Source organism: Tachypleus tridentatus, chromosome 3, assembly GCF_004210375.1.
Source record: "Tachypleus tridentatus isolate NWPU-2018 chromosome 3, ASM421037v1, whole genome shotgun sequence".
Lineage (NCBI taxonomy): Eukaryota > Metazoa > Arthropoda > Merostomata > Xiphosura > Limulidae > Tachypleus > Tachypleus tridentatus.
In genome coordinates, this window is record NC_134827.1 from 104,186,731 (window position 1) to 104,258,819 (window position 72,089).

At 34.0% G+C, this 72,089-nt stretch overlaps 1 protein-coding gene across 1 annotated transcript; it reads left to right on the top strand.

The window, feature by feature from the left end:
- Window positions 1-1,173: 1,173 nt before the first annotated feature.
- Window positions 1,174-55,980, top strand: LOC143247657 (uncharacterized). Its single transcript, XM_076496037.1, has 4 exons — window positions 1,174-2,008; window positions 11,725-11,935; window positions 48,984-49,694; window positions 50,369-55,980. The coding sequence occupies exons 2-4, from the start codon at window positions 11,902-11,904 to the stop codon at window positions 50,560-50,562; spliced, it is 939 nt and encodes a 312-aa protein (XP_076352152.1). The 5' UTR covers window positions 1,174-2,008; window positions 11,725-11,901; the 3' UTR covers window positions 50,563-55,980.
- Window positions 55,981-72,089: the final 16,109 nt, after the last annotated feature.

Here is a 72,089-nt window from a genome sequence, read left to right on the forward strand (position 1 = left end):
AAGGCACTCGATTCGTAATCTGAGAGTTGCGGGTTCGAATCCCCGTCACAACAAACATGCTCGCCCTTTCAGCCATGTGTGCGTTATAATGTTACGGTCAATTCCACTACTCGTTGGTAAAAGAACAGCCCAAGAGTTGGCGGTGGGTGGTGATGACTAGCTGCCTTCCCTCTAATCTTACACTGCTAAATTAGGGACGGCTCGCACAGAGAGCCCTCGAGTAGCTTTGCGCAAAATTAGAAACTAAACCCTTGAGTCTATTACTTGTAAATTAGGAACAGCTATAACGTAAATAGCTTTCGTGTGGCTTCACGAAACCGTGTTTGAAAAACGGCAGGAAAAGTTTCGATTTTTTTGTTGTTGAATAACCTAAGCTCATTGTTTTTATCATTAGCGGTGTATATATATATATCACAGTGTAATTGACTTAAACTTTAAAAGAAAGAGGCGCGATTAGAAACACTGATTTATGCAGCATTATGGTGTAAACGGCTACGTCAGAGGTACCATGATCCAATCATAAACATCCCTTCTAGTCGTATTTATATCCTTATTTCGCAAGCAAAAGAGTTCGCGAAAAGCAAAATTCTCGAGACCACAAATGCGGCAACAAATCAATTTCACATTATCAGGCACCAGGTGTCGCTTTGTAATTTCGGCTACAAATGGATGAGCGATTTATATAATGCAAACTTCGCGGTATTTTCATGTTGCTCCCACTGGCACTGCGGTACGTTTGTATACTTAACAACAATAGAAACCGGGTTTTGATACTCGTGGTGAGCAAAGCACATGTAGCACTTTGTGTAGCTTTGTGCTTGATTTTAACTATGGGCCACAAATATTCTAACTTCGCGCCCTGTTACTCAACCTGTCTTTTCTCTTTAGTTCATTGCATTTCATGTGTCACATTAAAAATATTAAGAAGTTTACATATAGGTTTAAATGTAAATAAAGATGTTATCTAAGAAAAGCTAACTAATGTACCCAAATCACCCTTGGTATGTTTCATTCCTCATCTACTCATATTACCTACTTTTCCCGCTAGATGTCACACCGACTTAATAGCATATTCTACGTCACGATGATAGAGGCTGTGGGTGATTGGTGAGATCGCCTTAACAATCAATTGTTATTATTATCATAATAATCGACTTTGTCCAAGTAGAGTGAGTCAACCCATACGTACGACGTTACTATTGACCGTGAGGCTAAACTTGGTACCTCGGCTATTACCGACCTCTCACGTCACATCCACGTGCTCACTTTAACACACCGGGTATCGCGAATGCCCCAGCCGACCAACTGTCAACACGATCGTTTTTAGCTCGTTTGTTAGGTTTAACATTTTCGTTGTTAAGCCTACCCGAGTCACCGAGTGAAGACAAGTGTTTCGGCTTCAGACTCGTGTTGTCGTTAGAATTTACCAAAACCGTTTACTTTCACTTCAGAAAGTACTAATGAGATTTGGATTCTCGGACCGGCTACTTGGTTGTTGTCTTTTTTCAGGTCAAAAGTTAAATCACAAGGTTATTGTTTCATACGAGTCTAGTGCTACACCTAACTTTTACTGTATAACTAAAACATATATATAAATATATAAACATATATAAATATATGTATATAAAATATACAAACTATGACACAAGAAGAAAAACGGACGGTCAAAATCTGGCATTTAAAACAAGGTTAAACTAACTAAATGTTCGGTTGTCGTGTGGTAAGCCTGTAGTTTGTCCGTTTCATCCTCCGAGAAAAAGAACTACAAATAAAACGGCGAAAACGTCAATAACTCACTTTATATCAAAGGAACATATGAGTCTCTGCAACAAACCCTGAAGTTTAACACCTGAGGGACGTGAGCCTGTTTCCTACAAACGTATTAACTTGGGCCACTTCCAGATAATGTTACACTCCATAGATAAGGAAAATTGTCACGAAAGTGCTGAAGAGAACATCCAGCTAGGAAGCGCCTTCCGTATAGTGCCTCCGAAACGACCAAAGGGTGGTAAGTGTTTTGACATTTTTCTTTGTAGCGTTTCTTCAGAGACGTTTCTCAATTTGTCTGGACTGTTTTCAGACTTTTGTTTTTACGTTTTCGCCTTTGACATGTTTTTGTTAGCTCTGTTGTAAAAAAAGCTCTGGATTTCGGAGTTGGCGAGCTGGCTTCGAACCTGTGCGTTAACGCAAAATATTCACCGTAATTTAAGCTGAGGGTGCGTTATGAGGATTACAGTCAGTTCCCAGCGTGAATTATGAGTGGTATGGTTCGGATAACTGATCGTCTTCCCTCTCTGGTCAGTAGTTAAAACATTGGAATGGCAGTAAACAGTATTAGTAGATTTAAAACAGAAGTACAATTTTACTTCTTCATTAAAACACGGGTTTCTCTGAACTATGTATCTTTCACCGTTGATCTAATCTAAACATATATTAGATGCTTAGAAATAAAAGGTATAATAATTTACGTCAATTTTTTTCCTGAAATTTCGCAAGCACGTGGAGGCTGATTAGAAGGTAGATGGCAGACAGTATCAGTTTGAGTAGTTTACCCTTCAGGGTTGTTTGCTTTTTTGAATTTCGCACAAAGCTACTCGAGGGCTATCTGCGCTAGCCGTCCCTAATTTAGCAGTGTAAGACTGCTAAATAGAAAGGCAACTAGTCATCACCACCCACCGCCAACTCTTGGGCTACTCTTTTACCAACGAATAGTGGGATTGATCGTAACATTATAACGCCCCCACGGCTGAAAGGGCGAGCATGTTTGGCGTAACGGGGATGCAAACCCGCGACCCTCAGATTACGAGTCGCACGCCTTAACACGCTTGGCCATGCCGGGCCCCCTACCCTTTAAGAACCTGTTAAATAATTAATCGAATTGAAAGTAGAAAGTTTAATATTTAGGCTCAAGAAGATATATTATATCTATTATAACTGAAGATTTTAACTGAAAGAAAACACTTTTAAGTTTTGAAGATGTAAAACATTTCGCACATTTAAGGTCGTTGAATATTTCCATGTTGTTGTTTTCTTTTCTTTTGCACATATGATTATTATTTCTATTTAGAGTAAAGTCGCAAAAATTGTCTTATATTTATAATATTTTAAACAAATGTTTCCAAAGTATTCATATAAGAAATTGTTTGTGGGTGTGAGGTTGCTGGTTGTATATCATACGGCAAGTTTGTTTGTTAAATTTCTGAATTTCGCGCACAGCTAACATAAGGACTATCCGCGCTAGCCATCCTTAATTTAGCAGCGAAAGACCAGAGGGAAGGCAGCTAGCTGGTTATCACCACCCACTGCCAGCTCTTGGGCTACTCTTTTACCAACGAATAATGGAATCGACCGCAACACTATAACGCCCCCACAGCTAAAAGAGTGAATATGTTTGGTGTGACTGGGATTTGAACCTGTGACTTTCAGATTATGAGTTGAATGTCTTAACCCACTTGGCCAGGCCGGATCTCACACGGAAATATTTCATTTAATTACACACATTCCTGGTAAGAGCTCTCGTGTGTTTTACTTAGAAAATGAGTGACGTGTCCCAGGCCAGGCCGGGCCTCATACGGCAAGATTTAATTTAATTACACTAATTCCTGGTGAAATCCATCGTGTGTTTTATTTAGAAAATGGGTGACGTTCCCCAATGCTTTGATCAGTTCTTTACATCTAGTGTTGTAATATGCAAAAATAGAAAGTTACTTAATATGATGCTGTATATGGACCGCATCGATAGTGGATTATATGTCATGAAGATCACAAAAATATAATAATTAACAAAATACAAGAACTGTCATGTACCCTAGTGACGTACCCAAGAACTATACGTCGCGTAGCGTAAGGTTAATTAACATAACGTTTTGGGACAACATGGAATCTATCAGTCCATCTCGGCTGTTGTACACTCTAAACTAAATTAACTTAAAGCCAGCCCTTATAATTCATACACTTATCAAGCTGTTTCTCAAACTCGTTTAAATTTACTGGCTCTACAACATCTGAAGGCAACCCATTCCGAAGGCCAACCACCCTGTTACAAAAATGAAACTGTCTTAGTTGAAGATGACTCCTATCCTGCCAAAATTTATATTTGGTTTACTTGTCCAACTATTCTCACTGTTAAATATGAAAGCAGATGATAGGTCAGCGGTGTCAATTCCATTTACAATCTTAAACATTTCAATCAGAAAACAGTTTGAAAGCTTTCGACCTTTCCTCATACAAAAACCCATCCATTCGTGAGACATTCTAGAAACCTTTCTCTGAACCTTTTGTTTGTTTGCTTGTTTTGTAATTTCGCGCAAAGCTACACGAAAGCTATCTGCGCTAGCCATCCCTAATTTAGCTGTGTAAAACTAGAGGTAAAGCAGCTAGTCATAACCACCCACCGTCAACTCTTGGGCTACTCTTTTACCAACCAATAGTGGGATTAACTGTGCGTTTTAACGCCCCCATGGCTGAAAGGGCGAGCCTATTTGGTGGGAAGGGGTTCGAACCCGCAACCCTCGGATTACGAGTCGCACGCCTTAACCCACCTGGTCATGCCGGACCTAAATATAATTAAACAATTAAATCGGTTTATATGCATATTACAACATAAATAAAAATTCTCTTCATATTAAATGTTTGGTTTACGCTTCCACTCCACCCACCCTCATAAAATGTGACTCCTATATATATATATAGCGCCGCAGCATTGGTTTACTTGTAAACCGAAACTGAAACTCACGCTCAAATAATAATAATAATAATATTCTATCTTTCTAAATAGTATAGTGTACCCTGGCACATTCACATGTTTAATTACAAACAAACAATTTAGGACGCTTATCTCGTGGATGAGGTTGTTGAAATGCTGCTGAGTGAATTATACACGAGTATCACGAGTGTGTAATGAAGAAACTGACATTCATCGCTTAGATTCGTGTCATTCGGATGTATATGCACATGTGTGATTAAAATCGAACACAGCATAAGAAAAACTCTACTAGAGTTTTCTCGTTTATGTCGAAAAATACTTACTTAACCGAAATAAAGATAAAACTTATTTACGTATTAAACACTACACAGTTGGTCCCTGAAATTTTTTTTTTTTTTTTTGTACATGGCCATACTATCATAATTTTATATGGTTGTACAGCCCCTTCCCCCAAAATGGTTTTGTTAAATGACCCTCTTGCAATAGTTTCCTACAACTATATAGCCCCTTCACACACACACACACAAAAACATATTGTCATATTATTTGGTTATGTTGTAATACTTCTCTAATGCTACAGGTATTGAAACAAAATGATTATGTTTGTTTGTTTTTTAATTTTGCGCAAAGCTACACAAGGGCTATCTGCGCTAGCCGTCCATAATTTAGCAGTGGAAGACTAGAGGGGAGGCAGCTAGTCATCACCACCCACCGCCAATTCTTGGACTACTCTTTTACCAACGAATAGTGGGATTGATCGTCACATTATAACACCTCCACGGCTGAAGAGACGACCATATTTGGTGTTACGGGGATTCGAACCCGCGACCCTCGGATTACAAGTCGAACGCATAAACCACCTGGCAATGCCGGGTTCAAAATTATTTTGTACCTGGTTGTATTGTAATAGTTTTCTACCGATACAAATCCGCCAACAAAATAGTTGCCCCCCCCCACTAGCACAGCTGTAAGTCTACGGATTTACAACGCTAAAATCAGGGGTTCGATTCCTCTCGGTTGACTCAGCAGATTTTACTACTTGGCTACCTTTTAATAGTAACCTAAGACTATTTGTCAATCTTCTCTGTCTCTGTTGCTTAGTTATTAAAAACAAAGTGTACGATATTATTTATTTAGTTTTCAAACAGAAGCATCTCTGTAATTGTAACGAATTTAAAACATAACTTCCCTAAACTGTAAAACAAACATTTCTAAATTTACAGTTGTCTCTATTTACTACGTGCCTTCATCTATTTCTGTTTGTTTGTAGTTAACCACAAAGCTACAAATGAGCTATCTGTGCTCTGCCCACGACGGATATAGAAACCCAGTTTCTCGAGTTGTAAGTCCGCAGACATACCGCTATGCCACTGGAGGACACCAACCGTAATCGATCGTGACAGAATCGATCAATGGTTTAGACATTATTTATTTACTTACTGACGCTTGGCCGGGCATGGCCAAGCGTGTTAAGGCATGAGACTCATAATCTGAGGGTCGCGGTTTCGCATCTCTGTCGCGCCAAAGATGCTCGCCCTCCCAGCCGTGGGGGCGTTATAAGTACGGTCAATTCCACTATTCGTTGGTAAAAGAGTAGCCCAAGAGTTGGCGGTGGGTGGTGATGATTAGTTACTTTCCCTCTAGTCTTACACTGCTAAATTAGGGACGGCTAGCACAGATAGCCCTCGAGTAGCTTTGTGCGAAATTCAAAAACAAACAAACAAACTTGTTTACTGACGAGGGTTAATTTGTTAATATCCGTAAAACGAGTCCATGTATCACTAAAACAAATAATTAATAGATAGTGTTTTATTTTTAATTTCGTGTCTTGACTGGGAGTAGAAAGAGACGATTTTGCTTCATTACCATGATATAGACAAATGAAAACCGACAAAGTGGGATTATATGTTTTTAATTAACTATGTTTATGTACTTCACATAGAAACTGATAATGCGGAATAATTGCTCTATCTTTCCAACAGTAAATTACTTACCTAAAAAATATTATAATCAACAGTAATTACATTTTAAATTAAATGTACCATTTTTATTTCACTTATACTTTTCATCTCGATAAAATAATGTCTCATTTGTAATTAAGCACACAGCCACACAAACGGCTTTCTGTGCCCTGCCTACCACGGGTAAATGAAGCCGGTTTCTACCGTTGAAAGTCTGCAAACATTCCGCTGTGCCACTAAGAGCATCCAGGTTCGTATAGACCTTGCTATAATGTTGAGGCTGAGGACAAACGGCAACGATTTGTTTTTAACAGTGTATGGCCAGGTGCATTCTAGTAATAAAATATTGAACTGTGAATATGAAGATGCATGGTTCGCGTCCCGTCACCACAAAAACCGAGCTACACACTTTGGAGCCGTGTGTATATTAAAAGACAAAATACACCCATCCAATTAAATTAGTCAAAGAAGCCTTTACAATGTCATTTAACAAAAAGGAATCTTCAATAACCGCGGCACTTGAAATTCTTTCAGACAGGATTAAAGTAAATTAATTTATGAGATCTTTGGAGTGGTAAGATGATCGGTTGTAAGGATTTGAACTCCTGAGTCTAAAACTGTAATCAGATCTCAAAATGGTTAAAAGACGACGGAGGTACGAGCTAAAAATTTGGAGCTAAAAACAACAACAACAAAACTCAGAGTCGTTCTATGAGCCACTATGCCGCGGCTAAAAAAAATAGCGTAAGTTTTCGCGATATTTTAAAGGAACAAAACGTTTTAAGTGGCTTGATGCTGTTCCTTGTTTGTATGAAAGATATGGATACTGTGTACTGTAGTAGAAAACACATAAGACAGTAACTATTTGTTTTATCTAGTTAGTTACACAGGAGAGTAAATAAATACGTTTCATATGTTTCCACAATAGCCGAATGTTTTATATGTTAACAGATTACAAAACAAAATAGCAGCATATTGTCTATTTTTATTTACTACAATACTTGATAATCCGGAAATAGCCGAGTTTTTCTAGTGATTCGACTGTGGATCCGAAGATTATTGGTTCACGACTCATTGACGCAAAAAGGCGCTTCGCACTTTGGTGCCGTGGGGGCGCTATAAGAATCCTTGTTACGTTCGATAAGATAACTGTGCCCTAACAGTTTATGATGGATGACGTTGATCAAACAGTTTATCCAGCGTGTCAGTTCGAAAGTAGGGATGACCATACTTATATAGGCTTAAAGCTTGGCGCAAAGTTTGTGGAATAAAACAAAACAAAAGTGAAAGTTTACAAATTATTACAGAACAAAATAAAAACAAACAAGCAAAAACTAATACCTGACAGTCTTATGTTCTATGTTTATATGTAGTACAATACACAATACCCACATGTTTATCCACGATATACAATAGTCAAGCAATTTTCATGATTACCTGCAACAATATGCGACACATTTTCAAATCATTTTAATAACTTATTTTTCACTAAATCATTTGTATGTCCCTGTTTATGGTTTCATTGGCTGCAAAGTCTCAAAAACAACATAAGTGACAAAAAATATAAATTAAAATGTGATTAATATTGTAATTAACTCCTCCTCAGGACCCCTATGTGTTCTACTTTTTCAGTTCTTTGTATTGCAATGGGTAAAAAATAGCACAACATTATTCTGTTTCACACAATACGCGGACCCGACCGGTAGAGAACGGTATGAGTTGTCGAACTGTGGATATGAAGGTCCGAAGTTCGCGTTCCGTTACCACAAAAACGCGTGAAACGCTTGTATAGACTTTGAGGATGAAATTCACCGGGCTGCTAAAAGACGGCCTGGCATGGCCAAGCGCGTAAGGCGTGCGACTCGTAATCCGAGGGTCGCGGGTTCGCGCCTGCGTCGCGCTAAACATACTCGCCCTCCCAGCCGTGAGGGTGTATAATGTGACGGTCAATTCCACTATTCGTTGGTAAAAGAGTAGCCCAAGAGTTGGCGGTGGGTGGTGATGACTAGCTGCCTTCCCTCTAGTCTTGCACTGCTAAAGTAGAGACGGCTAGCACAGATAGCCCTCGAGTAGCTTTGTGCGAAATTCCAAAACAAACAAATGCTAAAAGACCGTCTTAATACGCCTACTAAGCAAATTCGTTTATTTGTACATAACGTTAAACAGTGAAACCTGTCTAAGGTGGAATTGCACTAGACCGAGTACAATTTCAAGCTTAAGCAGGTTTTCCGGCTGAGACAGTGAAGATGCATTTTCTAAATTATATAAAAATTTTGAGCGGAACGTTATACTTGCTTGTTTCAAGGGAAGTAACACGTTTGTGAATAAAGTTATTATACTGTTTACACTATATTTATTAGAATAAAAACCAAAGTAGGAATTCAATATATGCATAAGTACACAAAATCTTAATCAAATTTATTTGAAGAAAATGTCCAATTTAAACTGTTTCGTTTTTTTAATGGGCTTCTTCACGCGGTTAAAAAAGAACGCCAATTCTACGATCTTTTCATGAAGTTCATTTTTCTACTTCATTTTTGCATACAATTTGATATCGTTAATATAACTTAACACTTGTGATAAAGTATGGATTTCTATTTCCTCACTGTCTTTTCCATTTTGTTCATCTTCTGAATCTCTCACACTGTTATCAACTTGTGATTCTATTGTAAATTTTAAATCAATTTCATCAGTTTCTGTCAAGCCATTCTTGTCAACGTTCACAAAACTTTCCACGTTCACTAGAATCATCATAACAACAACTTCTCCACAATCTCCGCCATTATCAAGAATAAATCCACCGTTTCCAAAGCACTTTACTACGCATTCCTTTAACACATTTGATTGGATGACTTAAAAATGAAATTGCATCTAACACGTCAATTTTCATGGTCATTTCAAATGCTCTCTTACATGTATTGTTTTAAAGGTCACAGGTGAGAACGACAGGAGGACGAGCGAGGTTTGTAATGTTAGAAATAAATAATTTTTGTTTGTCATAACAAAGCTTTACATAATAGACCACCTGTGCTATACTCACCACGAAGAGATCTTAGCCCGATTCTTAGCGCAGTAGGCCTACAGATTTACCACTGAGCCACTGTGGATGGGGGCGAAACAAATAATAATAAATAACTTGCTGTTTGTTTGTTTTTTTTTATAATCCACTCGAATGTGATTAAATGTCTCATCAATTTCAACTCTACATCAGCTATATAATTAATCCCGGAAATCCAATTACATTCATGTACGAATCCTTCCACAAAATTCCAAACGGTTTTGTTATTATTTTTGGATTTTAGTGTGCCCTTTCTTGCTAACAAATATTCTTCCTCCAAAACAGAGAAGACTTGTATATTGCACGTGACTATATACATTACTCACGTGCATGCTTCAACTGACGAGGAACGTGATTTTATGTTGCTTCCAGGGAGAATTACTTTCTTTATCATTCTTTTGTTTGCCCCCCCCCTCCGATGGCTGGACTAGTGATAAGTGTGAATGCTTATGACACTAAAAACCGAATTTCGATACCCGCGGAGGGCACATATAATATGTTCAGTAGCTTCGTGCTTAACTACAAACAAGTAAAATAAATCAATCTTTGTATTAATTTCACCTTCGAAGGAATTGACCATCTCGCGTTCGGGTAACATCCTTGGCTGTCTCTCACCTGACCTGACCTCGAAACTGTGTTTATAAGTCAGAACTCCGTGACAAAATAAAAATAAAACAAACGTTTATGAAAGTAATCCTCAAAGAAACACTCTTTACTCTGGAAGGTAAAAAAGACGAACAAATATTCAGTTTTTTTTTTCAAAGCTGACAGTTCAAAGTAAGTAAGGTGAAACTGAGACATTGTCCATCTAATTTTACATATATGTACGTGTACGACGATGATAACGTTGCAGGTGTGCGGTCTGCTCTGGGTCGGAGGTCAGTCGTATTGTTCACGACTTGGGAGGGCTAACGGCTTTACCGATCTTTTTATGTTGCAGCACGACACTTAATAGAGACCTGGAAAGATCAGGTGCTATTTATATCTTCTCCTTCCTGTTGCACTGGCGTTATCTGATCCGTTTTAGCTGTGCACCATTAATTCGGAAAAACTGGTAAGTATTGAACATCTCATAAACGAGTGATCTGTATCTTCAAAACCACTGATACAGACATGGTCCCGATACAGATAATGTGATTATGTCAGTGGTTTTGAAATGTAAGACTGTTGACATTTTAGAAACAGTGCTTGTTTATTTGTTTTGAATTTCACGCAGAGCTACACGAAGGCTATCTGCGCTAGCCATCCCTAATTTAGCAGTGTGATACTAGAAAGAAGGCGGCTAGTCATCACCACCCACTGCAAACTCTTGGGCTGCTCTTTTATCAACGAATAGTGGGATGCCGGGCCCCACGTAAAGACGAAGCTTACCTCACGATGATGCTATTTAAAAGCATAGTTTATAGATTATAGTTTACCAAATGAACAGGTATTAGCACACGTGGGACTATTTCTGAAATTGACCCGGAATGGCCAGGTGGTTGAGGCACTGGACTCGTAATGTGAGAGTCGCGGGTTCGAATCCCCATCACGCCAAACATGCTCGTCCTTCCAGCTGTGGGGGACGTTACAGTGTGACGGTCATTTACACTATTCGTTGGTAAAAGAGTAGCCCAAGAGTTGGCGGTGGGTGGTGACGACTAGCCGCCTTCCCTCTAGTCTTACACTGCTAAATTCGAGACTGTGAGCGCAATTAGCCCTAGTGTAGCTTGCCGCGAAATACAAAACAAACTAAACCAAACCTTACATGATAAAGACATTCTACCACACTATAAATGTATACATATAAAGACACACGTGGCCCATACTTAGTTCTGGGTTTCGCTCTTGATGCGTTTTGTGTTACGAGAACCTGAATTTGCTTCAGTTGAAAAAAATTAACTGCCGTCTTTCACGCGTCTTCAGTTAGAAACGTAAGAGAAACGTTGAATTCGTGATTGACACAACTATAGTCTACGGTGTCAAAACCACTGATCACGTAAACCGTCGTGTTTTCACAGGTACTTCCATTTCTCTGTCGTCGCCAGGACCCGGGGTAATACCGTTTATATCGTCGGAGTATATTTCACCGTATTATCCTGGCTGGCGGTGCAGTTCCTCAGGGGGTGATCTCCCCACTGAAGGCGACATCGAGGTTAGAATCTTCCTTCCCATTCTTTCCATTTCTTACGTCTCCTATGTATCCTTATACCAGCTATGACATGTCGACGGGTAAGTAATTTTTATTCTAGTACCCAGTTTATTGTGTTAGTTATACATTAAACGTGGTGTTCAACAATACAATAAGTATCCAGGTAAGGGACCGAATAAATATTTTAGTGTTTAAAAATGCAGAAATTCTCCACGTAATGGACAGGATAAAGAATATAGTGTTTAAAAATAAGCTTTCGTATAATGGACCGCACAATGAATAGTGTTGAAAAATAGTACAGGCTTATGAAAAGTATAATTAACTAGTCACGCGCTTCCCCATAACAAAACACCACAAAAATTGTTAAGATGATAGTATTTGTTTCTACCTCTCTCTCTGTCTGTGTGTGTGTATTTAATGTATTTGTAACAATCAAAATGAATTTGCCCACACATATATTCCTGTCAAAGACGTCCTGTGATAAAGTTATGACCCATCCACTGTTCCGTTTCATCTTCAAATATGGGTTGTTTTAATTCAAAGCGACTTTTCTAACAACTAGAGCATCGACAAATATTAGTTAAAAGTGTAATATATATTTCTTAAGAATAAAATGGTTGTAGTAACGCACGTGTACTTGTCTTGCCCTTCGGCTCTAGAATGGGTTAGTGTGGGATAAATCGATGCTGATTGAAGGAACAACCTCATCCGAAGATTTGGTGTTATTGTTGAAAAGTACATTTCAGTTCACTTAAACATTCAAAATGTTTTAGGATATCCAAGGTGAAAACCTTCAGTATTTGTTTGTTTAAGAAACTCCACTCGAAGCTACAAAGATGGTTATATTCCTAACTCTGCACTGGTAGCATCCACTACCAATTTTTAAGGAATTTTATCCGACGAAAGAGTAGAAGTTAACTGTTATTCTTATAAGCCTCCCAAAGTGCAAAGCGCAATCTTACGGCAATGGGCCACAAACCATGGACCCTTGAATTCATGGTGTGAGTAAAAGCAGGGTACCTAATTCACAATCCATTCACATCTTTATTAGTACAAACAAAGGAATAGAATATTTAATTAATTATACTCATTAATGTATTGATTTTTAGTATTGATTTTACCAGATGTTAGTATTAATTAATGAGACAGCGAACGAAGAAGTTGAACTATGATAGTGCAGTCAACGTGGTTGTTTCGTTTGTTTGTTTGTTTGTTTTTCAATTTCGCACAAAGCTACTCGAGGGCTATCTGTGCTGGCCGTCCCTAATTTTGCAGTGTAAGACTAGAGGGAAGGCAGCTAGTCATCACCACCCACCGCCAACTCTTGAGCTACTCTTTTACCAACGAATAGTGGGATTGACCGTCACATTATAACGCCCCCACGGCTGACAGGGCGAGCATGTTTGGCGCGACGGGGATGCGAACCCGCGACCCTCGGGTTACGAGTCGCACGCCTTAACGCGCTTGGCCATGCCGGGCCCAGGGTGTTTCGTATTCCACCACAAATACAACGATTTAAATGTTCTTTTTAGGAATCCTTGATGTTCTAAAGAAGAGCTATAACATTTCTATCTCTTTAGTTTAACGGAACATGATCAAACATATTACTCCTAAGTCAAGTGAAGAGATGTAGCGTTCACATGAAGATGTGATGGGTATCAACATAGGCTGTTGGATGTAGCGTTCACATGAAGATTTAATGGAAATGATAACCATCTGTTAGATGTGGCATTTACATTATAATCCAATAGGAAGGTATGATAACAGTCTGTTTAATGTAGCGTTCACATACAGATATACTGGGTAGGTTTGACAACAGCCTGTTGGATGTAGCGGTCACATGAAGATGTACAGGAAGTTATAACAATCTGATGAACGTAGGGTTCGCATGAAGATGTAACGGGTATGATAACAGTCTGTTGAATGTAGAGTTCACATGAAGATGTAACGGGTATGATAACAATCTGTTGAATGTAGGGTTCACATGAAGATGTAACTGGTGTGATAACAATCTGTTGAATGTAGGGTTCACATGAAGATGTAACGGGTATGATAACAATCTGTTGAATGTAGGGTTCACATGAAGATGTAACGGGTATGATAACAATCTGTTGAATGTAGGGTTCACATGAAGATGTAACGGGTATGATAACAATCTGTTGAATGTAGAGTTCACATGAAGATGTAACGGGTGTGATAACAATCTGTTGAATGTAGGGTTCACATGAAGATGTAACTGGTGTGATAACAATCTGTTGAATGTAGGGTTCACATGAAGATAAAACGGGTATGATAACAATCTGTTGAATGTAGGGTTCACATGAAGATGTAACTGGTGTGATAACAATCTGTTGAATGTAGGGTTCACATGAAGATGTAACGGGTATGATAACAATCTGTTGAATGTAGGGTTCACATGAAGATGTAACTGGTGTGATAACAATCTGTTGAATGTAGGGTTCACATGAAGATGTAACTGGTGTGATAACAGTCTGTTGAATGTAGGGTTCACATGAAGATGTAACTGGTGTGATAACAATCTGTTGAATGTAGGGTTCACATGAAGATGTAACTGGTGTGATAACAGTCTGTTGAATGTAGGGTTCACATGAAGATGTAACGGGTATGATAACAGTCTGTTGAATAACAAGAACTGAACACCTATAGAGTAAGACAGTTTATACACTGTTTTAAGTAATAACAAGAACTGAACACCTATAGAGTAAGACAGTTTATACATGGTTTTAAGTAATAACAAGAACTGAACACCTATAGAGTAAGACAGTTTATACATGGTTTTACGTAATAACAAGAACTGAACACCTATAGAGTAAGACAGTTTATACACTGTTTTACGTAATAACAAGAACTGAACACCTATAGAGTAAGAAAGTTTATACATGGTTTTAAGTAATAACAAGAACTGAACACCTATAGAGTAAGACAGTTTATACATGGTTTTACGTAATAACAAGAACTGAACACCTATAGAGTAAGAAAGTTTATACATGGTTTTAAGTAATAACAAGAACTGAACACCTATAGAGTAAGAAAGTTTATACATGGTTTTACGTAATAACAAGAAATGAACACGTATAGAGTAAGACAGTTTATACATGGTTTTACGTAATAACAAGAACTGAACACCTATAGAGTAAGAAAGTTTATACATGGTTTTACGTAATAACAAGAAATGAACACGTATAGAGTAAGACAGTTTATACATGGTTTTACGTAATAACAAGAACTGAACACCTATAGAGTAAGAAAGTTTATACATGGTTTTAAGTAATAACAAGAACTGAACACCTATAGAGTAAGAAAGTTTATACATGGTTTTAAGTAATAACAAGAACTGAACACCTATAGAGTAAGAAAGTTTATACATGGCTTTACGTAATAACAAGAAATGAACACGTATAGAGTAAGACAGTTTATACATGGTTTTACGTAATAACAAGAACTGAACACCTATAGAGTAAGACAGTTTATACATGGTTTTACGTAATAACAAGAACTGAACACCTATAGAGTAAGAAAGTTTATACATGGTTTTACGTAATAACAAGAAATGAACACGTATAGAGTAAGACAGTTTATACACTGTTTTACGTAATAACAAGAACTGAACACCTATAGAGTAAGAAAGTTTATACATGGTTTTAAGTAATAACAAGAACTGAACACCTATAGAGTAAGAAAGTTTATACATGGTTTTACGTAATAACAAGAAATGAACACGTATAGAGTAAGACAGTTTATACATGGTTTTACGTAATAACAAGAACTGAACACCTATAGAGTAAGAAAGTTTATACATGGTTTTACGTAATAACAAGAAATGAACACGTATAGAGTAAGACAGTTTATACATGGTTTTACGTAATAACAAGAACTGAACACCTATAGAGTAAGAAAGTTTATACATGGTTTTAAGTAATAACAAGAACTGAACACCTATAGAGTAAGAAAGTTTATACATGGTTTTACGTAATAACAAGAAATGAACACGTATAGAGTAAGACAGTTTATACATGGTTTTACGTAATAACAAGAACTGAACACCTATAGAGTAAGAAAGTTTATACATGGTTTTAAGTAATAACAAGAACTGAACACCTATAGAGTAAGAAAGTTTATACATGGTTTTAAGTAATAACAAGAACTGAACACCTATAGAGTAAGAAAGTTTATACATGGTTTTACGTAATAACAAGAAATGAACACGTATAGAGTAAGACAGTTTATACATGGTTTTACGTAATAACAAGAACTGAACACCTATAGAGTAAGACAGTTTATACATGGTTTTACGTAACAACAAGAACTGAACACCTATAGAGTAAGAAAGTTTATACATGGTTTTACGTAATAACAAGAAATGAACACGTATAGAGTAAGACAATTTATACACTGTTTTACGTAATAACAAGAACTGAACACCTATAGAGTAAGAAAGTTTATACATGGTTTTAAGTAATAACAAGAACTGAACACCTATAGAGTAAGAAAGTTTATACATGGTTTTACGTAATAACAAGAAATGAACACGTATAGAGTAAGACAGTTTATACATGGTTTTACGTAATAACAAGAACTGAACACCTATAGAGTAAGAAAGTTTATACATGGTTTTACGTAATAACAAGAAATGAACACGTATAAAGTAAGACAGTTTATACATGGTTTTACGTAATAACAAGAACTGAACACCTATAGAGTAAGAAAGTTTATACATGGTTTTAAGTAATAACAAGAACTGAACACCTATAGAGTAAGAAAGTTTATACATGGTTTTAAGTAAAAACAAGAACTGAACACCTATAGAGTAAGAAAGTTTATACATGGCTTTACGTAATAACAAGAAATGAACACGTATAGAGTAAGACAGTTTATACATGGTTTTACGTAATAACAAGAACTGAACACCTATAGAGTAAGACAGTTTATACATGGTTTTACGTAATAACAAGAACTGAACACCTATAGAGTAAGAAAGTTTATACATGGTTTTACGTAATAACAAGAAATGAACACGTATAGAGTAAGACAGTTTATACACTGTTTTACGTAATAACAAGAACTGAACACCTATAGAGTAAGAAAGTTTATACATGGTTTTAAGTAATAACAAGAACTGAACACCTATAGAGTAAGAAAGTTTATACATGGTTTTACGTAATAACAAGAAATGAACACGTATAGAGTAAGACAGTTTATACATGGTTTTACGTAATAACAAGAACTGAACACCTATAGAGTAAGAAAGTTTATACATGGTTTTACGTAATAACAAGAAATGAACACGTATAGAGTAAGACAGTTTATACATGGTTTTACGTAATAACAAGAACTGAACACCTATAGAGTAAGAAAGTTTATACATGGTTTTAAGTAATAACAAGAACTGAACACCTATAGAGTAAGAAAGTTTATACATGGTTTTAAGTAATAACAAGAACTGAACACCTATAGAGTAAGAAAGTTTATACATGGTTTTACGTAATAACAAGAAATGAACACGTATAGAGTAAGACAGTTTATACATGGTTTTACGTAATAACAAGAACTGAACACCTATAGAGTAAGAAAGTTTATACATGGTTTTAAGTAATAACAAGAACTGAACACCTATAGAGTAAGAAAGTTTATACATGGTTTTAAGTAATAACAAGAAATGAACACGTATAGAGTAAGACAGTTTATACATGGTTTTACGTAATAACAAAACTAAACATCTATAGAGTAAGACAGTTTATACACTGTTTTACGTAATAACAAAAACTAAACATCTATAGAGTAAGACAGTTTATACATGGTTTTACGTAATAACAAAAACTAAACATCTATAGAGTAAGACAGTTTATACATGGTTTTACGTAATAACAAAAACTAAACATCTATAGAGTAAGACAGTTTATACACTGTTTTACGTAATAACAAAAACTAAACATCTATAGAGTAAGACAGTTTATACATGGTTTAAAGTAATAACAAAAACTAAACACGTATAGAGTAAGAAAGTTTATACATGGCTTTACGTAATAACAAGAAATGAACACGTATAGAGTAAGACAGTTTATACATGGTTTTACGTAATAACAAGAACTGAACACCTATAGAGTAAGAAAGTTTATACATGGTTTTAAGTAATAACAAGAACTGAACACCTATAGAGTAAGAAAGTTTATACATGGTTTTAAGTAATAACAAGAAATGAACACCTACAGAGTAAGAAAGTTTATACATGGTTTTACGTAATAACAAGAAATGAACACGTATAGAGTAAGACAGTTTATACATGGTTTTACGTAATAACAAGAACTGAACACCTATAGAGTAAGAAAGTTTATACATGGTTTTAAGTAATAACAAGAACTGAACACCTATAGAGTAAGAAAGTTTATACATGGTTTTAAGTAATAACAAGAACTGAACACCTATAGAGTAAGAAAGTTTATACATGGCTTTACGTAATAACAAGAAATGAACACGTATAGAGTAAGACAGTTTATACATGGTTTTACGTAATAACAAGAACTGAACACCTATAGAGTAAGAAAGTTTATACATGGTTTTAAGTAATAACAAGAACTGAACACCTATAGAGTAAGAAAGTTTATACATGGTTTTAAATAATAACAAGAAATGAACACCTATAGAGTAAGAAAGTTTATACATGGTTTTACGTAATAACAAGAAATGAACACGTATAGAGTAAGACAGTTTATACATGGTTTTACGTAATAACAAGAACTGAACACCTATAGAGTAAGAAAGTTTATACATGGTTTTAAGTAATAACAAGAACTGAACACCTATAGAGTAAGAAAGTTTATACATGGTTTTAAGTAATAACAAGAACTGAACACCTATAGAGTAAGAAAGTTTATACATGGCTTTACGTAATAACAAGAAATGAACACGTATAGAGTAAGACAGTTTATACATGGTTTTACGTAATAACAAGAACTGAACACCTATAGAGTAAGAAAGTTTATACATGGTTTTAAGTAATAACAAGAACTGAACACCTATAGAGTAAGAAAGTTTATACATGGTTTTAAGTAATAACAAGAAATGAACACGTATAGAGTAAGACAGTTTATACATGGTTTTACGTAATAACAAAAACTAAACATCTATAGAGTAAGACAGTTTATACACTGTTTTACGTAATAACAAAAACTAAACATCTATAGAGTAAGACAGTTTATACATGGTTTTACGTAATAACAAAAACTAAACATCTATAGAGTAAGACAGTTTATACACTGTTTTACGTAATAACAAAAACTAAACATCTATAGAGTAAGACAGTTTATACATGGTTTAAAGTAATAACAAAAACTAAACACGTATAGAGTAAGAAAGTTTATACATGGCTTTACGTAATAACAAGAAATGAACACGTATAGAGTAAGACAGTTTATACATGGTTTTACGTAATAACAAGAACTGAACACCTATAGAGTAAGAAAGTTTATACATGGTTTTAAGTAATAACAAGAACTGAACACCTATAGAGTAAGAAAGTTTATACATGGTTTTAAGTAATAACAAGAAATGAACACGTATAGAGTAAGACAGTTTATACATGGTTTTACGTAATAACAAAAACTAAACACGTATAGAGTAAGACAGTTTATACACTGTTTTACGTAATAACAAGAAATGAACACGTATAGAGTAAGAAAGTTTATACATGGTTTTACGTAATAACAAGAAATGAACACGTATAGAGTAAGACAGTTTATACATGGTTTTACGTAATAACAAAAACTAAACATCTATAGAGTAAGACAGTTTATACACTGTTTTACGTAATAACAAAAACTAAACATCTATAAAGAAAGACAGTTTATACATGGTTTAAAGTAATAACAAAAACTAAACATCTATAGAGTAAGAAAGTTTATACATGGTTTTAAGTAATAACAAGAACTGAACACCTATAGAGTAAGAAAGTTTATAGATGGTTTTACGTAATAACAAGAAATGAACACGTATAGAGTAAGACAGTTTCTACATGGTTTTACGTAATAACAAGAAATGAACACGTATAGAGTAAGACAGTTTATACATGGTTTTACGTAATAACAAAAACTAAACATCTATAGAGTAAGACAGTTTATACACTGTTTTACGTAATAACAAAAACTAAACATCTATAGAGTAAGACAGTTTATACATGGTTTTACGTAATAACAAAAACTAAACATCTATAGAGTAAGACAGTTTATACACTGTTTTACGTAATAACAAAAACTAAACATCTATAGAGTAAGACAGTTTATACATGGTTTAAAGTAATAACAAAAACTAAACATCTATAGAGTAAGACAGTTTATACATGGTTTTAAGTAATAACAAGAACTGAACACCTATAGAGTGAAAAAGTTTATACGTGGTTTCACGTAATAACAAGAACTGAACACCTTTGGAGTAAGAAAGTTTATACATGGTTTTAAGTAATAACAAGAACTGAACACCTATAGAGTAAGAAAGTTTATACATGGTTTTACGTAATAACAAGAAATGAACACGTATAGAGTAAGACAGTTTATACACTGTTTTACGTAATAACAAAAACTAAACATCTATAGAGTAAGACAGTTTATACATGGTTTTACGTAATAACAAAAACTAAACATCTATAGAGTAAGACAGTTTATACACTGTTTTACGTAATAACAAAAACTAAACATCTATAGAGTAAGACAGTTTATACATGGTTTTACGTAATAACAAGAAATGAACACGTATAGAGTAAGACAGTTTATACATGGTTTTACGTAATAACAAGAAATGAACACGTATAGAGTAAGACAGTTTATACATGGTTTTACGTAATAACAAAAACTAAACATCTATAGAGTAAGACAGTTTATACACTGTTTTACGTAATAACAAAAACTAAACATCTATAGAGTAAGACAATTTATACATGGTTTTACGTAATAACAAAAACTAAACATCTATAGAGTAAGACAGTTTATACATGGTTTAAAGTAATAACAAAAACTAAACATCTATAGAGTGAGACAGTTTATACATGGTTTTAAGTAATAACAAGAACTGAACACCTATAGAGTGAAAAAGTTTATACGTGGTTTTACGTAATAACAAGAACTGAACACCTTTGGAGTAAGAAAGTTTATACATGGTTTTAAGTAATAACAAGAACTGAACACCTATAGAGTAAGAAAGTTTATACATGGTTTTACGTAATAACAAGAAATGAACACGTATAGAGTAAGACAGTTTATACATGGTTTTACGTAATAACAAAAACTAAACATCTATAGAGTAAGACAGTTTATAGATGGTTTTAAGTAATAACAAGAACTGAACACCTATAGAGTGAAAAAGTTTATACGTGGTTTTACGTAATAACAAGAACTGAACACCTATAGAGTAAGAAAGTTTATACATGGTTTTACGTAATAGCAAGAAATGAACACCTATGGAGTAAGAAAGTTTATACATGGTTTTACGTAATAACAAGAACTGAACACCTATAGAGTAAGAAAGTTTATACATGGTTTTACGTAATAACAAGAACTGAACACCTATAGAGTAAGAAAGTTTATACATGGTTTTACGTAATAACAAGAACTGAGCACCTATAGAGTAAGAAAGTTTATACGTGGTTTTACGTAATAACAAGAGCTGAACACCTATAGAGTAAGAAAGTTTATACATGGTTTTACGTAATAACAAGAACTGAACACCTATAGAGTAAGAACGTTTATACGTGGTTTTACGTAATAACAAGAACTGAACACCTTTGGAGTAAGAAAGTTTATACATGGTTTTAAGTAATAACAAGAACTGAACACCTATAGAGTAAGAAAGTTTATACATGGTCTTACGTAATAACAAGAACTGAACACCTATAGAGTAAGAAAGTTTATACACGGTTTTACGTAATAACAAGAACTGAACATCTATAGAGTAAGAAAGTTTATACACGGTTTTACGTAATAACAAGAACTGAACACCTATAGAGTAAGAAAGTTTATACATGGTGTTACGTAATAACAAGAACTGAACTCTATAGAGTAAGAAAGTTTATACACGGTTTTACGTAATAACAAGAACTGAACACCTATAGAGTAAGAAAGTTTATACACGGTTTTACGTAATAACAAGAACTGAACACCTATAGAGTAAGAAAGTTTATACATGGTTTTAAGTAATAACAAGAACTGAACACCTATAGAGTAAGAAAGTTTATACATGGTTTTACGTAATAACAAGAAATGAACACGTATAGAGTAAGACAGTTTATACATGGTTTTACGTAATAACAAGAACTGAACACCTATAGAGTAAGAAAGTTTATACATGGTTTTACGTAATAACAAGAAATGAACACGTATAGAGTAAGACAGTTTATACATGGTTTTACGTAATAACAAGAACTGAACACCTATAGAGTAAGAAAGTTTATACATGGTTTTAAGTAATAACAAGAACTGAACACCTATAGAGTAAGAAAGTTTATACATGGTTTTACGTAATAACAAGAAATGAACACCTATAGAGTAAGACAGTTTATACATGGTTTTACGTAATAACAAGAACTGAACACCTATAGAGTAAGAAAGTTTATACATGGTTTTAAGTAATAACAAGAACTGAACACCTATAGAGTAAGAAAGTTTATACATGGTTTTAAGTAATAACAAGAACTGAACACCTATAGAGTAAGAAAGTTTATACATGGTTTTACGTAATAACAAGAAATGAACACGTATAGAGTAAGACAGTTTATACACTGTTTTACGTAATAACAAAAACTAAACATCTATAGAGTAAGACAGTTTATACATGGTTTTACGTAATAACAAAAACTAAACATCTATAGAGTAAGACAGTTTATACACTGTTTTACGTAATAACAAAAACTAAACATCTATAGAGTAAGACAGTTTATACATGGTTTTACGTAATAACAAGAAATGAACACGTATAGAGTAAGACAGTTTATACATGGTTTTACGTAATAACAAGAAATGAACACGTATAGAGTAAGACAGTTTATACATGGTTTTACGTAATAACAAAAACTAAACATCTATAGAGTAAGACAGTTTATACACTGTTTTACGTAATAACAAAAACTAAACATCTATAGAGTAAGACAATTTATACATGGTTTTACGTAATAACAAAAACTAAACATCTATAGAGTAAGACAGTTTATACATGGTTTAAAGTAATAACAAAAACTAAACATCTATAGAGTGAGACAGTTTATACATGGTTTTAAGTAATAACAAGAACTGAACACCTATAGAGTGAAAAAGTTTATACGTGGTTTTACGTAATAACAAGAACTGAACACCTTTAGAGTAAGAAAGTTTATACATGGTTTTAAGTAATAACAAGAACTGAACACCTATAGAGTAAGAAAGTTTATACATGGTTTTACGTAATAACAAGAAATGAACACGTATAGAGTAAGACAGTTTATACATGGTTTTACGTAATAACAAAAACTAAACATCTATAGAGTAAGACAGTTTATACATGGTTTTAAGTAATAACAAGAACTGAACACCTATAGAGTGAAAAAAGTTTATACGTGGTTTTACGTAATAACAAGAACTGAACACCTATAGAGTAAGAAAGTTTATACATGGTTTTACGTAATAACAAGAAATGAACACCTATAGAGTAAGAAAGTTTATACATGGTTTTACGTAATAACAAGAACTGAACACCTATAGAGTAAGAAAGTTTATACATGGTTTTACGTAATAACAAGAACTGAACACCTATAGAGTAAGAAAGTTTATACATGGTTTTACGTAATAACAAGAACTGAACACCTATAGAGTAAGAAAGTTTATACATGGTTTTACGTAATAACAAGAACTGAACACCTATAGAGTAAGAAAGTTTATACATGGTTTTACGTAATAACAAGAACTGAACACCTATAGAGTAAGAAAGTTTATACATGGTTTTACGTAATAACAAGAACTGAACACCTATAGAGTAAGAAAGTTTATACATGGTTTTACGTAATAACAAGAACTGAACACCTATAGAGTAAGAAAGTTTATACATGGTTTTACGTAATAACAAGAACTGAACACCTATAGAGTAAGAAAGTTTATACATGGTTTTACGTAATAACAAGAACTGAACACCTATAGAGTAAGAAAGTTTATACATGGTTTTACGTAATAACAAGAACTGAACACCTATAGAGTAAGAAAGTTTATACATGGTTTTACGTAATAACAAGAACTGAACACCTATAGAGTAAGAAAGTTTATACATGGTTTTACGTAATAACAAGAACTGAACACCTATAGAGTAAGAAAGTTTATACATGGTTTTACGTAATAACAAGAACTGAACACCTATAGAGTAAGAAAGTTTATACATGGTTTTACGTAATAACAAGAACTGAACACCTATAGAGTAAGAAAGTTTATACATGGTTTTACGTAATAACAAGAACTGAACATCTATAGAGTAAGAAAGTTTATACATGGTTTTACGTAATAACAAGAACTGAACACCTATAGAGTAAGAAAGTTTATACATGGTTTTACGTAATAACAAGAACTGAACTTCTATAGAGTAAGAAAGTTTATACATGGTTTTACGTAATAACAAGAACTGAACACCTATAGAGTAAGAAAGTTTATACACGGTTTTACGTAATAACAAGAACTGAACACCTATAGAGTAAGAAAGTTTATACATGGTTTTAAGTAATAACAAGAACTGAACACCTATAGAGTAAGAAAGTTTATACATGGTTTTACGTAATAACAAGAAATGAACACGTATAGAGTAAGACAGTTTATACATGGTTTTACGTAATAACAAGAACTGAACACCTATAGAGTAAGAAAGTTTATACATGGTTTTACGTAATAACAAGAAATGAACACGTATAGAGTAAGACAGTTTATACATGGTTTTACGTAATAACAAGAACTGAACACCTATAGAGTAAGAAAGTTTATACATGGTTTTAAGTAATAACAAGAACTGAACACCTATAGAGTAAGAAAGTTTATACATGGTTTTACGTAATAACAAGAAATGAACACCTATAGAGTAAGACAGTTTATACATGGTTTTACGTAATAACAAGAACTGAACACCTATAGAGTAAGAAAGTTTATACATGGTTTTAAGTAATAACAAGAACTGAACACCTATAGAGTAAGAAAGTTTATACATGGTTTTAAGTAATAACAAGAACTGAACACCTATAGAGTAAGAAAGTTTATACATGGTTTTACGTAATAACAAGAAATGAACACGTATAGAGTAAGACAGTTTATACACTGTTTTACGTAATAACAAAACTAAACATCTATAGAGTAAGACAGTTTATACATGGTTTTACGTAATAACAAAACTAAACATCTATAGAGTAAGACAGTTTATACACTGTTTTACGTAATAACAAAAACTAAACATCTATAGAGTAAGACAGTTTATACATGGTTTTACGTAATAACAAGAAATGAACACGTATAGAGTAAGACAGTTTATACATGGTTTTACGTAATAACAAGAAATGAACACGTATAGAGTAAGACAGTTTATACATGGTTTTACGTAATAACAAAACTAAACATCTATAGAGTAAGACAGTTTATACACTGTTTTACGTAATAACAAAAACTAAACATCTATAGAGTAAGACAATTTATACATGGTTTTACGTAATAACAAAAACTAAACATCTATAGAGTAAGACAGTTTATACATGGTTTAAAGTAATAACAAAACTAAACATCTATAGAGTGAGACAGTTTATACATGGTTTTAAGTAATAACAAGAACTGAACACCTATAGAGTAAAAAAGTTTATACGTGGTTTTACGTAATAACAAGAACTGAACACCTTTGGAGTAAGAAAGTTTATACATGGTTTTAAGTAATAACAAGAACTGAACACCTATAGAGTAAGAAAGTTTATACATGGTTTTACGTAATAACAAGAAATGAACACGTATAGAGTAAGACAGTTTATACATGGTTTTACGTAATAACAAAAACTAAACATCTATAGAGTAAGACAGTTTATAGATGGTTTTAAGTAATAACAAGAACTGAACACCTATAGAGTGAAAAAGTTTATACGTGGTTTTACGTAATAACAAGAACTGAACACCTATAGAGTAAGAAAGTTTATACATGGTTTTACGTAATAACAAGAAATGAACACCTATAGAGTAAGAAAGTTTATACATGGTTTTACGTAATAACAAGAACTGAACACCTATAGAGTAAGAAAGTTTATACATGGTTTTACGTAATAACAAGAACTGAACACCTATAGAGTAAGAAAGTTTATACATGGTTTTACGTAATAACAAGAACTGAGCACCTATAGAGTAAGAAAGTTTATACGTGGTTTTACGTAATAACAAGAGCTGAACACCTATAGAGTAAGAAAGTTTATACATGGTTTTACGTAATAACAAGAACTGAACACCTATAGAGTAAGAACGTTTATACGTGGTTTTACGTAATAACAAGAACTGAACACCTTTGGAGTAAGAAAGTTTATACATGGTTTTAAGTAATAACAAGAACTGAACACCTATAGAGTAAGAAAGTTTATACATGGTCTTACGTAATAACAAGAACTGAACACCTATAGAGTAAGAAAGTTTATACACGGTTTTACGTAATAACAAGAACTGAACATCTATAGAGTAAGAAAGTTTATACATGGTTTTACGTAATAACAAGAACTGAACACCTATAGAGTAAGAAAGTTTATACATGGTGTTACGTAATAACAAGAACTGAACTTCTATAGAGTAAGAAAGTTTATACACGGTTTTACGTAATAACAAGAACTGAACACCTATAGAGTAAGAAAGTTTATACACGGTTTTACGTAATAACAAGAACTGAACACCTATAGAGTAAGAAAGTTTATACATGGTTTTAAGTAATAACAAGAACTGAACACCTATAGAGTAAGAAAGTTTATACATGGTTTTACGTAATAACAAGAAATGAACACGTATAGAGTAAGACAGTTTATACATGGTTTTACGTAATAACAAGAACTGAACACCTATAGAGTAAGAAAGTTTATACATGGTTTTACGTAATAACAAGAAATGAACACGTATAGAGTAAGACAGTTTATACATGGTTTTACGTAATAACAAGAACTGAACACCTATAGAGTAAGAAAGTTTATACATGGTTTTAAGTAATAACAAGAACTGAACACCTATAGAGTAAGAAAGTTTATACATGGTTTTACGTAATAACAAGAAATGAACACCTATAGAGTAAGACAGTTTATACATGGTTTTACGTAATAACAAGAACTGAACACCTATAGAGTAAGAAAGTTTATACATGGTTTTAAGTAATAACAAGAACTGAACACCTATAGAGTAAGAAAGTTTATACATGGCTTTACGTAATAACAAGAAATGAACACGTATAAAGTAAGACAGTTTATACATGGTTTTACGTAATAACAAGAACTGAACACCTATAGAGTAAGACAGTTTATACATGGTTTTACGTAATAACAAGAACTGAACACCTATAGAGTAAGAAAGTTTATACATGGTTTTACGTAATAACAAGAAATGAACACGTATAGAGTAAGACAGTTTATACACTGTTTTACGTAATAACAAGAACTGAACACCTATAGAGTAAGAAAGTTTATACATGGTTTTAAGTAATAACAAGAACTGAACACCTATAGAGTAAGAAAGTTTATACATGGTTTTATGTAATAACAAGAAATGAACACGTATAGAGTAAGACAGTTTATACATGGTTTTACGTAATAACAAGAACTGAACACCTATAGAGTAAGAAAGTTTATACATGGTTTTACGTAATAACAAGAAATGAACACGTATGGAGTAAGACAGTTTATACATGGTTTTACGTAATAACAAGAACTGAACACCTATAGAGTAAGAAAGTTTATACATGGTTTTAAGTAATAACAAGAACTGAACACCTATAGAGTAAGAAAGTTTATACATGGCTTTACGTAATAACAAGAAATGAACACGTATAGAGTAAGACAGTTTATACATGGTTTTACGTAATAACAAGAACTGAACACCTATAGAGTAAGAAAGTTTATACATGGTTTTAAGTAATAACAAGAACTGAACACCTATAGAGTAAGAAAGTTTATACATGGTTTTAAGTAATAACAAGAAATGAACACGTATAGAGTAAGACAGTTTATACATGGTTTTACGTAATAACAAAAACTAAACATCTATAGAGTAAGACAGTTTATACACTGTTTTACGTAATAACAAGAAATGAACACGTATAGAGTAAGAAAGTTTATACATGGTTTTACGTAATAACAAGAACTGAACACCTATAGAGTAAGAAAGTTTATACATGGTTTTACGTAATAACAAGAACTGAGCACCTATAGAGTAAGAAAGTTTATACGTGGTTTTACGTAATAACAAGAGCTGAACACCTATAGAGTAAGAAAGTTTATACATGGTTTTACGTAATAACAAGAACTGAACACCTATAGAGTAAGAAAGTTTATACGTGGTTTTACGTAATAACAAGAACTGAACACCTTTGAGTAAGAAAGTTTATACATGGTTTTAAGTAATAACAAGAACTGAACACCTATAGAGTAAGAAAGTTTATACATGGTCTTACGTAATAACAAGAACTGAACACCTATAGAGTAAGAAAGTTTATACACGGTTTTACGTAATAACAAGAACTGAACATCTATAGAGTAAGAAAGTTTATACACGGTTTTACGTAATAACAAGAACTGAACACCTATAGAGTAAAAAAGTTTATACATGGTGTTACGTAATAACAAGAACTGAACTTCTATAGAGTAAGAAAGTTTATACACGGTTTTACGTAATAACAAGAACTGAACACCTATAGAGTAAGAAAGTTTATACACGGTTTTACGTAATAACAAGAACTGAACACCTATAGAGTAAGAAAGTTTATACATGGTTTTAAGTAATAACAAGAACTGAACACCTATAGAGTAAGAAAGTTTATACATGGTTTTACGTAATAACAAGAAATGAACACGTATAGAGTAAGACAGTTTATACATGGTTTTACGTAATAACAAGAACTGAACACCTATAGAGTAAGAAAGTTTATACATGGTTTTACGTAATAACAAGAAATGAACACGTATAGAGTAAGACAGTTTATACATGGTTTTACGTAATAACAAGAACTGAACACCTATAGAGTAAGAAAGTTTATACATGGTTTTAAGTAATAACAAGAACTGAACACCTATAGAGTAAGAAAGTTTATACATGGTTTTACGTAATAACAAGAAATGAACACCTATAGAGTAAGACAGTTTATACATGGTTTTACGTAATAACAAGAACTGAACACCTATAGAGTAAGAAAGTTTATACATGGTTTTAAGTATTAACAAGAACTGAACACCTATAGAGTAAGAAAGTTTATACATGGTTTTAAGTAATAACAAGAACTGAACACCTATAGAGTAAGAAAGTTTATACATGGCTTTACGTAATAACAAGAAATGAACACGTATAAAGTAAGACAGTTTATACATGGTTTTACATAATAACAAGAACTGAACACCTATAGAGTAAGACAGTTTATACATGGTTTTACGTAATAACAAGAACTGAACACCTATAGAGTAAGAAAGTTTATACATGGTTTTACGTAATAACAAGAAATGAACACGTATAGAGTAAGACAGTTTATACACTGTTTTACGTAATAACAAGAACTGAACACCTATAGAGTAAGAAAGTTTATACATGGTTTTAAGTAATAACAAGAACTGAACACCTATAGAGTAAGAAAGTTTATACATGGTTTTATGTAATAACAAGAAATGAACACGTATAGAGTAAGACAGTTTATACATGGTTTTACGTAATAACAAGAACTGAACACCTATAGAGTAAGAAAGTTTATACATGGTTTTACGTAATAACAAGAAATGAACACGTATAGAGTAAGACAGTTTATACATGGTTTTACGTAATAACAAGAACTGAACACCTATAGAGTAAGAAAGTTTATACATGGTTTTAAGTAATAACAAGAACTGAACACCTATAGAGTAAGAAAGTTTATACATGGCTTTACGTAATAACAAGAAATGAACACGTATAGAGTAAGACAGTTTATACATGGTTTTACGTAATAACAAGAACTGAACACCTATAGAGTAAGAAAGTTTATACATGGTTTTAAGTAATAACAAGAACTGAACACCTATAGAGTAAGAAAGTTTATACATGGTTTTAAGTAATAACAAGAAATGAACACGTATAGAGTAAGACAGTTTATACATGGTTTTACGTAATAACAAAAACTAAACATCTATAGAGTAAGACAGTTTATACACTGTTTTACGTAATAACAAGAAATGAACACGTATAGAGTAAGAAAGTTTATACATGGTTTTACGTAATAACAAGAAATGAACACGTATAGAGTAAGACAGTTTATACATGGTTTTACGTAATAACAAAAACTAAACATCTATAGAGTAAGACAGTTTATACACTGTTTTACGTAATAACAAAAACTAAACATCTATAGAGTAAGACAGTTTATACATGGTTTTACGTAATAACAAAAACTAAACATCTATAGAGTAAGACAGTTTATACACTGTTTTACGTAATAAAAAACTAAACATCTATAGAGTAAGACAGTTTATACATGGTTTAAAGTAATAACAAAAACTAAACATCTATAGAGTAAGAAAGTTTATACATGGTTTTAAGTAATAACAAGAACTGAACACCTATAGAGTAAGAAAGTTTATAGATGGTTTTACGTAATAACAAGAAATGAACACGTATAGAGTAAGACAGTTTATACATGGTTTTACGTAATAACAAGAAATGAACACGTATAGAGTAAGACAGTTTATACATGGTTTTACGTAATAACAAAAACTAAACATCTATAGAGTAAGACAGTTTATACACTGTTTTACGTAATAATAAAAACTAAACATCTATAGAGTAAGACAGTTTATACATGGTTTAAAGTAATAACAAAAACTAAACATCTATAGAGTAAGAAAGTTTATACATGGTTTTAAGTAATAACAAGAACTGAACACCTATAGAGTAAGAAAGTTTATACATGGTTTTAAGTAATAACAAGAACTGAACACCTATAGAGTAAGAAAGTTTATACATGGTTTTACGTAATAACAAGAAATGAACACGTATAGAGTAAGACAGTTTATACATGGTTTTACGTAATAACAAGAACTGAACACCTATAGAGTAAGAAAGTTTATACATGGTTTTACGTAATAACAAGAAATGAACACGTATAGAGTAAGACAGTTTATACATGGTTTTACGTAATAACAAGAACTGAACACCTATAGAGTAAGAAAGTTTATACATGGTTTTAAGTAATAACAAGAACTGAACACCTATAGAGTAAGAAAGTTTATACATGGTTTTACGTAATAACAAGAAATGAACACCTATAGAGTAAGACAGTTTATACATGGTTTTACGTAATAACAAGAACTGAACACCTATAGAGTAAGAAAGTTTATACATGGTTTTAAGTAATAACAAGAACTGAACACCTATAGAGTAAGAAAGTTTATACATGGTTTTAAGTAATAACAAGAACTGAACACCTATAGAGTAAGAAAGTTTATACATGGCTTTACGTAATAACAAGAAATGAACACGTATAAAGTAAGACAGTTTATACATGGTTTTACGTAATAACAAGAACTGAACACCTATAGAGTAAGACAGTTTATACATGGTTTTACGTAATAACAAGGACTGAACACCTATAGAGTAAGAAAGTTTATACATGGTTTTACGTAATAACAAGAAATGAACACGTATAGAGTAAGACAGTTTATACACTGTTTTACGTAATAACAAGAACTGAACACCTATAGAGTAAGAAAGTTTATACATGGTTTTAAGTAATAACAAGAACTGAACACCTATAGAGTAAGAAAGTTTATACATGGTTTTACGTAATAACAAGAAATGAACACGTATAGAGTAAGACAGTTTATACATGGTTTTACGTAATAACAAGAACTGAACACCTATAGAGTAAGAAAGTTTATACATGGTTTTAAGTAATAACAAGAACTGAACACCTATAGAGTAAGAAAGTTTATACATGGTTTTAAGTAATAACAAGAAATGAACACGTATAGAGTAAGACAGTTTATACATGGTTTTACGTAATAACAAAAACTAAACATCTATAGAGTAAGACAGTTTATACACTGTTTTACGTAATAACAAGAAATGAACACGTATAGAGTAAGAAAGTTTATACATGGTTTTACGTAATAACAAGAACTGAACACCTATAGAGTAAGAAAGTTTATACATGGTTTTACGTAATAACAAGAACTGAGCACCTATAGAGTAAGAAAGTTTATACGTGGTTTTACGTAATAACAAGAGCTGAACACCTATAGAGTAAGAAAGTTTATACATGGTTTTACGTAATAACAAGAACTGAACACCTATAGAGTAAGAAAGTTTATACGTGGTTTTACGTAATAACAAGAACTGAACACCTTTGGAGTAAGAAAGTTTATACATGGTTTTAAGTAATAACAAGAACTGAACACCTATAGAGTAAGAAAGTTTATACATGGTCTTACGTAATAACAAGAACTGAACACCTATAGAGTAAGAAAGTTTATACACGGTTTTACGTAATAACAAGAACTGAACATCTATAGAGTAAGAAAGTTTATACACGGTTTTACGTAATAACAAGAACTGAACACCTATAGAGTAAGAAAGTTTATACATGGTGTTACGTAATAACAAGAACTGAACTTCTATAGAGTAAGAAAGTTTATACACGGTTTTACGTAATAACAAGAACTGAACACCTATAGAGTAAGAAAGTTTATACACGGTTTTACGTAATAACAAGAACTGAACACCTATAGAGTAAGAAAGTTTATACATGGTTTTAAGTAATAACAAGAACTGAACACCTATAGAGTAAGAAAGTTTATACATGGTTTTACGTAATAACAAGAAATGAACACGTATAGAGTAAGACAGTTTATACATGGTTTTACGTAATAACAAGAACTGAACACCTATAGAGTAAGAAAGTTTATACATGGTTTTACGTAATAACAAGAAATGAACACGTATAGAGTAAGACAGTTTATACATGGTTTTACGTAATAACAAGAACTGAACACCTATAGAGTAAGAAAGTTTATACATGGTTTTAAGTAATAACAAGAACTGAACACCTATAGAGTAAGAAAGTTTATACATGGTTTTACGTAATAACAAGAAATGAACACCTATAGAGTAAGACAGTTTATACATGGTTTTACGTAATAACAAGAACTGAACACCTATAGAGTAAGAAAGTTTATACATGGTTTTAAGTAATAACAAGAACTGAACACCTATAGAGTAAGAAAGTTTATACATGGTTTTAAGTAATAACAAGAACTGAACACCTATAGAGTAAGAAAGTTTATACATGGCTTTACGTAATAACAAGAAATGAACACGTATAAAGTAAGACAGTTTATACATGGTTTTACGTAATAACAAGAACTGAACACCTATAGAGTAAGACAGTTTATACATGGTTTTACGTAATAACAAGAACTGAACACCTATAGAGTAAGAAAGTTTATACATGGTTTTACGTAATAACAAGAAATGAACACGTATAGAGTAAGACAGTTTATACACTGTTTTACGTAATAACAAGAACTGAACACCTATAGAGTAAGAAAGTTTATACATGGTTTTAAGTAATAACAAGAACTGAACACCTATAGAGTAAGAAAGTTTATACATGGTTTTATGTAATAACAAGAAATGAACACGTATAGAGTAAGACAGTTTATACATGGTTTTACGTAATAACAAGAACTGAACACCTATAGAGTAAGAAAGTTTATACATGGTTTTACGTAATAACAAGAAATGAACACGTATGGAGTAAGACAGTTTATACATGGTTTTACGTAATAACAAGAACTGAACACCTATAGAGTAAGAAAGTTTATACATGGTTTTAAGTAATAACAAGAACTGAACACCTATAGAGTAAGAAAGTTTATACATGGTTTTACGTAATAACAAGAAATGAACACGTATAGAGTAAGACAGTTTATACATGGTTTTACGTAATAACAAGAACTGAACACCTATAGAGTAAGAAAGTTTATACATGGTTTTAAGTAATAACAAGAACTGAACACCTATAGAGTAAGAAAGTTTATACATGGTTTTAAGTAATAACAAGAAATGAACACGTATAGAGTAAGACAGTTTATACATGGTTTTACGTAATAACAAAAACTAAACATCTATAGAGTAAGACAGTTTATACACTGTTTTACGTAATAACAAGAAATGAACACGTATAGAGTAAGAAAGTTTATACATGGTTTTACGTAATAACAAGAAATGAACACGTATAGAGTAAGACAGTTTATACATGGTTTTACGTAATAACAAAAACTAAACATCTATAGAGTAAGACAGTTTATACACTGTTTTACGTAATAACAAAAACTAAACATCTATAGAGTAAGACAGTTTATACATGGTTTTACGTAATAACAAAAAATAAACATCTATAGAGTAAGACAGTTTATACACTGTTTTACGTAATAACAAAAACTAAACATCTATAGAGTAAGACAGTTTATACATGGTTTAAAGTAATAACAAAAACTAAACATCTATAGAGTAAGAAAGTTTATACATGGTTTTAAGTAATAACAAGAACTGAACACCTATAGAGTAAGAAAGTTTATAGATGGTTTTACGTAATAACAAGAAATGAACACGTATAGAGTAAGACAGTTTATACATGGTTTTACGTAATAACAAGAAATGAACACGTATAGAGTAAGACAGTTTATACATGGTTTTACGTAATAACAAAAACTAAACATCTATAGAGTAAGACAGTTTATACACTGTTTTACGTAATAACAAAAACTAAACATCTATAGAGTAAGACAGTTTATACATGGTTTAAAGTAATAACAAAAACTAAACATCTATAGAGTAAGAAAGTTTATACATGGTTTTAAGTAATAACAAGAACTGAACACCTATAGAGTAAGAAAGTTTATAGATGGTTTTACGTAATAACAAGAAATGAACCCGTATAGAGTAAGACAGTTTATACATGGTTTTACGTAATTACAAGAAATGAACACGTATAGAGTAAGACAGTTTATACATGGTTTTACGTAATAACAAAAACTAAACATCTATAGAGTAAGACAGTTTATACACTGTTTTACGTAATAACAAAAACTAAACATCTATAGAGTAAGACAGTTTATACATGGTTTTACGTAATAAGAAAAACTAAACATCTATAGAGTAAGACAGTTTATACACTGTTTTACGTAATAACAAAAACTAAACATCTATAGAGTAAGACAGTTTATACATGGTTTTACGTAATAACAAAAACTAAACATCTATAGAGTAAGACAGTTTATACATGGTTTTACGTAATAACAAAAACTAAACATCTATAGAGTAAGACAGTTTATACACTGTTTTACGTAATAACAAAAACTAAACATCTATAGAGTAAGAAAGTTTATACATGGTTTTAAGTAATAACAAGAACTGAACACCTATAGAGTGAAAAAGTTTATACGTGGTTTTACGTAATAACAAGAACTGAACACCTTTGGAGTAAGAAAGTTTATACATGGTTTTAAGTAATAACAAGAACTGAACACCTATAGAGTAAGAAAGTTTATACATGGTTTTACGTAATAACAAGAAATGAACACGTATAGAGTAAGACAGTTTATACACTGTTTTACGTAATAACAAAAACTAAACATCTATAGAGTAAGACAGTTTATACATGGTTTTACGTAATAACAAAAACTAAACATCTATAGAGTAAGACAGTTTATACACTGTTTTACGTAATAACAAAAACTAAACATCTATGGAGTAAGACAGTTTATACATGGTTTTACGTAATAACAAGAAATGAACACCTATAGAGTAAGACAGTTTATACATGGTTTTACGTAATAACAAAAACTAAACATCTATAGAGTAAGACAGTTTATACATGGTTTTACGTAATAACAAAAACTAAACATCTATAGAGTAAGACAGTTTATACATGGTTTTACGTAATAACAAAAACTAAACATCTATAGAGTAAGACAGTTTATACACTGTTTTACGTAATAACAAAAACTAAACATCTATAGAGTAAGACAGTTTATACATGGTTTAAAGTAATAACAAAAACTAAACATCTATAGAGTGAGACAGTTTATACATGGTTTTAAGTAATAACAAGAACTGAACACCTATAGAGTGAAAAAGTTTATACGTGGTTTTACGTAATAACAAGAAATGAACACGTATAGAGTAAGACAGTTTATACATGGTTTTACGTAATAACAAAAACTAAACATCTATAGAGTAAGACAGTTTATAGATGGTTTTAAGTAATAACAAGAACTGAACACCTATAGAGTGAAAAAGTTTATACGTGGTTTTACGTAATAACAAGAACTGAACACCTATAGAGTAAGAAAGTTTATACATGGTTTTACGTAATAACAAGAACTGAACACCTATAGAGTAAGAAAGTTTATACATGGTTTTACGTAATAACAAGAACTGAACACCTATAGAGTAAGAAAGTTTATACATGGTTTTACGTAATAACAAGAACTGAACACCTATAGAGTAAGAAAGTTTATACATGGTTTTACGTAATAACAAGAACTGAGCACCTATAGAGTAAGAAAGTTTATACGTGGTTTTACGTAATAACAAGAGCTGAACACCTATAGAGTAAGAAAGTTTATACATGGTTTTACGTAATAACAAGAACTGAACACCTATAGAGTAAGAAAGTTTATACGTGGTTTTACGTAATAACAAGAACTGAACACCTATAGAGTAAGAAAGTTTATACATGGTTTTAAGTAATAACAAGAACTGAACACCTATAGAGTAAGAAAGTTTATACATGGTCTTACGTAATAACAAGCACTGAACACCTATAGAGTAAGAAAGTTTATACACGGTTTTACGTAATAACAAGAACTGAACATCTATAGAGTAAGAAAGTTTATACACGGTTTTACGTAATAACAAGAACTGAACACCTATAGAGTAAGAAAGTTTATACATGGTGTTACGTAATAACAAGAACTGAACTTCTATAGAGTAAGAAAGTTTATACACGGTTTTACGTAATAACAAGAACTGAACACCTATAGAGTAAGAAAGTTTATACACGGTTTTACGTAATAACAAGAACTGAACACCTATAGAGTAAGAAAGTTTATACATGGTGTTACGTAATAACAAGAACTGAACACCTATAGAGTAAGAAAGTTTAAACGTGATTTTATGTAATAACAAGAACTGAACATCTTTACAGTAGCTTGCCTTACAGTGCGAAATCGTAACTTTCAGAAAAAGATTAATTTTATAAATACTGTCTTTATTGCAAGATTTCATCTCTTCCTTTCCATATTTGTGATGTTTTCACACAATTTCTTATTCAGTTGCAACAAAATAATAATGGAGAAGCAGGGTCAACAAAGCCTCAATCATTTGGGAACAAGACAGATCTTTGTTTAAAGTTATGCATAACGATACACAAAGAGCTATCTTCCAGGGGTATGGAAACCCAGTTTTTCGCTTTGTAAGTTTGCAGGCATATCGCTATACCACTTTGTGTGGGTGAATTTGTTTGTTTCTTGAACTGTCGCACAAAACTACGTATCTGCGCTAGCCGTCCCTACTTTAGCAGTGTAAGACCAGAATGAAGGTAGCTATCTCTCATCGACAACTGTTGGGCTACTCTTCTAGGAACAATAGTGGGATTGACCGTAGCATTAGAACGCCCCCACGACTGAGAGGGCGAGCATGTTTGGTGCGACGGGGACTCGAATCCGCGACCCTCATATTACGAATCGAACGCCTTAACCCACCTGGCCATGCCGGGCCCTTAACTTTTAAGAAACGGTCAGTTTCTATAGTTAGTAAACACTGTTTAGAGCAAACGCCTATCTTGCAAAGTTTGATGTTCGCTATTCTTTTACTTAGGGAGGCCTGGCATGGCCTAGCGCGTTAAGGCGTGCGCTTCGTAATCTGCGGGTTCGCGCCCGAGTCGCGCCAACCATGCTCGCTCTCCCACCCGTGGGGGCGTTATAATGTGACAGTCAATCCCACTTTTCGGTAGTAAAAGAGTAGCCCAAGAGTTGGCGGTGGGTGGTGATGGCTAGCTGCCTTCCCTCTAGTCTTACACTGCTAAATTAGGGACGGATAGCACAGATAGCCCTCGAATAGCTTTGTGCGAAATTCCAAAAAACAAACCAAACCAATCTTTTACTTAGGACTATGTTTTTCTTACTTTTATTCATAAAGATACCAATAAATCAACCTAACCATTCTGATGAAAATCTTTTCTTTTTTTTTTTTTGAAGATGGTGGATACTTAGTGGGTTGAATAATTTTTTTTGAAGATGGTTGATACTTATTGAGTTGAATTATATTTTTTTAAAGATGGTGGATACTTAGTGGGTTGAATAATATTTTTGAAGATGGTGGATACTTAGTTGGTTGAATAATTTTTTGTTAAGAGGGTGGATACTTAGTGGGATGAATAATATTTTTTGAAGATGGTGGATACTTAGTGGGATGAATAATATTTTTTCACGACGTCTTCAAAAAGGACTTCAAAGGCATGAGATTTTATAAATTTGACAGAGTTATGAGTCCATCCGTTTGAGTATCAAACAGCTTTACAGTAACTGGTTTTACTCAACTGTTGAAGGTTCACCTGAGGGTCGCAGGTTCGACTCCTCGTCGCATCAAACATACTCGCCCTTTCAGCCGTAGGAGCGTTATAATGTGATGATCAATCCCACTATTCGTTGGTGAAAGAGTTGGCGGTGGGTGATGACGACTAGCTGCCTTTCCTCTAGTCTTACACTTTTAAATTATGGACGGCTAGAGCAGATAGCTCTCGTGTAGCTTTGCGCGAAATTCAAGACAAACCAAACCGAGACCAAACGAAACATAGTATCGAACTGGAACACTTTGGTCGTGATCAAAGAGTCTTCTGACCAATTAAAATGTTTTTTTTTGTGCTCTACAATATATCATTCCAAATTTCAAATACTATTCTCACAGCTGCGCCACCTACTGCTACGCCACTGGTCGTGGTTAATGGTGGAACAGAACGTTCTTTTTCTTCACAAGTTTTGTTGAAACGTTTCTACCCTTTGAAAACGTAGTAAAATTTTGACTTTTGCTGGACAATAATAAATATTAATTTTTACATAAACATAAACAAACCCGAATGAAAATGATGTGATATTTTAACATGGTGGATCTATCCCTCTTTCTTTTCTCTCTCTCTATCTCTCTTTGCATAAAATATTTATTTATCTCTATTATGATTTCAACCCTGGGTATAGGTATCCCCATGTCATGGAAAAGAAAACTGACAGATGATTGTGAGAAAAGAGTATTTCTCCTTTAAGCTAGGAAAATTAACATAAATCGACCTCACTTTCCACACTGCTCTGTACACTCACTTGGTCTTGCATTAAGTACCAATAAGTTTCGTTGTACATCAGAAAATGACGGAGACGGAATCCTTAGAATCTAGAGAATCAAAATCCATCTAACTGTAATATGGACAAGATATATGACAATCTCCATAAATGGTAGATTTCAAAATTTACGACCAATAGAAAGTGAGCAGCTCTTCCACGCACATTTCTGACGACGAGTGACTAATAACCTCCCCCAACCCCAGAAAAAAAAACACCCTGCCTAATGTCATAAATTACTTGCATGGAAGTAATTATTTTTTGCAGGAATGCACCATGCAGCCTGTTGATTCAACAGAACCACAGTTAACTACCTATTTTTAATACCCTCGAAATCAACTTGTCTCGTGCCTCCTCACGGGCATTAGCAGAATAAAAAGGAAGACGCCACTATGGCAATAACCCCTCTGCCGACGGCGGATGCGTCGTTTAAAATTATTTCGTAAAAGCTTGCACTGACAGTGAAGGTCGTCACTGTAGTGACTATAGATGACGTGTTGTACAAAGTATTCGTGTTTAATAGACAGTAATTCCAGAAACAGAAGTCAAGGGGAACGAATTTATAAAGAAAGATCATGACCTACTAAACAAATATATATATATATATACAGCGCTGTGCAAAAGTGTTAGGACAACGTCAAACAGTAGATTTCAGGCTACTTTCACATAACAATGGAAGGTAAATCACAGGTGAATCACATCAGAATGTTATTAATGTTCATATTTAGCACAACAGAAAATCAGTAGAAGTGATTGAGTTTAGTAAACAGTTAACATTTTGTGGTCCTTCTTTTGCTTTAATAACTGCAGACAGTCTTATGTTGGAACGTATTTAATTAAAGTGTTCTTTGGGACTTTACTCCAAATGTTTCTAATACACTCCCATAAAATATATTTGGAAGTAACTTGACTTGAAAAGTGTTGATCTATCAAATTACAAACACGTTCAATTAGGTAAAGACCGGGGATCTGTGGGGGCTATTGTATCATTTAAATGATAGCAACTTCTTTCGTAGCTTGGTAATTTCTACATATATTGGATGGGTGTCTGGAGTCATTATTTTCTTGGTAGTAGAATCCTTTACCAATAATAATCAAACCACTGGTAAACCATGATGGATCAGTATCTGATGGTCCATTAGTTCATATATTTTGTAAATATCTCGTATCGCCTCAGCAGACAAACACCCCCAAACCATTACACTGTCTCCCTTATCTTTCATGGTAGGTGCTATGCAATGAGATAAGAATCTTTCACCATTTTTCTGCCTGACGCACAACCTAACCTTTGAACCAAATATTTGGGGTGCATTTCAAGTCGGCAGCAAATTGTCATAGAGTCCAACTAGCATGACATAAGCTTTTATGTGAACTGTCTGCTCTACTGACAATTTTCTACGCTTTTTTGAGTCGTGGCAAGACAACAAAACTTGACATACAGTGTTAAACACTGTTTGTACTAAGATTTATTAAACTGATTTCTCGTATCGTATGCCGGTGCCATATGCTAGCTCCTTGATAGCTTCTTTCTGTGAAGTTGAAACACTGCATAAGGTACCATGAAAGATGAACTACATGGCCAAAAGTATGTGGACACCCCTTCTAATTAGTGGGTTCGCCTATTTCAGCCACACCTATTGCTAATAGGTACATAAAATCAGGCATACAACCATGCAATCTCCGTGGACAAACATTGGCAGTAGAATGGGTTGTACTGAAGAGCTCAGAGACTTTCAACGTGGCATTGTCATAGGATGCCACCTTTCCAACAAATCAGTTTGCCAAATTTCTGCCCTGCTAGAGCTGCCCCGATCAACTGTAAGTGTTGTTATTGTGAAGTGGAAACGTCTAGAAGCAACAACAGCTCAGCCACGAAGCGGTAGGCCACACAAATTCACAGAGCGGGACCGCCTAGTGCTGAACTGCGTGAAAATCGTCTGTCCACAGTTGCAACACTCACTAACGAGTTCCAAATTGCCTCTGGAAGCAACGTCAGCACAAGAACTGTTCGTCGGGAGCTTCATGAAATGGATTTACATGGCCGAGCAGCCGCACACAAGCCTAAGAACACCATGCGCAATGCCAAGCGTCGGCTGAAGTGGAATAAAGCACACCACCATTGGACTCTGGAGCAGAAGAAATGTGTTCTTTGGAGTGATGAATCACGCTTCACTATCTGACAGTCTGGCAGACGGATCTGTGTTTGGCGAATGCCAGGATAACGCTACCTGCCCGGATGTATTGTGCCAACGGTAATGTTTTGTGGAAGAGGAATAATGGTCTCGTCCTACATCAGTGCCCGATCTCACTAATGCTTTTGTGGCTGAATAGGAGCAAATCCCTGCAGCCATGTACCAAAATCTAGTGAAAAGCCTTCCCAGTAACTATATAACATGTTTAATTTACTGTTTGTTCATAAAACACGACTGACTCCAAAAAATATGTATGTACACATATGAAGAGTATGTTGACTGGCATAACGATGTATTCGTGTTTGAACAAAGCCACACTAGGCCACCTGCTGTGTCCACCACGGGGAATCGAATGCATAACAAGTCTGTAGACTTACCTCTTCCACATCGGGGGTACTCAAGTTACAAATGATCTTAAATCAATAGTCAACAGTTTTCGTTAATGTACAACTACAATTTCCATGTAAATTATAAACAATATTTTGTGAAAAGAAACTAACGGCTAATTGACATGAATTATTAATTAGTTTTTATTAGCACTTTCGTATGAGAATACAAAGGTAGTCAAACTGTCCATTTATTACAATGCACACTTGAGAACATTATTGATATCAAATAAGATGGAACGTACCAATTTTGATACGATTTGCGGTTTAATACCTCTGGGTAGGCATGACGCACATAGCCTATTGTGTAGCTATGCGTTTAATTTGTTTGTTTATTTAGTATTAAGCACAAAGCTACACAATGGGCTATCTGTGCTCTGCCCACCACGGCCATCGAAACCCGGTTTTTAGTGTGTAAGTCCGCAGACATACCGCTGTGTCACTGGGGGACTTGCGTTTAATACAAAACAAAACAAACTAATTTTTAGTACATAAAACTCTGAAAATGGTTTGACTAGGTAATAAAGAAAACTTTATTTCGAATGTACTATTTTTCGACATTTTTCAACGTGTGGACATTATATCGTGACGGCAAATCCGTCTATTTGTTGAAAAACGAATAGTCAAAACGTTGGCGGTGGATGGTGTTAACTAACTGTCATACCAGTAGTGTGTCACTGATAAATTAGGGACTGCTCTCACTGATAGCCCTCTTGTGGCTTCGCACGAAATTTGACACAAATTAAATCAAAAACCTTCTTCATTTTCAAAACAGATTGATTTTTCCGGGTTAATCCAATTAAGAAAGCATTAAAAGATTCAGGTATTCGTGTTTTTGTATTTAATAAATAAATATTTACAACTGTCTTGGAGAAAATTATAAATCTTAATATAAAAAAATAAAGAAATAAAAGTTTATATTTATTAATGTAACAAAACGTATATAGGCCCTGTACAGACTTGTAGCATGTTGTTAAGTAGGATGGTTGTATTAGAATAATTTTCAACAGTTGTTTGTTTGTTTTTTAATTTCGCTCAAAGTTACACGAGAGCTATCTGCGCCAGCCGTCCCTAACTTAGTAGTGTAAGACTAGAGGGAAAAGAGCTAGTCATCACCACCCACCGCCAACTCTTGGACTACTCTTTTACCAACAAATAGTGCGATTGACCGTAACATTATAACGTCTCCACGGCTGAAAGGGTGAGCATGTTTGGTGCGCGGGGATTGAATCCCACTATTCAATGGTAAAAGAGTAGCTCAACAGATGGAGGCGAGTGGTGATGACTAGCTGCCTTCCTTCTCGTCTTACACTGCTAAATTAGGGACGGCTGTTGCAGCTAGCCCTTGTGTAGCTTTGTGCAACCTTCCAAACCAACCAAATCCATCCATAACCCGAGAAAAAGAATAAATCTTTGTAAACTTTGCTGTGATTTTAATACTTCTGCTAAAGACGTCGTTTGTCAGTTTTCAAAAGCTACTTTGCTTTAGTTCTCAGTAAAAAGATTTTAATGGAGTAGAAATATGAAATAATATATTAATTTTTGTTATTCCACACACCTTACTTCGTCTAAAAATTTATATCCTTCTCACATCAAATGTGTAAACTGTAAAACACACATGTGGAACCCAGTATTTTTCTTGTTCACCAATTTTAACCAAAAATAGTGACAGTAAGTTATTTTTACTTTGTGTGTGTATTTTTTTTTCTTTTGTGAAACTGTATATTCCACAAAAGTAATAGAAATTGTTTGGGTGATTTTCGCACTTATCGACTTCAGGTAGCTTGCATTTCAATAATTTTCTATGAAAAGGAATTTATGTTTACAGAACTAGATATTAAAATATTTATAATAAATAGATTTTCTCAGAATTTTGTTGTATCGCGGGTATGATACGAGGAGAATTGGAATTTGTTTTGACTGTGCGTAGAAGAGGAGAAGTGACCATCTGGGTCAGTAAGAGGTGTCTGATTCCGCCTCTTTTATGAACAGTCGAAGGACTTCTAGAATATCTAAGCGAATTGGGTTCGTAAGGGCCTCTTCATATATCTCATCGTTTTTGTTTGTTTGTTTTTTGGGGGGGTAATGAATTAAGTTATCATGAATTCAACCGAAAATGAATGCTGGGTATGAAAAATGTACAACTGGATCATTTAAATAACGACCAAACACGTGTAATATTAATACCTTGCTCTTTCCCCGCCATCTTTCGGGAAGTTCAAGAATTACTCTCTTACAGGCACATTTTAAGAAATATTTGACATGAATGTTAATGTTTTATATCTTCAACAATTTGTTTAGCTTTTTTTTTTATTATTTGGTTGCTAAAGTTATGTACGAATTCATAAACCAAACTTTAACTTTCATAAGTTCCTGAACAAACGACGATTGCGTGCAGACCATGCTTCTGTTTGTAGACTGTTGTCAACAACCAGTAATTCATTCACTCCTATAGTGCAACATTTAGCGAGGAACAGGTATGCTACATACTCGAACCTTGCTTTTGTTATAATCATAAGTCAATAGGTTGAGCAATTCGTGCATTACAGGTTACATATATATTTCGTCATCAAATATCTGTTGTAGGTATATATTTAATTTTTACCAAATATTGCTCTCTCTCTATATATATATGCAATGACTTGTTGTCTGCTTTTTTATATATGAAAGAAGAAAACGTGTCGCCTACTTGCCGGAAGGTGCTTCTGTATTGTATTTGGTTATCTTGTAAATAGATAGTTCATGAACAAAATGATAGGATTTTTAGTTGTTAAAATTAGTACAGTTGTATAATATTGTTAAATAAATAAATATACAAACATACACATATTTAGTAATTTAAATACATAGGCACACAATTGAAGACAAAAGATAAGGGAAGCTTGTATTTATTTTTGAATTTCACGCTAGCCGTCCCTAATTTAGCAGTGTAAGACTAGAAGGAAGGTAGCTACTCATCACCACCCACCGCCAACTCTTCGGCTACTCTTTAACCAACGAATAGTGGGATTAATCGTCACATTATAACGCCCTCACGGCTGAAAAGGCAAGCATGTTTGGTGAGACCGAGATTCGAACCCGCAACCCCGGATTACGAGTCGAACGCCTTAACACGCTTGACCATGCCGGGCCGATTAGGGAAGCAGGTAACTAAACAGTTGGAAAGATAGGATGAAAAGAGAGACACGTGGACTGTTAAGAAACCAACAATAATAATACACAGTTGGTCACTACACAAAAAATACAGACACATAATATGAAATAGAATAAGTTACCTAACTCAACAAACAATAGCATTCAGTTAGAGGGGAAAAATAGATGGATATTTGAAATCAGTGTTTATCATAACGTTATTAATAACCGGATTAGTCAATAGTTTGCTGAAAAATTGACTGTGCGTTATGAAACAATAATACTCCGTGTACACTCATAACTAACCAAGCCATACGTTTGTGCAGAAAGACATTACGATAATAATATAGTAATTTAACAATCAACGATTTATAAACATGATTACTTCACGTGGACAATAAACATGTTTCGAGAGGAACATTGGGATGTTTTCTCTGACCCCCGGTAGGACGACGGTACATTTAAGGACATATGACGTTAAAATCAGGAGTTCGATTACCCGCGGTGGCTTTAGTATAAAAATAGACTTCGTCAGACGTGGAGTTTTAATTTTGTAATTTAGTATGCATTACGTAACCAACACCAACGTCATCTGCTTAATTCAGCTGAATTATTGGTTTGGTTTGTATTGAATTTCGCGCAAAGCTACACAAGGGGTATCTGCGTTAGCCGTCCCTAATTTAACAGTGTAAGACTAGAGGGAAGACAGCTAGTGATCAATTACCACCCACCGCCAATTCTTGGGCTACTCTTTTATCAACGAATAGTGGGATTGATCGTCACATTATAACACCTCCACGGCTGAAAGGGCAAGCATGTTTGGTGTGATGGGGATTCGAACCCGCGATCCTCGGATTACAGGTCGAGTGCCTTAACCACCTTGCCATGCCGAGTCCTTGAATTTTTGGATTTATATTTTTGGTATTTAGAACTTGGGACATTTACAGCGAGTCCCGAAGAATTATTTTAGCATTTCTGTCAAGACTGGCAGGGCTTAATCCGAATGTATGAAGAAGTAACACTAGCCTAGTTTGTCGTGCAAGAGAAATATTTGTATATAAATGTTACATAGCAATGATCAATCTACAATCGAGTTCCAATCCCCGTGGTGGACAAAGCGCACATACATCCCTATGTAACTCTATGCTTCACAAGATACAAACAAATCTTTCAATAAATTTAAAACTCACGAGGAAGGATTTGAACCCACAATTCTACTTACGAGACTCATGCTTTTGTCAATAAAACTACTGCGATCGAAATTCCAGCAAGTCCCTCTTTCTTTTTAATATTTTACAGTATTTTACCAAATTAACACTCCCGAAGGCGCGTTTCAAACTACAAAGGAGTGCACTTGTTATAGTATTTGTTTGTAGTACTTGTTTAGTTTCGGGTTCTTTTTTCACATGCAATTTGTTGATTTCAATGCGTGTGTGTGTTTGTTTTTCTTCTTTTGTTTTACAAACCAAAAATATTGTAATAGAAGTGGATTATGTTGGATTACTATTGCTGTCACACACCATAATCATTATAAAAACACCAGGGGGCGTGTTAATTAGGGGCAATATGGTATTTTCATAGAATGATGTGTCTTTCTCACTAATATTTAACAATAACTACCATTATTTAACAGTAATCAATAATTAATTTTCTTTAATAACAACTAAAATTATTTAACAATAATCGATAACTTTTGTCATTTAATAATAATTATTCTTTAAAAGTAACCAATTCCATCGGTGTGTGTGTGTTTTCTTATAGCAAAGCCACGGCGGGAAATCGAAACGATGATTTTAGCGTTGTAAGGCCGTAGACTTACCTATGTACTAGCGAGTAATAATTCTATCACTATTCACCGGTACTGAGTACCAAAACTTATTTTTTAAGGCGGCACTAGTAACAGGACTGACTTGAGCTGCTTTTTCGGATGCGCATGAGTTCTAATGTTCCGTCAGAAAGTATTTATTCATCAACACTTAAATTGTCGTTCCTTGTGTTTATATTTTTTTAAAACAATTCCACTTCGCCTACCTAAGAGTTTCTACCTTTTTTGAGCATTTAATCTGTGATTATCACGAATATTAACATCCGATCAAATCAACTACATTCTTAAAGCAGATTTTTAGAAAAATAATAATAATACAGTAATGAACAAAGCTGATTAAATACAAGTTTCTAGCGTTCCTTATTGTAAATATTTGAATGCTTTGTTTTGTCAGTCGTGTACCCAAGCTGTTAATTGTACTTTCGAGTGCAAACCCAGTAATATCTCACGAGGTTTGGCCAGCCTATGAAATTTAGGTTAGTCCTAAATACATTAAGCTAATAATGCACACAGTTTCTGTAACTAAAAAAATTACTATATGATAAAAATTTAAAGTAATAAAAGTAACTAATATTAAACATTAGAATTAAATCAAGACTGTTAATTTAAAGTTAAAAATATTTAACAGTAACCATTAATTAATATTCTTTAGCGACAACTAGCATTCTTTAGCTTTAACTACCACTCTTTCACAGAATATTAGTGATTGCTGTTAAACTATTGTATAACATTCATAAAAAGCCAGGCAACAGGTAAATATTATTAATAGTTATGTAAATTTTCATCATATTTTTTTTCTTCATGTGATTTACGTGTACAATGCGGACACAATTGTAAAACAAACAACTTCCCTGCACACAATTCCTATACCTCGTCAACATATACCTTGTTTCATGCCTTGCGAATAAAAAGAATGTTTTACGTTGTATATAAACGGAACAATGATAAAACAGTCCAGAACTTTTAAGTACGGTACATTCTTACCTGCGATTCGTCGAGAATAAAACTTGATTTATAGAAACCAGTTAGGACCTTCTGATGCTGTTCGTCAGTTAAATATACATATTTCTGGCTCTCAGATTGTCAGGTCGCGGATGACTACATCTCTAGTGGTGCTTTCGCTTTCAACCTGGTTATTCAAATAACTTTTTTTTACTTATCATTTTATCATTTAATCCTTATTAGTTTATTTTAAAATCTTCTATACGCTACGTACACAAACATCTATGTTTGTTTTGTTATTATTCTTGTTTTCTCAATAATATCGGAAACTAAGCCTAATATTCTTAAATATATTCATCTTTTCTCAAAACTGCCTGAAACTAGGTCTAATCCAGGCTTTAATCTTTCCGGTTTTCTCGATAATACTGAAAGATAGGACTAATAGTCCTAACTTAGTCCTGCTTTTTTCAATTATATCTGGAACTAGGACTAATAGTGCTCGCTTTAATCTTGCTGGGTTTTCTTTTTTCCGATAATATCAAAAGTTAGGCCAAATAATTTAAGCTCTAATCGTCGTAAAAATCTAGAAATTTCACTACTCTAAACAACGGTACCCCAAACTTATAACACGTGGCTGCCATCTGTTGAGTTTATGTGAGCGGTTAAAATGTTTAAAATTTATATTTAATGTATATTTTTTTTTTGGAGTAAAATAGTTAATTTCATGTTTCTCGTTACTCGTTTAAAAATTAGAAAGAGAGGTGATATTTAAACGGTCAATGCATGAGCAACATTCTCCACTTTTTGTACTTCTTAGCGTTAAAGAAGAGGCGTATTAGCATTTCCCAACATCACATTAAAAACACATTCAAAAGTTAAATAGTATAATTTGGAGATGATTTATGATTATTGCTGCAACACTTACCAACAATGCAACCAGCATTTGAATTTTCTAATTGTAATAACATGTACTAATTCTTAGAATAAATATTATTCGTATACTAAACTTCATTATAGGAAACAAAATTGAAGACTCTTCAAATAAAACTCGTACTCTACGTATTGAATCCATGTTTAAGCCGGAATACCGACCTTTAGGGTTACCTTCATGGACTCCTGAGTTTTTAACTAAATCACTTGTCCTCACTGAGGGATACCATACATCACTTTACTGCAGACCGTCAACTTCAACATCCCAAATTTTTAGTCTTGGAATCCCAGATCCAAGAGAATTTTTGTCATCAACTCACGATAAATTATTTCCACCCTTCCCTGGAGGACTAGCCACCTGTTTTGGATTTCCCTTCTACACCTTTACGACTCCCTATTCTACAAAACCTGGGTTTTCTGTTAGGTCCCAATCTGACACCATCTCAAAGTCCACAGCACTGGAGGATGTTTTTTCTTGTGTTAAGTGCAGAAAAATGTTCAGCACTCCCCACGGTCTGGAGGTGCACGTGCGTCGATCTCACAGTGGCAAGAGACCTTTTGCTTGTGAACTATGTAATAAAACATTCGGCCACGAAGTAAGTTTGGGCCAGCACCGTGCTCTCCACAACGCAGAGAGGAGTTTCGAGTGCAAGCAATGCGGGAAGACTTTCAAGAGGTCGTCCACCTTGTCCACTCATCTGCTAATCCATTCCGATACCAGACCTTACCCGTGTCAGTACTGTGGTAAGCGGTTCCACCAGAAGTCGGACATGAAGAAACACACCTACATCCACACAGGTCAGTATTATTCTTACCAGTTTTATTTACGAGTAAAAGGGGTGGTATGTAAGTTACTTCTGTTGACTTGGTTTCTTGTCGATGTTTTTTAAACATGTATTTAGAAATAACATTTTTCTCATAATTTATTTATATATATAAATCTCTGATGACTTATCTCTACAGTAATACATAACATTCATATTTCATATCGTTCTCTTAGACAGTAAAAGACTAATTGTCCTTCTCTAAATTTATGAGGAAGACTCCTCTTTAACTTATGAAGTTTTGTTGTCTTTCAAAATGTATTATTTCATTTTAAACTTATGTAATTAGTTTTTGTGCTATCAGAGGAATAGACAGTTGTATTTCTGGACCAGTACTTTCCCGCTGACCTAGCCCTATCACATTCTGCACTTTGTTTACAAGTGTCTTTATTCATCCGGAAACAATTGGCATGGTCAGAACTGTTGAAAGTTTAAGATGTAGTTTCAGCTGTATTCTTTCTGTGTGACATTAGTATTGTAAGGTCTTTCATTTAAACTCGCTTTATTACAGGTGTCTTGAAATATTTTTCAATAAGCTAAGGTTTGTTGAAAATTTAATCTTCGAGTTTCAGATAAGTTTTACCTTTCTCTCTCTCTGTATCATTAATAGAGAAATTCTCTCGTTAACACTTTTTGTATTTTACACAGGAGAAAAGCCTCACAAGTGTAGTATCTGTGGTAAAGCTTTTAGCCAGTCGTCCAACTTGATAACTCACTGCAGAAAGCACACCGGCTACAAACCATTCACTTGTGACATCTGTGGGCGCGCTTTCCAACGGAAGGTGGATCTTCGACGTCACAAGGAAACGCAACATGCTAGGAATCAACAGTTGCAGCAATAGGAGGACTCGTGCTGCTAAGAGTATACTGTGCCATCTTATATACAAGTCGGTATTAGTGACGTTTTTCATCAAGCAAGGACTACGGGGTCCGTAGATATTTTAAAAGACTGCTGCAGAGAAGTGAATTTTAAATTATCTATAATGTACTTCATACTCGAAGCCATCCCGGTTTTTGGTGAAACCTCATAGTTACAAAATTGAATAAAATAAAACAGTTGTACCTTTCACAAATACTTCTTTTATTATAACCATGTTTTTACCATTAAAATCCTTGGGTACACCTGATGACACCTTTACTGGTGAAAACATGGTCGTAATAAATGAAACGTATAACTGCCATTGTTTTCCTCAGTTCTGTTATCCACAATGCTTATTCTATTGAAAATTAAAAAATGTTCTAAATGTCATCTTACCCTACTTCCTCCCTCTGCACTTTTAAATCGAACAATAATCTAATGTATCGTTCTGTGAAAAACTGTAAATATAAACGTATGTTTCACTGATTTTAACAATGTTAACACCAGTTATTTTCGATTTCCATTGTTATACCTAAAATATCACTTTACCTAGAGATTCTACTGACCAGAATCACTGACACCCAAATTCCCGATCTCTCCTCTAACACACAGAAAATCACGACACCTACAGGTTTTATAAGTCACTTCGATGTCTTGCCACAACCTGTTTACGTTCCTCATTTCAACGGCTTAAGCTACACGTCATTTTCAGTATATTTTCTTTTTGTTATTCAAATTATGTATAGTACGTTGTATCAAATATGATCCTCCGTATAAAACACTCATTCGGGCAAGAGTTCGTGATACTTAAGATTTAATTTAAAACTGTACAAGAGCTAATAGTTCTACGTGTCTACAGTAAGATTAGACAAATTTTCCTTAACAGTATTATTGTCTACTTCACTGTCGAATGGTTTATTTGCTCTAATGAGGTTTCAAACCACATTGCAATAGTGTTTATTCAACAACGGTTTCAGAACAGTTACGTCTACAATAACTTCAGTTCTATAAATGAAGTGTCTATGTGGTGGTGTTAACAATTTAGTTCCACTACTGCCACTTGTGAAAATATTGTGATACAATAGTAAAAACACTTAAGCAAAGAAGAATATGTGAAGTTAGAACGTGTAAACTGGCAAAGAGTCATTCGATTACAGCCAATCAAAATTACAGTTCGACGTTTTACGTCATCCATTACGTTCCAGCTTCCTTACGAATTCTGAATCACACAAATCGTGGAGCTTGTAACCGCATTCTATATAGGAATAATTTATCGTTTTGTTCGTGTTTAATACTTTATTCAAATGACAAGAAACCCGTGTTATATGTTCATATTTAATACTTTGTTTAAGTGACAATGATACCTGTGTTATGTGTTTATATTTAGTACTCTGTTCATGCGATGATGAAACCCGTGTTATACGTTTGTTATTTAGCACTTTATTCAGATGAATATTTTTATTTTCGTATTTAAAACTTTATTTATATGACAAGAAACCCATGTTATATATTCATATTTAGTAGTTTGTTTTGTGACAACGAAACCCTTGTTAAATGTTTATATTCAGTACTTTGTTCAGTAGCTTTAAAACTGTATGTGTTGCTGCTTCTACTTTTAATATAGTTGGAAATAACCAAGAATCATTCGTTTGTTTATTTGAAATTAAGTACAAAGCAACACAATAGCCTATCTGTGCGCAACCCACCAAGGGTATCGAAACCCGGACGCTGGCCTTACAAGTCGGTAGACACACTGCTGTGCCATTAGAGCGTCATTCGTTTTAAAAGTTTAAAATAACCCAGGGCTATTTGCTTTGTACAAGATACTCAGTTCTTCAATTTGTGTTTGATTTACTTTTTTTATATTGGGTGTTAGCTATCACAAAATTTTTCAAAATGAATGTGTGCAATTTTTTTCAAATTAATACTGAGCCTAAACGCTCCACGTACGAGTATTGTGCATAAGTATTTGAAAACAAACTGGGAAATTATAAATGTGCTAGTATAAAAGCCAATCGAAAACGACGAGAAACCATTGTATTGAATGATTTGAGAAAATTATAGAATTGAACTAAAACTAATTTGTATATACTTCCAAAATGCAGCTACTCATCACTTATTTCATCACTCGCGAAAAAACAATTCTTTAAACACATTTTTAGTCAAAACTTTACATAAAAGTGAAATGTTATCGTGAACAGAAGCACGTATGCACTCTGAAAGAGACTTGAATAGTATCGTCAGGCCATTTCACTGTATTCTAGGATAGGAAGTAGAAAACAGTGCGTCCGGACATTCCGATACAAAATTCCAATTCTTTCTATTGTGGAAATAATAAAAGATATTTTGTAATAATAAATGTTTTTTTACCTTTTGTTTTAAAGCCAAGTAGGTAATTATGTCTTAAAACACCAAAATAATATTTACTAATTTACATTTATTCACAACATAAAACGTTTTTAAAAAAAAAAACTGAATATAACATTAGTAATACTAGGCCTATTTGTACCCTAATTTAACAAAAAAACGTAACCAAAAGCATAGGTGGAACATTACTTGGCATATTTTATTTTGCTTTTGCCTCTAACTAAATATCATAAAACTTCTCAATTAAATAATATTTTGCTGTTATATCACCAAAGTTATCAAAAATAAATAAATAATAAAAACCTTTCTAACAAATTAACATGAATTGTCGTTTATGACTCATAACGTAGGTAAATTAACGTGTAGAATTATAAACAGATAAGATAACTTCACGTTAAGATACTTTAATATCAAGCTTTCAGCCCTCTTACGGAGGCCTTCATCAGGCAACAAAATAATAAAAATATTTTAACATAAAGAATAATCTGTTTATAATTTTACAAATTAATATAATATTCAGCATAAACACCATAGTTGGCCTAAAAACAAGTAGGTGACACTTCTGTAACTAAGCGACAATGTAGATTGTTGAGTATTACTGAAAAAAGAAGCGTAAAAATTTTCTTAATACGGTGATAAAAAGAATAAGCCTTTTATATCACACTGCCACCCCATAGTTCCTCTACACTGTTTAGGGACTCAGTTTTAGTAAAGGCGTGAGATTAACAGAATTAATAACTTTACACGAACAATTGTACTTATTTTTGAATAAAATATAAAATGTTCTATTATCGTGCAATAATTTACACGTTAGGTGCAACATTCAATTTCTATAGAGAGCAGTAACAAAACTAAGCCTAAAACTATTTTATTTAGTATTTCTTATTCTCGTATGCACCTTTCCACAGTGAATCAAAAAGTAGCCATTTTTTTACTTTTAGTTTCTACTCATATAGCTATACTAAACAAATTTAAGCATCTTTATAAGGATGTTGCGTTTTTAAAACAGGTATTCTGAGAAATAAAAAAAGGTTCCATAGGACCACCACCATCTAGTTCATTTTCCAGAGAAAAAACATACGAAAATATAATAACCAATTTCCAGTCAATACTTTAAGAACCAGCCACTTTTTAGAAAGTGTGCACCTTCATAAAAGTGTTTCTGTGGTTAACATAGTTGAATTCATACAAGATGTCGTTCTTAGAGTTGTTATGAGAATGATGCCGATCATAACGATATATTTTTAAAAGTCGAAACGTCACCATTGCTCGAACAGAAAACACTATATGAAAAATACGTTACTCATTGTTAAAATATCATCTACAAACTTACGAAAGTGCAATAAATCCTATGGATCTGTTGCACAAGAGAACGAAACGTCTTTGTATGAAATTCAGGATTCGATGCTTCCCTCCCCGAGGACTCAGTGGGAATCTCAAGAGCTTATATCTTTCATTATAAATTCGTGGTTCAACCCCTGCGGTGAGTACAGTGAATATAACTCACTGCGCAGCTGTGGATTTAAAAATTCCAAAATAAACAAACTACTTATTGGCATCGAATATATAAATGCATAATGTTTGGTAACATGTTGAAGTAATTCTTTAAAACAACGTGTGAAACGTCATGTTACATACATAAGTTATATTTATTACAGCGAAATATGGAAAGTATAAAAATATTGTTTTGTATGCACGTATGTGTAACAGTCAGAGGCACCTACGTGAAAATAATTGTCTGTTTTTTTTTCTATCGCCTCAGTGACATTGTTAATAAGACAACCCTTGGCCCGGCATGGTCAAATGGTTAGGGGTCTCAACTCGCAATCTAAAAGTCATGGGTTCGAATCCCCTTCACACCAAACATGCTCGTCCTTTCAGCCGTGGGGACGTTATAATGTTTGCTTAATCCCACTATTCTTTGGTAAAAAAGTAGCCCAAGAGTTGGCGGTGGGTGGTGATGACTAGCTGCATTCCCTCTAATTTTACTCTGTTAAGCCCCCCGCTAGTACAGCGGTAAGTCTACGGATTTACAAAGTTAAAATCAAGGGTTCGATTCCCCTCGGTGAGCTCAGAAGATAGCTCGATATGGGTTTGCTATAAGAAAACACACACACACACATACTCTGTTAAATTAGGGACAGCTAGCTTAGGTAGCCCTCGTGTGACTGCGTGAAATACAAAAGCAAAAACATGACGATCCTTAAGAATTTCACCATAGATATATGATAGTATCTGATCATTCAAATAAATACTGATTCAAGTTTATATTAATTATTTTAATTATATGAAAATTACTGACATTTGTCTTTTGAATATTTACTAAAATAAACATGGCTGAAGTATTAGAAATATAAGACTGCTCTATAAAATAAAGCGCAGATAGCCCTCGTGTAGGTTTGCGCGAAATTCAAAACAAACCAAACCTATAAAATAAAGCAACACGTGTGTACCACATAATAAAAGATTTACTGGAAGTTAAATATATGTATGCATAAATATTTGAATGTTGACGATCCTATCAGTGGCATGTACACAAATAATTGTGTGATAACCTAAAACTTAGTAAAGCTATATTAATATTCAAAGCACCATCAGGTTCAACGTATTTATTCTTTTTTATTTACATTTTTGGTTTGTAAAAAAAAAATGCGATATTTCTAACATGGTTGTGCTTTAAATGTATTTATATATATCCGCATTCGATTTTATTAGAATATTAATTCTATCTCTGTTTTATGGTCTATCTTGAATAGTTAACAGAACTGCAATGCTACCAGGGTAATTTAGTTATCCTTTCCATCTATAACTTTGTTTCTTGTGTTCAATTCCAAACACTTTAACCCTACCCTCAGCACGAGCAGTTTCAACACTACTTTGTTCATATATTTTTTAACTGTGCGCTTCAGTCAAGTTCCGAAAATTTGAAAAATATATGTTTCAAGAACGAAACGCAAAACTGACATTTAAACTTGTTGTTTTTCGCTTCTGGTATTGTCTGTTTTAGCACTTATAAAGATATGAATAAAACCATAACCGTTGCTTTTATTTCTGTCAAAGCTTCTTTCTTGTTCTACAACCAACATCACGTAAAATGTTTTTCTTGTATATATAGAAAACCAATGATTAACCGCACATAACAAGAACAGTGTTTCAAGTCCCACACTTTCCCTTGGCACTACTTTCTTCACTATCGAATATGATGGCCATGATTACACACTTTCGTCTGATACACCAGTTTCTGTGGATCAGCAGCCCGACACGCTAACCACCAGTCCCCAAGACCACATTTATTTAATCTATTACGTTTAAGTCATGGGTGAACTATGTCACGTAACTTTACTGCAGAGAGCGTAGCATAACTATTAATTTCGTTCCCAGTTTTCTTACAGAAACGCGTGAAGTGGCGTTTCGTCTCAGTGTTTTCACATCCTGGTCACACGCCGCCTCCTTCTATTGGCTCAGCATTAAGTCTGAAGGCTTAATAATAAAAACGAAGTTGCTATACCAGTATTTGGCGCAGCACTGGTAACTCATTCTGTAGCTCTGTGCTCAACAACAAACAAACAAAAACCTAACCATACGGTACAGGTACTCATCCTTTTATGATTGGTATTAATAACCAAAAATAAAAAAACGATCATCTCTTGTTTATTGGGCACCTTTGAAATTTAAATTTATATCACGTAAGAAATTTACAAACTTTACATGAGAGACGGAAAAAACGTTAAGTTGTTAGGTTTGTTTCAGACGTTCCAATAAACAAAATAACCAATATTTTTGCGACACGTGTTTACCGTAAGAAAACATTTACTGGTTTATACACTCGTTTCGACAGTTTAGTACCAGGCTTCTTTAAACATAACCTTGTTCTAAATATTCTAAACAGAGACTATAACATCTGCTCTGACTACCTCTGTCTCCACCCAGAAAGTTACAAAATTCATAACATGTTACAAATTAATGGTTATCCCCTTAATTTCTTCCACTGTATCACATGAAAAATCTTAAGATAAAACAGAACCTACCAGGAAGCCACACACACTGTTTTAAAATAACCTCCACCAGTTCTTATCACTCCTTTTATTGACAAAGTTTTAAGGTTAAATATCAAATTCAAAAAATATAATCGAAATACATTACCCACAAATTAAGTTACATTTAGTATTTACGTCAACATTTAGAATTAACAATATGCTTAAAACCACACACATTCTACCCATTTTTATGCGCTCGTGGGTCGTATAAAAATACACTTGTGGTAGCTCGTGAAACTATTCATACTGGTAAAACTACACGTAACCTACAAATACGTGTGCACACGAGCATATGGAAATTCCAGCAAGAAACGGATGTAAGCTAACTAATCTTGTGTCCTTCCGTACTTCTTGAAAACGTTCGAATTATCGACTCCGGAATCACAGATTATGAACTTTTTATAACAGAAACTCTGTTCATTTTTTACTGATCATCCAACACTAAATAACAACATCGATTCTTCCATGTCGTCATTATTGTCGTCAATTCCGGATTCTCAGAGTATTTTTTGTTTATTTATATTTATTATTTCTGTATATGCTGACGTACAAGGCGACTGGGCGTTCCCGGTCGCACCAAACATGCTCGCCCTTTCATCCGTGAGGGCGTTATAATGTTACGATCAATCCAACTATTCGTTGGTAAAAGAGTAGCCCAAGAGTTGGCGGTAGGTGGTGATGACTAGCTGCTTTCCCTCTAGTCTTACACTGCTAAATTAGGGACGGCTAGCACAGATAGCCCTCGAATAGCTTTGTGCGAAAGTAAAAAAAACAACAACATTCTCTATATTATACTTTCTCCTAACAGTGTTATTTATTTTTTATAAACACGTGCATATCGCACGTTTAATAGTACATTCTGTTATATTGTTACAGTTTAAATCTGTTCTTTTTAAACATCCGACTTAAAACAATAAACTCACTCAGTGCTAATGACGTTTTTTTTCTAGTTCGAATATCGTGAACTAACTTTTTTGAGGTACAAAATTCGATGATAGAATTTGAGGAAATTCCGAAACGCCCCCTTTAAAGATGTCTTCTGGTATTATCGTGTTTTGAATATTTGTTATGACAGAAGAATAGAGTTTATAACTCATAACCTCGTTTCGACACAGTTGCAACAGCGATGCGTCAGATTTTAATACCAGTCCTGTTTTTTCTGTAATTAAATTACGAATATTTTGTAATTACATGACTTACGTGCCTGTTCATGTGTATGTCTGTTTAATTTAATATCTGAAAACAAAATTAGGCACGTGCACAGAAAACAATTCACGCTATTGGTTCCTGTAAAACGTCAAAGAATTCGAGGCTGTGGATCCGTCATGTAGTTCTTGTATACACATCAGACCTCACCATATCATATTTCATTCAAATTATAAAGTAAGAAACACCCATAAATCGTCTCAAAATATAATAAATTTTAGAGTCGGTACTTTGAAGGAATAAAAAAACAAAACATTCTGTGCGAATATTTTAGACGAGGCCTAACATTAGGGTACGCGTTGAAATATTGGAAAATAACCACATACATTCTGCTAATGATATACGAAGCGTCTCTTCTCACATAATAATATTCGTTGCAGTTTGCATGTTCACTGGTCATCGTTTTACTTGGTATTTTGTCCAGGAATAAAAAAGCCGTATGATAAATGCACATCATCAACAATCTGAAGAACTGAAGATCAAACTGCATATAAAGTGATGCAAAGTTTTAGTCCATTAACTGTCTACAAACCACTGTCATATTGTTTCGATCTCTTCTGTCCACGTGCGGTCAGTCACGAAACTATCAGTCATTATATTAATGACCGATGTGAGTGAAAGCTCGCGTGATTAATGAATCCCTTTTTTCAGGAACCCACTCAGAGTGCCAAACACTAACAGAGAAATCGATGTGCCGCACGATAACCATAGCAAATTTAGCTTCGTGTTTTTTGTGTGTGTTGTTTTTATTTAACAGTCTAACACACGTGTTATTAATTAGTTACTTCCTTAATACTGTTTATGAAGAATAATGATACAATCATCCAGGGATGATCGAGGAGTTAACCTGGTTTGATAGATCATCGTAAAACTGGTTGTGCTCTAAACCGAATTATCTCAGACATGTTATAGCATCTGCTACTTTGAGTTCACTCACGGTTTCTTAGAATAAACAAAGCAGACTTTCTTTAGTTGCTTGATCTGGTCCAGAAATATAAAAATTAACAAGTTGGTGGTAAGTGACAAGTAAAGTTAAACAGAATAAATAACAGACATATAATGATAAATAATTGACGTTATTCATTCTTAATAAAATAAATAATATTTTGTTATTAATTATTACCCTAAAGATCTGATAGGTAAACGATTTAAATAAAGTTTATTATAACTACAATTCGCTTTCTTAACCAGATTCACACCACAGCGATTATGGTTCATAAAAACTGATGATACATATATAACACCTAAACGGCACGTGTCTTAACTAGTAAGTATTTGCATTTTGCGGAAAGAATAATATTGATCAGGGTTTTCTCCGACGTCTCATCTTGGCTGCCATCTGACACTCACCTCGGACATTGTTTCTGAACCAATCAAAGTCGCAGAAGAAGCAAAACACCTGACCAGTATGTTAGGATAGCTTATATTGGTTTGTATTATACTGTAGAATAGGTGTCTTAAAATAAAAAACGGCGAACTGTGTAGTTCTGAAAATTATCATTTTGAGGTGGGAGAAAGTGTTTAAAAACTAAAGTTGTAGCATCTAAAAAAACAAACAAAGAATAATTGTGAATGTTTTCTTGTTTCATCAAAAGTCTGGCAGGGAGTTCTACGTGTTTGATTCAGCTTTGTACGTGTTTGAAGCAGTTCATCAAACATTGTGTAACTCCTACAGGTTGATGAACAGTTTTAATTTAATTACAGTTTAGAAATGGTAATTACCGTCTTCCTAATAATAATAAAAAAGGAAAATGAAATTCCGTTTTAAGGAATTTTCATACTTCACTACTATGTAGTAGAATCTAAATCAAATGATACCAAATAAACTTTGACACTATAGAGAACAACATCTAAATCCCGTGATACCAAATAAACTTTGACGCTATAGAGAACAACATCTAAATCACGTGATACCAAATAAACTTTGACACTATAGAGAACAACATCTAAATCAAGTGATACCAAATAAACTTTGACACTATAGAGAACAACATCTAAATCCCGTGATACCAAATAAACTTTGACACTACAGAGAACAACATCTAAATCAAGTGATACCAAATAAACTTTGACACTATAGAGAACAACATCCAAATCACGTGATACCAAATAAACTTTGACACTATAGAGAACAACATCTAAATCAAGTGATACCAAATAAACTTTGACACTATAGAGAACAACATCTAAATCACGTGATACCAAATAAACTTTGACACTACAGAGAACAACATCTAAATCAAGTGATACCAAATAAACTTTGACACTATAGAGAACAACATCTAAATCACGTGATACCAAATAAACTTTGACACTATAGAGAACAACATCTAAATCAAGTGATACCAAATAAACTTTGACACTATAGAGAACAACATCTAAATCAAGTGATACCAAATAAACTTTGACACTATAGAGAACAACATCTAAATCACGTGATACCAAATAAACTTTGACACTATAGAGAACAACATCTAAATCAAGTGATACCAAATAAACTTTGACACTATAGAGAACAACATCTAAATCAAGTGATACCAAATAAACTTTGACACTATAGAGAACAACATCTAAATCACGTGATACCAAATAAACTTTGACACTATAGAGAACAACATCTAAATCACGTGATACCAAATAAACTTTGACACTATAGAGAACAACATCTAAATCAAGTGATACCAAATAAACTTTGACACTATAGAGAACAACATCTAAATCAAGTGATACCAAATAAACTTTGACACTATAGAGAACAACATCTAAATCACGTGATACCAAATAAACTTTGACACTATAGTGAACAATATCTAAATCAAGTGATACCAAATAAACTTTGACACTATAGAAAACAACATCTAAATCAAGTGATACCAAATAAACTTTGACACTATAGAGAACAACATCTAAATCACGTGATACCAAATAAACTTTGACACTATAGAGAACAACATCTAAATCACGTGATACCAAATAAACTTTGACACTATAGAGAACAACATCTAAATCACGTGATACCAAATAAACTTTGACACTATAGAGAACAACATCTAAATCACGTGATACCAAATAAACTTTGACACTATAGAGAACAACATCTAAATCACGTGATACCAAATAAACTTTGACACTATAGAGAACAACATCTAAATCACGTGATACCAAATAAACTTTGACACTATAGAGAACAACATCTAAATCACGTGATACCAAATAAACTTTGACACTACAGAGAACAATATCTAAATCACGTGATGCCAAATAAACTTTGACACTATAGAGAACAACATCTAAATCAAGTGATACCAAATAAACTTTGACACCATAGAGAACAACATCTAAATCACGTGATACCAAATAAACTTTGACGCTATAGAGAACATCTAAATCACGTGATACCAAATAAACTTTGACGCTACAGAGAACAACATCTAAATCAAGTGATAACAAATAAACTTTGACACTATAGAGAACAACATCTAAATCAAGTGATACCAAATAAACTTTGACGCTACAGAGAACAACGTCTAAATCAAGTGATACCCAATAAAGTTTGTCACTGTAATGTACAACATCTAAATCACGTGATACCCAACAACGTTTGTCACTGTAATGTACAACATCTAAATCACGTGATGCCCAACAACGTTTGTCACTGTAATGTACAACATCTAAATCACGTGATACCCAACAAAGTTTGTCACTGTAATGTACAACATCTAAATCACGTGATACCCAACAACGTTTGTCACTGTAATGTACAACATCTAAATCAAGTGATACCCAACAACGTTTGTCACTGTAATGTACAACATCTAAATCAAGTGATACCCAACAACGTTTGTCACTGTAATGTACAACATCTAAATCAAGTGATACCCAACAACGTTTGTCACTGTAATGTACAACATCTAAATCACGTGATACCCAACAAAGTTTGTCACTGTAATGTACAACATCTAAATCAAGTGATACCCGATAAAGTTTGACACTAAAGTGTTTAATAATTACTCAGAAAACACTGAATTTCAAGGTTTGATTAACAGGACATTAAAGTAAACTAGTATACAACTTTTTTTTTTCAGTATTGTTCTTAATCTGATGGTAATAAACTACGTGTGCTAGATCCTGCTAAGCCTTTATTAGTGGTCGTTCATAAAGTCCTCGATAGTGTGGTGCATAAGAGTTTCTAAACTAAAAAAAAAAAGTTATTTTTTGACAGTTTTCAAATAACACACGTGCACTAGATGTTTAGGGTAAATGTTTCAGGGCGAAAATCTTGATACTTAGTTGTAATAGAAGAGCCTCGTTAGTTTAGTGAAACTACTCAGCAAAATAATAGGGAAGGAAAGCACACGTGTTATGACGATGTTGTTCCGACATACAAACGTCTATTTATAATTATAACAGACGCTGGTGTCATAAATAGATTGGTGTGTAAAGTGGATAGGTTTATAGTTACTAATAGAGGTTGGTGTCATAAATAGATTGGTGTGTAAAGTGGATAGGTTTATAGTTACTAACAGAGGTTGGTGTCATTAGTAGATTGGTGTAAAGTGGATATGTTTATAGTTACTAATAGAGGTTGGTGTCATTAGTAGATTGGTGTGTAAAGTGGATAGGTTTATAGTTACTAACAGAGGTTGGTGTCATTAGTAGATTGGTGTGTAAAGTGGATAGGTTTATAGTTACTAATAGAGGTTGGTGTCATAAATAGATTGGTGTGTAAAGTGGATATGTTTATAGTTACTAACAGAGGTTGGTGTCATTAGTAGATTGGTGTGTAAAGTGGATATGTTTATAGTTACTAATAGAGGTTGGTGTCATTAGTAGATTGGTGTGTAAAGTGGATATGTTTATAGTTACTAATAGAGGTTGGTGTCATAAATAGATTGGTGTATAAAGCGGATATGTTTATAGTTACTAACAGAGGTTGGTGTTGTTAACACGTTGATGTTTAAAATGAATATGTTGCTGAGTCTTACAACCAGTCATTGTAGAATAGTTTTAATGAAACTGTTTTGATTAATTTCTCCATAAATAAAAAACGTCATACGGCAAAAAGATACACTAAAGATATCTGTGCTCTGCCCACCACGGGTATCGAAACCTGGTTTCTAGCGATGTGTGTCCGTAGACATGCCGCTGTGCCACTGGTGGGCGTCGTGAGGGACGTACGATGCGTGAACAGCAAATAAACGAAGGTAAAAGGCTTTCTCTGCCGGAACGCTGGAAAAGTAATCATAATTCTAACATTAATGGATCTCCAATACGAAGACGAAGGGTAAGGAATGTTAATGGTGGTTTTCAAGATAATGTTCCTTAGTTCCGTGACAACTGTCCCAATAGTCAGCAGGTTATAGAACGAGAAACAAATAATTGCAAATACATGTAATGGCGTTATAGGAAGAGCGAATGCGTTTGCCCGCTACCGCAAACAGACCACGACACGTAACTTATTCACACGCTACAAACAAGAACTCGTTCCGCGTGGAACGACCTCACGCAACGATTTTGTGGTTACGTAGTTCTAGCTTCTCATGAGTTGTGTACACCCCGTAACTACATTGTTGGCCAACTAGATAAATCATCGTCAACTTAGAGTCAACAATGTCCTCTAAAGTCAACAATTACTTTCACCTAAAAGCGCGTGCATAACGCGATGAACGTGCGTGACTGCCCAGGTATGGCTCCTAAGTTCCGCTTTAGAAACACGAATGTTTAATGCTGGCAAAAACTTTGTTGCACATCTAATAAAATGAAACAGAAATAAAAGAGTTCCAATAATCGATCTCGTGTTGAGTATTAACACGGTAATAACACAGCAAATTAGACTTCCATTGTCAGGTAATAATAGCATTGTTGTTTGTTTGTTCTTTCAATAGTGACTCTTCGTTGAAAATTCTCGAATAAGAGTTTCCAATTGGTTGAAAATCTATCAAGTACGTTTGTTTACTCAGGTTAAATACTAAACTACTAAATAAGTACGTCATCATAAATTTAAACTATTGGGACTGTGTGATAATTTTTAATCAAACTAGTGGGAGTGTGAGATATCTTTAATTAAACTGGTAGAAGTATGTGATATTGTTTAATTAAACCACTGGAAGTGTGTGATATTTTTATTCAAACTATTGAGAGCGTGTGACATTTTTGTAATCAAACTAGTGGGAGTGTGAGATATTTTTAATCAAACAATTGGGAGTATGATATTTTCAATAAAACTAGTGGGAGTGTGTAATATTTTTCAATAAAACTAGTGGGAGTGTGTAATATTTTTTAATCAAACTAGTGGGAGTGTGAGATACTTTTTACTCAAACTTATGGGTTTGTGTGATACGTTTTATTTTGTTTATTTTGAGCTCAAGACAATTTAACACCCAGTATAGCATTTTTCAAACAGATATGATTTAGTGAAACCCTCACCATTGTCCGAGAATCATCTTTTTTTCTTCATTTTGAAACCGACATCCACCATCACCACTCTAAACTATGTCATTCTTAGAAAGAAATGTTGACCGAACCAGCAAGAACATCGCTTTGGTAAATGATATCGATATTAGCATATGGATACATACTTATTGTTTTATACACCAGTTACTGGTACTTACCACCGGTGGACGACTTTGGATCATATCAAAACAGGCATCGTTTTTAAATTACGCTGATCGTGCCACGACAAAGGCTAAAATATGTTTAAAAAAGGCCCCCTAGTGGCACAGCGGCAAGACTCCAGAGTTAAAACTCTAGAAGATGGATTAATTCAGGAAATGAGTTTGTGTTTGAGGAACGATATATAAACTTCATAAATATCGCATGGTAATATTTGTTCAAACTTCACAAATATCGCATGGTAATATTTGTTCAAACTTCATAAATATCGCATGGTAATATTTGTTCAAACTTCACAAATATCGCATGGTAATATTTGTTCAAACTTCACAAATATCGCATGGTAATATTTGTTCAAACTTCATAAATATCGCATGGTAATATTTGTTCAAACTTCATAAATATCGCATGGTAATATTTGTTCAAACTTCATAAATATCGCATGGTAATATTTGTTCAAACTTCATAAATATCGCATGGTAATATTTGTATTTGTATGACATAAATAACGCAAACGTTTTTAAGGTTTCTAGACATTTGCACAAGTTGAGCTAAATCGCCTGGTTTTTTGTTGTCTTGAGCATCTGCAGAAGTTAAGATAAGTTGACGATTTTTGTTTTGTCTTGAACATTTAGGAGGTCAGATAAGTTGGCGATTTTTGTTTTGCCGATTAGAGGAAGTCTTTATGATGTTATTGTGTTCGAACGTTCTTGTTTGTTCGCTTGTTTTAATAAACTTGAGCATTATCTGTTGAAGACTTTGTTCTTTGTAATATAATCTCGTTTGTAACTCGATTTAAACTGCCATCTTTGTCCGAAGCTCCTTTTAACCTGCCATCTTTGTAAGAAGCTCGTTATATCATCTTTGTCCGTAATTCGATTTAACCTGCCATCTTTGTCCGTAACTCGATTTAACCTGCCATCTTTGTTCGTAACTCGATATAACCTGCCATCTTCGACCCTAGCTCGTTTTACCACCTTTGTTCGTAACTCGTTTTAACCTGTCATCTTTGTCCCTAGCTTGTTTTATCGTTTTGTCCGTAACTCGATTTAACCTGCTATCTTTGTCCCTAGCTGGTTTTATCATCTTTGTCCGTAACTCGTTTTAACCTACCATCTTTGTCTATAACATATTTAACTTGCTATCTTTCTCCCTAACTGAAATTTATTACTTTTAAAAAAGTATTTAACATGGTTTAGAGTTTTTAGAGTTGTTATACTGAAAAGTAACCAGTAATGGCATGAAACTTGTAACAGTTTGATAAAAAAGAAAGGACTCGATCTTTCTTAGACATAGTCATCTTGAAGTGAAATCACATTGAATTACAATATAAGCATTTGTTTTTTTATTGTTTCTGGAATTTCGCACCAAGACGTTAAAGGGTTACCTGTGATGGGCTAGAAGGAAACTAACTAATCAACACCACCCATCGCCAACTTAGAAGGAAACTAACTAATCAACACCACCCATCGCCAACTTAGAAGGAAAGCAACTAATCAACACCACCCATCGCCAACTCAGAAGGAAAGCAATTAATCAACACCACCCATCGCCAACTCAGAAGGAAAACAACTAATCAACACCACCCATCGCCAGCTCTTGGACTATTCTTATTCTACAAAAGTGGGTCTGACCGTAACATAATAAGGACCTGCGTGTAATGACGAAGATTCAAACCCGCAGACTACGAATCAAGCATCCCTAACCATTAGGCCATGATAGGTCCGTATTAAAGCAGTGAACTACATACACGTATGTGTATAATATTTACGAAACGAACTGTAAGTGTATACGAAGTATTTTTTTATGTTACAAAAGTTGCATGTCAGTGATATTCACAACTAAAATTCTAAACATTCTTAACGTCATGTAAAACTAAAATGGCGTCCTTTTTTTCTGGGCCAAAGAAGCTACAGACCGACTACAGCATTTCACTTTCTGAGCTTCTGGACCGGAAACTAAACTCAGTAAAAATATACTTGTTCTAAAAGCACCTTTCGATGGACTGGAAATGAATAAATTACGTACACACTAAAGAATTTTATTATTGAAAGTATCTTTATAGGCCTGGTTCAGCCAGGTAGTTAGGGCGCTCGACTCGTAATATGAGGGTCGCGGGTTCGAATTCTCGTCACACCAAACATGCTTGCCCTTTCAGTTGTGAGACGTTGTAATGTGACAGTCAATCTCACCATTCGTTGATAAAAGAGTATCTCAAGCGGTGGACAGTGATGACTAGCTGTCTTCCCTCTAGTCTTACACTGCTAAATTAGGGACGGTTAACGAAGATAGCCCTCGTGTAGCTTTAGTTGCCCATTTCACAATTATCTCAGTATAAATAATTTGCCTAATAAAGAAACCCTACCCATTCTTGCTTTGGACTGTGGTCTTCTGTTACAAATAAAAATGATGTAATGTTCTCTCCCAGCCGTCACTGCGGTGCAATACGTTACATTAAGAGCAATCGCACCGCTTGATTGTTTTAAAATTTGATTACACCCAACTCAACCCAGATCTGTCAGCCCAAAACAGCTTCAAGTTGACAAATTCCTGAGGTTCCACAAACGTTATGGGGACAGCTGTATTCACTGTCACTGCTAAAACTCACATAAAACATTCCTACTCTCCCATCATGACTGCAGACACCATTGAGTCCAAAGTTACAATGCGTTCTTATTACTGACGGGACTTGAGTCTAATATATCTAGAAATCTAATCTATTTATCCATTCATCATGACATTTCCCTGGGGCGGAAGATATTAAAGTGCTTCCTGTTTCATTACCAAACATTTACCGAGGGTAAACGAGTGAAAGTATTCACTTATCATAATATGCTAAACATTCCATCTGTTTATAACCAGACGTTTTGATGTAAGGAAACAAAACCCACTGGACATGCTATACAAGACATACCGTTCAAAAAAAGAAACCTGTGTTTTTGTTCCTTCATAAATTCAAATATTGTGTGATATACTCTTAACTTTGAAATTGTTGAAATTAAAAAAAATATATATACGAATCATCATTTATTCTCGACGATAGTTTGGTAACTAAATCTTTAAAATATTTTATTTGCAGATAATTTTTTTTTTTTAAAGATGTTTCAAAGTCCCACAACGCTTCATCATATTATCCTGACATCATCAGGCTAGCCAGATGAAGCGTTGTGAGACTTTAAAACATCTTTGTTCTTCTATTTTTATCCATGACTAAGCTTTTATGAGGCTCATCTTGCAGTCTGAGGGTCGCGAGTTCGAAACCCCGTCACACCAAATATGGTCATCCTTTCACCCGTGGGGCGTTGTAAAGTGTGGTCAATCTCGCTATTCTTTGGTAAAAGAATAGTCCAAGAGTTTACGGTGCATGGTGATGACTAGTTGCCTTCCCTCTTGTCTTATACTGATAAATTATGGATGGCTAGCGTAGATAGCCCTCGAGTAGCTTTGTGCGAACTTAAAAACAAACAAACAAACAAAAAAAAAACAATCTCTAAGTAAAAGTACCTAGATTTTCTAAGTGAAAAGATTTCAGCTGAATTTAATTTTAAATGAAATGAAATACAGGAAGCATTTTGTCAGATAGAACATTTAGGTTAGGCTAAGCTGTAAATGTAAACAAATCAGACTATACATTTAAACAGATCATGAAAGAATTATCAGTTTTTGTTATCAGTCCTGTAAATCCATACGGACTAAATGCCGTCTTAATGAACGTTTCGCCTACCAATGACTCAGCAGTATATGATTTGGATACCCACCATTGGAACAGCATATATAGCCCATTGTATAGCTCAGTACTTAACTACGGATGAGCCATCCAAAGGCACTGCGTTATGTTTTCGAACTCAGAAAGTAGAAATCGACTTTCGATACCCGTGGTGAGCAGAGCACAAATAGCCAATTGTGTAGCTTTGTGTTTAACCCCAAGTAAACAAACTACGAATAAATACACAAATCCATAAGTGCGTGATTTTCTAAGCTGTTCATACATTAACGAATAAATACACAAATACATAAGTGTGTGATTTTGTAAGCTGTTCATACATTAACGAATAAATACACAAATACATAAGTGTGTGATTTTATAAGCTGTTCATACATTAACGAATAAATACACAAATACATAAGTGTGATTTTGTAAGCTGTTCATACATTAACGAATAAATACACAAATACATAAGTGTGTGATTTTATAAGCTGTTCATACATTAACGAATAAATACACAAATACATAAGTGTGTGATTTTGTAAGCTGTTCATACATTAACGAATAAATACACAAATACATAAGTGTGTGATTTTGTAAGCTGTTCATACATTAACGAATAAATACACAAATACATAAGTGTGTGATTTTGTAAGCTGTTCATACATTAACGAATAAATACACAAATACATAAGTTTGTGATCTTATAAGCTGTTCATACATTAACAAATAAATACACAAATACATAAGTTGGGATTTTGTAAGCTGTTCATACATTAACGAATAAATACACAAATACATAAGTGTGTGATTTTGTAAGCTGTTCACACATTAGATCAAAATCATATTTATAAAAATTAAATATATTTATTTTTTATATTGATGTATCTACCGAGATATGAGATAAAACAAATGAAATGTTTGGAATATTTCGATTATTCTTCTAAGTTTCAAACCCTGCATCGTTTTTCATATTTAACATGATATGATCACCTTGTTTCTACTTAACATGATATGATCACCTTGTTTCTACTTAACAGGACATGGTCACCTTGTTTCTACTTAACAGGACATGGTCACCTTGTTTCTACTTAACATGACATGGTCACCTTGTTTCTACTTAACATGATACGGTCACCTTGTTTCTACTTAACATGACATGGTCACCTTGTTTCTACTTAACAGGACATGGTCACCTTGTTTCTACTTAACATGATATGGTCACCTTGTTTCTACTTAACATGACATGGTCACCTTGTTTCTACTTAACAGGACATGGTCACCTTGTTTCTATTTAACAGGACATGGTCACCTTGTTTCTACTTAACAGGACATGGTCACCTTGTTTCTACTTAACATGATACGGTCACCTTGTTTCTACTTAACAGGACATGGTCACCTTGTTTCTACTTAACATGACATGGTCACCTTGTTTCTACTTAACATGACATGGTCACCTTGTTTCTACTTAACAGATCATGGTCACCTTGTTTCTACTTAACAGGACATGGTCACCTTGTTTCTACTTAACATGATACGGTCACCTTGTTTCTACTTAACATGACATGGTCACCTTGTTTCTACTTAACATGACATGGTCACCTTGTTTCTACTTAACATGACATGGTCACCTTGTTTCTACTTAACATGATACGGTCACCATGTTTCTACTTAACAGGACATGGTCACCTTGTTTCTACTTAACATGACATGGTCATCTTGTTTCTACTTAACAGGACATGGTCACCTTGTTTCTACTTAACAGGACATGGTCACCTTGTTTCTACTTAACATTATACGACCAACTTGTAGAATAACAGGCTATTCAACTGTCTTCTTCCCTAACAGATTATGACAAACCATCTTACAGAATATAACCAAGTTACCAGATAACAGGCTATTCAACTGTTTTCTTCCCTAACAGATTATGACAAACCATCTTACAGAATATAACCAAATTACCAGATAACAGGCTATTCAACTCATGATGACGAGAAACCCACTTGAAGTAAAAATATATGCTAAAGACAGTTGGTATTGGTAATACAATTTAATTTAAAATAAAGTACAGAACAACGTTTCGATCTTCTCAGACCATGTTCATGTTAACATTTCTATGTTGTTATGTATGAAGCTTCACGATGGGCTAATTGTGCTGTGCCTATCACGACTATCAAATCCATTTTTTTTAGCTGTAAAAGCCCTTAGTTTGTTTGTTTTTTTTGAATTTCGCACAAAGCAATTCGAGGGCTATCTGTGCTAGCCGTCCCTAATTTAGTGGTGTAAGACTAGAGGGAAGGCAGCTATTCATCACCACCCACCGCCAACTCTTGGGCTACTCTTTAACCAACGAATAGTGGGATTAACCGTTACTTTATAACGTCCCCACGGCTGAAAGGACGAGAATATTTGGCACGACGGGGATGCGAACCCGCGACCATCAGATTACGAGTCGCACGCCTTAACACGCTTGGCCATACTGGGCCTTAAAAGCCCTTAGACCACTGAGCCCTCTTATAAGTTTTTGTTATATTTTTTTATCCATAATATTCTGTAAAGTCGATGAAAGACAAACTGTCGAGTTCAAAGGGAAAACGTTGATATTGTATGTCAGTAAAGTAAAACACTAAACGCTGAGGTGAAGTTTGGTTAGTGTTCACTGTCACAAGTAACATTAATTACGATAATGTGATTTAATTAACATTGCCATGAGTTTCAACATGAAGGGTTTGTCAAATCACCTTCTAAAACTTTGCATTTAATGAAATAGACTTCAGATTTCTACGGAGTATTAATGAAGAATTATATTTAATCAACGCCCCCCCCCCCGGGTGAAGTATTCCCGTTTTGGCAGATATTCATTTTATAACTCCTATCTTCAGTTCAAACATCATGCCTCCACTCCCCAGAGACAGCAGTAGAGCTATCCACTTACTGGGAATGCCCTCCAAACTGTATTCCATGGCTCATTTGACTGAGCAGCCAACGCCCCGCGCGTGGTCCCTTGCAGATGCGCAGAAAACGGGTTTCATTACGACAGCTAATCTCTTTAGATGGAGGTTATTTTCATTTCTTCATTAATTGGTCCGAGTAATCTGTTAAATATTAGCTCACCTACGTGGGTCGCTCACTTAATTTACTACAAACAGATAGTTGGTGAATAACACCCCCTTCCCAAATAAAAAGTTGAAACTCAACTGAATGTAGCACGTGAAGTAGACGAAATGAATGTTTGTTTGTTTGTTTTTTAAATTTTGCGCAAAGCTACACGAGGGCTACCTGCGCTAGCCGTCCCTAATTTAGCAGTGTAAGACTAGAGGGATGGCAGTGGAAGGCAACTAGTCATCACCACCCACCGACAACTTTTGGGCTACAAATAATAGTGGTGGGATTCACCGTAACATTATAACGTCCCCACAATTGAAAGGGCGAGCATGTTTAATGTGATGGGGATTCGAATCCGCGGCCCTCGGATTACGAGTCGAGTGCCTTAACCACCTGGCCATGCCGGGTCCCGTTTTTTGATAACCGTGGTAAGCAGAGCACAGACAGTTCATTGTGCAGCTTTGTGCTTAATTAAAA

Excerpts from the sequence above, each read along its gene's own strand:
- LOC143247657 (XM_076496037.1), top strand. The coding sequence starts at position 11,902 with ATGTATCCTTATACCAGCTATGACATGTCGACGG. Across the intron at positions 11,936-48,983 it reads CAGCTATGACATGTCGACGG|GAAACAAAATTGAAGACTCT; the intron begins GTAAGTAATTTT and ends ACTTCATTATAG. Across the intron at positions 49,695-50,368 it reads ACACACCTACATCCACACAG|GAGAAAAGCCTCACAAGTGT; the intron begins GTCAGTATTATT and ends TATTTTACACAG.